General features: G+C 39.9%; 2 protein-coding genes across 3 annotated transcripts in view; one reads left to right on the forward strand and one right to left on the reverse strand.

Moving 5' to 3' along the window:
* Positions 1 to 8,480: 8,480 nt before the first annotated feature.
* lhfpl4a (LHFPL tetraspan subfamily member 4a) lies at positions 8,481 to 45,836 on the reverse strand. The gene is made up of 4 exons (XM_029507060.1): positions 45,428 to 45,836; positions 11,737 to 11,973; positions 9,967 to 9,983; positions 8,481 to 8,534 (listed from the first exon to the last, which is right to left on the reverse strand). The coding sequence occupies exons 1-4, from the start codon at positions 45,834 to 45,836 to the stop codon at positions 8,481 to 8,483; spliced, it is 717 nt and encodes a 238-aa protein (XP_029362920.1).
* A 19,888-nt stretch (positions 45,837 to 65,724) lies between these two features.
* LOC115045888 (copine-9) overlaps positions 65,725 to 66,354 on the forward strand; it is a 103,837-nt gene continuing 103,207 nt past the window's right edge. For both annotated transcript variants that reach the window (XM_029505846.1, XM_029505847.1), the window contains exon 1: positions 65,725 to 65,908. In XM_029505846.1, coding sequence (XP_029361706.1) covers positions 65,829 to 65,908 — 80 coding nt within the window. In that variant the 5' untranslated portion in view covers positions 65,725 to 65,828. The remainder of the gene's footprint in view (positions 65,909 to 66,354) is intronic.

Genomic DNA, 66,354 nt, shown 5'->3' on the forward strand with positions numbered 1-66,354 from the left:
TGGTGCATGAGTTGGTGTTCTGACCACCTAATAAAACAGAATACATAAGAATCGACACACGATGAAATGCAATGAGCAAACTTGATACAAAAAGAAAAAAATCAACCACATGTACTAAATGAAGCATTAATCAGCTTCAGGCAATTCTGAAATGAAGGAAAACAGCTTACTGTTGTACCATATATTTAACATGAAATAGAGATTCATTTAGAAATCACTGATTCAACATTCTGTGCATCTCAATTTTGGATAGGGAGCAATACCTCAGCTTGGGAGAGTGAGCTGCAGGCTGCATCAAGGATGGTCCAAGGCAGGTTAGCTGGCGAAGGAGATGGGTTCCGAAGGGTTTGATAAATAAAAAAAATACTAGACAACTGTCTAAAGAAACGCACACTGTTAGATACTGCACTCACTAATTCAAAAAGCTAGCACTACATTTGGAAGTTCTACTTGTATTTCCATGCAGACAGTTGTCACTGCAATATGAAAGCTTATATACTCTAAGTACCAGAAGAGTGGGACTGACAGACGTAGGCTCGGTCAGGTCGAGCTTCTTCCATCGCAGCTTCTGGGCCTGGGATCTCCTTCCCTTCCTCGGCATCCTGTTGGATTAAACTTGCAAGTTACAATAAAAAAAATAAATAAATAAATCCAGGAGCGTTGAAGACTATGCAATAGATAAAATCTAGCTAAATCTAGAATGAATATTGAAAAACACTGAATTAATGTAACTAAAGTAAAACCTAAAATAAAAAAAAACTAAATTAATCTAATCCTATCCTAGTGAAAACAATTTACCCTTAATCTAATATAATTCACTCTACACTAATATGATTTAATTGAAATAACACTATTTATATATATTTAAATTATAACAGATATGTGTATAGATGAAGTGCAGTGAGAAATAAATGTCCCACGATGGCCTTCCGATGAAGATGAAGATGTTGAATCTCTGGATGCTGTCGATGGGCGCTTTGAAAGACATTGACCAAGATCAAAGAGAATCTATGACAGACAGAGATATATACATTTATTTATTTTACATTGAAGCTACCTACACACGAGTTGTAGGACAAATACTATGAAATGTTATTTTTCATGAAATGTTACTGGTACTTACACCCATAAACATGATATTCACTTCTAGCAACTCAACCACATCAATGTTATGCTGGTAATATCAGAGTTAGCATCAAGGTAAACGTGATATAAAAGCAGATTTTCAACAAATTTTCAAACAACTCAAAATATTTTTTATTTTTAATTCACATATTTAACAGTCTTGCTGGAAGCGTTATCCATCACTTCAGTTTCAAAGAAAATAGGTTATAATTTGTTCTGTGAGTAGTTGCTTGAGTTGGCTGGTTAGAATGGAACAAAACAAAAGTCACTGTTAATGTGAGTAATGATGGCTAAGGCATCAACAGACTTTGACATATAGTCATTGCAATCCTTCTATTTCAATAGACACCTTGTTGGCTCTTGCATAAATAATGTGAAAAGGTTCATATGACAATGTGCTAGTATTAATGTTTTACAGAATTTCAATTTTTTCTAGTCTGGCAGCAGAGAGAGGGGAGTGCTTACTCCTCTTTGTTCCTGCACAGCATAAAGAGGTAGCAGATGGATACAACATTTATCCTCCTTTCAACAGCCACCAAAATGTTTTAATCTGTAAAAACAGTGTCACAGCTGTGCTCTGTTCTGCATCAGATGTGGGAAAGTTAACCAGAGTTAAACACCTAGTTAGTCCTGATCCTTCAAGCACAAATTCTAGCTGTGTGTGTGTGTGTGTGTGTGTGTGTGTATGTGTTTATGTTTTCGACTGTAAAAGAGTGTCATTGATTGACCATGAAAGCAGCACAAACATTTCTGTTCTAATCAATCACTACCTGATGGTCCTTAGCACTGGCTTCACTTTTAGCTCACAAGTCTGTGTGACTTTTCATTATTTCATTATACTTTTTATAATGAGAATCTGAATAAGAAATAGTTTTATTGCCAGGCATGCTAGGGATTTGACTTTAGTGTGTCCATCCTGGACAAGGGAAAGCCAGAAAAAATTAATAAAAAAAATAAAAATAAAAATAAATAAATAAAAAAAAAAAAAAAAAAAAAAAATATATATATATATATATATGTGTATTGAACTTGCATTGAATTAATTATTATTTTATTGTTATTAATTATTTTTGCAGCCTATGGAGCCAACAATAGTTCCCCATCCTGTAGATTCATGACCATTTAAAATTATTTTATTTGTATAGTAAAATATTGAAAAATATTGTGTGGCAATGATATTTTTAGAAAATTGGACCAGTTTTATAGATTTTTGTTTGCCTGTTATTGATCAATCATAAATTCAAATGACATAAATGAGCCATATATCATATTACTCTTACAAAAAGGAGAAGTCATATACGTAATTTTTATGCCTCAGGCCTTGTATTATACCGAACTGTGACCTTCTTGTCTTGATATGCAAGTTTACCACAGAGTTAATGCTTTGTTGCACTGCTGAAAAGAACAAACATATTCTCAATGCATTTGTCTCAGAATTTTAAAATAAAGTAACAAGAGAAGTAGATTTTAGTTCCCATATCCTATACAACAATGGGCAAAACTCCTAAAGCTTCAAAAAGATATTTGCAGTTCTACGTATGTATCTCCAGCAATGTCCCTTTCAATGCACAAACTATGTCTTCTGGCTAGAGCTCTCTGATTGTGACTGATTCAATAGTAGATGAAGAATGAGTCTCAAATCCAAACCTAAATGGCAGTGAAACGTTTCAGGTTTTTTACACTAGCTCTTTGTGCTGTATTGGGGCCAGGCCCGTGATGCCAGAAGACTAACGCGGCTGACACAGGGCTTACCAGTGACCTAACCCTAACCCAAGCTGCTGAAAGCGGACCACACAGAGAATGAACCCACTTGTGAATCACTCTGACTTGCTGTCAAGCAGCAGCAGGCGGCCTCAGGTCATGCCACCCTCTTAGTATGTGTCTAAGTGCATTGGTCCTGGTGATATTTTTGGTTGTGTGATTCACTCCTGTCACCACAACAGCAGTGGATGTTCTGGCTGAAGTTAGTTACACAAGTTGTCCTGTTTCAACCACAACAATGAGCATAAAGATGGTCATAAGCATCAGGATCCATCTATGGTGGAAGAAATAGCCCATGTATGAGCCATATATACCAGACCATGTTTATTTAGCACCTAGCTTTGAATCCAGACAATTTACTGAGATGAGACTTGTGATTTTGAATGTAAAATATCTTTATTTGACTTTCTCAAAATGTGTTTCAATAACTGAAATTGTCATCATGGTGAGTTGGAATACTATACACAAATAAGAATTAAGTAGACGTTATAATTTTCAAATCAAAATCAGCATGTCATCATAATCCATAAAAAGCAGCAAGCCTCTTTCAGACACTGCCCACTTGTCCGTGTTCAAGCAACTTTATAAATAGACACATAACACCAGTCATCCATTAGTGAGAAATTTAAATTGAATCTGAGTTGCAAAGTCTGATGTGACAGAACAACAATCATCATACACTACACCAAAAATACATAAAAAGAAATCCATAACAGAAAAGAAAGATTCCGTAGTGAACACAAAACATCTGATGAGAAGTACTTGACAAATATCAGTATACCATTCTTTTGCTCTACAAAACAAAAACTAATTATTTATCCTTTTGTTCCATGTCAAGAGAGGATAGTTGATGGTATTTTGGCCACATCTGTATTTCAAGACTTAACAGAAAATCAACTATTATCATATAAGTCACTGGACATTATTCATCCATGCCCCTCCCCTCCCTGTCCCGCCCCACAAAACATTATGTCTTTATACATGATATTGCATGATAAAAACTATCATGAAATTAATGGCAGATCAATGACATTTATAGTCAGCAAATATCCTGTGAGACCAGAAATGACTTCTCATTGACTCTTTTTTCCCCCACATGATTCAGGACTGAGGTGAATTCAGATTTGGAATCCAATCAAAAATTTAAACTAAAGGAAGATCAGCATTTTTTTCTTCTTCAGTTCTAAATATCAAAATGTTTCCCCAAAGTCAAAGTTAAATATTTGGGGAAAACTGTTCTTCATTTTTTTATTTTGTTCCAGTTGAAACTGAATTGACCTCAAATCTGCAGTAAAATCAATCTAGCATCAGTGCTCAGTCAGAGCATGTAGTCTTTAGTAGAAAAAAACTACAATGTCACTACTTGTTTTGCTGGTTCTACACCACATCTGAAATAAATCAAGAGTTCTTAGAGGCACCTGAAGTGGTACAAATATGTGCTCATCAGAGTTAAGTAATTGTCAGTTCCTTGTTAAGGTATTTTTCAGTTCATCATCCAGTCCTTAGGATGAGAATACATGACCAATGATAACAGAGATCATGAAACTTGACAGCCTGGCATGACCGCTTAGGCCCTCAGGGTTTTGTGGTTGTTGTTGTTGTTTTGTTGTTTTTTTTTTTTTTTTGCTTTGTCATTTTCTTTTTCGTGGATTTGCCCTAGAATCTGTCATGGGCCTGTGAAAGTAATCCCAAATGATAAATGCTCACTATATGAGATGTCTGAATCACAATACATAATTGTATGAGAGATATTACCGCCTTCTGTATGCACACTTTAGGTATAAAAAAAACACTATTCTGACATCTCAGCAAGTGCACTGGTTTTCTCAAATGGTCATGTACATATCAAAAGCAAAAACATTAGTTTCAATACCAAATGAATGAGGTCTGTATACTGTATACTGTATGTCATACTTTTTTTCAAATTCTAGCACAGTTATATCAATGTTAAAGTGAAAGAACGAAAGCCCAGCACTCCTGCCCTAAGACTGTTGGTAGACATAGGCCAAGGTGTGTGCAGAGTCTGCATGGACAGCATCATTAAATTCAGCATAAGGGCTATTTTCATATTGTCTTAAAGGCCCAGTTTGGAAAAATCAGTAGTAGTGATGTTTCATCCAACTGACTCCCCGCTAACAAGGCACGTTGTGCTTTGTTATGCTTGTGTGTTTGTTGACTATTTCCATAATGAGCCTTTAATACAGTACTACTGTGTACACAGCTTCCTGAGAGTTAGCTAGCTACCTTTCTAAAAACCACACTGCATGTGTTGCTGTCTGCTCATTGTATGTGTGTAAAGTAGGGATGCACTGGCGACCCCCTCAGAGCAAACATCAGGCAGCAATCAGATGTTTTATCAACCCAATGAAGGTGCTAAGAGTGCATCCATAGCAGAGTGTAACACAGATTACAAACTTGCAGTTTAACCAGAGTCCCTCATTGGCCGGTTTTTCCTCCTGATGTTGCCTTTTAAATGCGTTGCTCTCTTGCAGAACACAGATCCCCATGGGTTGCTGAATTTTCTCAGTGAAATGGACTCTCTGGGTTTTACAAGTAGGTCTGTGCCCTTCTCCCCACCCAAAAAATGGGCAACACAGGTCAATTTCTCATATGAACCATATAAGTGTGTGCTTTTAACTGAGCTAATTTCACTCTGGTGCTTTAGGAGGCTCAGTCACAGTATGTTAGCCTGATGTGCTGCTCTGAGAGGGAAAGGAGCCCCACGGTGCTCTGAATTACAACATCCTGTCTTGTCACACTGTGGAACCACAACTTCTCATGTTTGGATCAAACCTGGAACAATGCCAATGACGTCATGACAGCCATTGATGCAGACATGTCAGGTGGCTGTATAGCCTACAGAAGTCATATCTGTGCTCAGATACAGATACAGTGGTGAGTTGCAGTGTCAGCTCAAATGATAGGCGGGTTTATTTTCATGATAATGGAGCAGGCATCACTTGTTTTTTGTTTTTTTTTTGCATAATAGAAATGAGGAGACACAATTTACAGTATCTTCCTGTTTATCATGCAAGTTGTCAAAGCAGCCCATTAGGTGTGTCAAACCAATCATGTCTTTGTTACTGATTTGGAAATATTCTGTGGAAATTACGACTAATATTGCTGGTGTAGCAATGATCATCAATTTGTCAGCAATAATTAATGCCACAACAAACAATGACGCTCCTGGCTTTGTCTCAAGCGGTACATGCATGTACATTGCTGTTGGTGTGAGAGGAAACTAGATTGGTTTGGTGGCATATCACATTACATACAGAAAATATAATTTTTATTTAAAATTTAAATTTAAATTTAAAAGGCCATGGGTTGGAAATTTGGAGGCTTTGTGTTTTGGTCATTCATGGTGAGTATTTTCAAAGCTAATCCCAGGATGGGCCTCATGCAAGACTCATCACCACAGTATAAAGTTATTTATTTCTAAATTCTAAATTTATTTTGAAGGTACATCCGAAATAAAAGAAATCGGTCTGGGGCCGCATATCAGCGAGACAGCAAACATTTGTGTTTCCGAGTTAATTCAGTGTTGAATGTATGATCTTGTAATTTCACTGAGGGGACGCCCATAGTTTCTTCATCTTCATTATTCCATTGATCAGGTTTGAGCTTACAACTATGAAGATCTGTAGTTCCTTATCTGCCTCAAGGTTATTCTGCTCATCTCCAGAGGAACACTGGCTCTGAGAGAGGAACAACACACACTTTTTTACAAACCAGTAGACGCTTTGCTTTATCCAAGTATCTTCTTTTTCAAGTCAGACAATTTCTCATCTCTCACTCAACCTTGGCCATTATTTTGCTGAGGCTACTGATGGGCACATTTTGGACAGGCACGATAGCAGTAACTAATACATGACAGCTGAAACTGTCCACTGATTCTCAGCAACAGAACTTAAACTTTTGAGATGACATTTTTTCTAAATGAATGGAACAGGATGCCTCAGTCTTTTATTTTTTTGTTTTTCTCACCAATAAACTTTCTAATGAAGCTGAAGGCCTCAGAATCAAACCTGGAACTTGCACGAGTATGCTTCCCATTTCCAGAAAAACTACAACTGGCCAATATTCTTGCATGAGGCCAATTCTGTAATCAATTCACTGTGGCGCTTTGGGAGGATTCCTTGCCTCAGTCTTTCTAAAATCCTTAAGACATTTACAAAAAAACGAAAAAAAAAAAAAAAAAAAAGAATCTAACATGGTAGCAATAATTAAATTGAGAGGAAAAAGTAAACATTTATCTTCTAATGACTGAAGTAACATTTAGAAGTAATTTAAGGATTTTTGGCTTCACTTTTTGGGGCCGTCTGCTGTGATCCTGTCCTGCATATAATGACTGCAAGCAGCAAAGAGGCATATTAGTGACATCACCTTAAGACAATGCAGCACTTGGGGCTTCCCTCTGAGAGGCCGACTCATACAGCCATATTCACACAGTCTTAAGACATTTGTAGAGTAAACTGATCACTGTATGCTGGGACCATAAACTTGAGTAAACTGCACACTGGAGAAAGAGTATTACAAAGTAGAGAACCTCTGACTTGGACAGCTGTGATTCAGATCAGCAGTTTTAGTTTGCATTACATATTGCAGTGTGAAATACTACAGTAAGGGGGCTTGTTTTGAGGCCGTGCTGATACAGGGGAATTGACTTACTTTTATTATTGTTTTTTTCTGTGTCAAAAAATTGTACGCAATCATTCACGTTGATCTATTTTTCTGTGGAATATCTGGCAGATGTCCATTTTATTCCAGTCCTGTCCATTCACACTAAATCATTAGTAAGGACTTATATAAACACAATGGATTTGCCAATGCTCCTCCAGCATGACAAACGCTGAAACAAAGGGAAGAAATACAATACTCTAATGCAGTAGACTCAGATGAGGTTTTGTTGTCAGCTGTAATGTTATTTACATTGTTCAGGATGTACAGTAAAGAATCTCCCAGAGATGTTAAGTCCTGTAAAGCTGCAATGGGGTACTCTAAATTTCGCATAGTTGACAGTCCTTAGATGAAGAGCCATATGAGTCATGGCTGAAGTGTTATGAATGTTTAATAATGGACTTGCTGCTGTAGACTCTGTCACTGTAAGAGGAGTGTCACTGATCTGTTTTTGATAGCTATGAATGTACAAAACACACAAACTCAAAGTCATTAAATAGCAACTTTTGAAATAAATCATTATAAAATAATACATGGACATTATGGTTCTTCATCTTAAGGATTGAATTTCTCACACAAATCAAGATTTTAAATAGAACAAATCTTTTTTTTATCATAAAGGTATTAATTGAGAAAGTCAAAAGTGTTAAATGCACTGTACAACATTGTTTTGTTTAGTTTTTTTTTTTGAAAATATAGTTTATCCCAGTGTGTTTTGTTGTTTTCTTTTTATCTTACAGAATCCTGTACACTTGATGTCTTCTGCATTGAGATTGAGTGATATCCTGATCATTGAAAAGAAGAGAAAAAGAGAGTAGAAGTAGAGTTGAGACAGAAGGAAAAGAAAATAATGGCTGAGAAGAGAAGAAAAGGGAAGGGAACAAAAGAGAAGTTGTCCAGTGCTGTTAATGCCCTCAGTGAAGACGCTGCACTCCGTATCGTGGTTCTCTTCTTTCCCGAACCTCAATCTTAAAGAAACCACACAGATGATAGACATTGTGCTTATTAAGAGACTTGGCTCAGAGACATAATGCTTGATAAATCAATACCAGCAAGAGTCAAAGGAGAGATCCAACAATGTTTATTAATCGTGAGCAGCACTATTGGGAAAAAAACTGGCTGTGGCTCTGAAGGATCTTTGTCTTACAAAATGGTGCTGCAAAATGCTAACTGGAGGTGCGGTAGAGTCACATCATCACATCATGCTCATCAAATATACATATGGGTGATTCCTCAATCAAGGGAGTTTTTCTGTCCCAATGGTAGCTTTTCAACCAAAACATTTTTGACATGACTTGTGTGATGGTAATGACAATTTTCACTTTTGAAGAAATTATTGGCTAAGTTTTAGACTTGCTAAGCCAACTGGTTAGCTAGCATACAAGTACACTGAACATATGTAAAGAAAGTGAAATTCCCTATTAATGAATTAAAATACACAAATAGTAACTTGCTTGGTAATGACCCCAAATAAACATACTCTTGGATCAGGATGTATAAAACATCAAATTACTTACATGTATGGGCATCAAAAAATCAGGCTTCTGTCTTATGTCTGTTCTTCTGGAGCATCTAATTTGCATACCTCAATGTTCGTAAAAACTGTATTGCTCTCTAAAATGCTCAGTGTGATGGTAATGACAGATGTATGAGGGACAGCGATATTTAACTGTAAATAAATTACTAATTGAACAAATACTATATAAATCCTATATGAATTTGAAAAATGTCTTTTTAAGTTGTTATGAGGAAATACAAAGTAAAGTTTTAATGAATTTAACACTTTTTATTGTTTTATTATAAAGGGGATGTCAAAGCGTCTGGGGTGGGGACAAGCCCAAAACAGTGAAATTCTTGCACATTTAAATTTTCAACACACTTAAAAAGTATTAAAACGTCATAATTGAGACACAGTTATTTTTTTTTCATAGCTACTACAACAGAACCTTAAGAAATACAATAATTGTTTTTTCTAAAAAACATTTCTTTCTTGAAAATCTACCCTGGGGACAGAAAACTGAAGAAACACCAACATACGTATCTCAGAGTGTAAATGTAATTTCGTTGTGAGTGCATTGACTTCAGTGTGTGTAGAATGATATTAAAAGATTCTTCTTCTATTTTTAAAGGTGTTTCACGTTCTTACATACAGACAATGATAACTTTTTGAGCAGCTGAGCAAATTACTTTTTGGTTACTATTTAGCCTATGCTGCGTATTTTGATCTATAAACACAGAACAATACTTTTGACAGAAAATCATTTATGAGCCAGACCTACCAGACTAGATTGCTTTGAGCTACACAATGTTTGTAAGTTAATGACGCTTTGCACCAGCATATGTGCTATGTATTCCTCAAACATGATACAAATGAAATGCATACAGCAAAAGATGACTTACCCTCGAAACAGCAAAGTCTGCAAGGACAGAAAAGAACAAAAGTGTCGGCACAAACAAAATGAGGTAAGGGCACAAAAACTGTAAAACATTCATATGCTTATATGAGTTGTGTTAAACATTAACTTGTGAAGAAAGAAGCATCTATGTCAATTAAATTTTTTGATTGTGTATGATACAGTTTTAAGCCCCAGTTTTTTTTCCCATCATTGGCCAAATACTGATATTGTAGCATCTACTCTTCAGCCTCTCATCATTAGCCGAAGGGACATTTATAATTTATTTCTATGAAATGTAAGAAAAAACTCCAAGCTTGATTTTATTTTTCATATAAAAATATTGATGAAAATATGATTTTATCATCTTAAAAACATAGCCAAAGTCCTTCTGTTTCTTGGTCCGACACGGAAGTGCTGATGCATGCTTTTATCTCCAATTGTGTTGATCCCGTATCCCGGGATAGACTCTTTGGCAATTTTCAATACCAGGCTTAAAACCTTTCTTTATGACAGAGATTATAGTTAAAAAGTTAAAGTTCATTTACTCTTTAGCTATGCTGCTAGAGGCCTAGACTGCTGGGGGAAGGATTAAGAACATCCCCCCCCCCTCTCTCTCTCCCCCTTGCATGCGCCGACATATCAATGACCATGTTTCTCAAAGTTCCTGCTTCTCCCAATTCAAAGCATGTGTACTGTATTTACTAACCATGTTTTCCCAAAGTCTCTGTCTCTCCCAGTTCCTCTCCTCTCTCTCCCTGTCCCCATCCTTCAGGTGGTGAATCATCACCACCACATGTTCTTGTAACGGCTGCTGCTCCCATATTTTCATTAACTCCATCCAGCATAATTTCTATGAAAATGCAGCATCGTAAATTCCTGCCTGCATCTGTATTGAATATCCCTGCTCCTGCTCTCACCTCTCCCTACACTATCCAACTTTGCCCATCCCTCATGCCTCTCTCTCACTCTCAGCCCAATTGGTCAAGGCAGATGGCTGCCCCCCTTGAGCCTGGTTTTGCCCGAGATTTCTGCCTCTTAAAGGAAGCCTCCTTGCCACTCTTACTTGCTTATGGGGGCATCTGTTGGGTCTCTTTAAATTATTTTATACAGTTTGGTATAGACCTGCTCTATATGTAAAGTGCCTTGATGTAACTTTGTTATGATTTGCTGGTATATAATAAATCTGATTTGATTTAATTTGATTATTGTAATGCCCTGCTTTCTGTTCTTCCAAAAAAGAGTATTTCAAATCTTCAACTTCTCCAGAATTCAGCCACTTGTGTGCTGACGAAGACCAGAGGGCAGGCTCACATCACACCGGTCTTAACATCATTGCATTGGCTCCTTGTGAGCTTCAGGATTTATTTTACGGTTCTATTATTTGTTTTTAGTGTTTTGAGTGTAGTCATTTTTCAAGTGGTATAGTCCTGTTCATGTTAATTGCCTCACAGCTAAGGCCAAGAAAATGAGGGTTGGAGGAAGACTGAGTGGCCACCCCCTTATAAGCGGCATAACATTCCTGTACCATAGATTATTCTAATTTTTATAATATTTAGAATGCTAAACAGCTTCTGTCCAGGTGGATGAGGAATAAATGTCCCAAATGTGGATATAACATTTCATAATCAATATTGTCTTGTGCCTTTGAACAAAAACCACAAGAGTCGAAATGTGAGGGATTATGTTGCAATCTATTCGCTGCATTCCTTTCAGCATATCTCCACTTTGCCTCTTCATTGTTTGGGGCTACAGGAAGCACCTTCTCTTCACTTACCTTTGTTGTCTGTTTGCAGATCATCAAGATAAAAATCTGTCTGTCTGTTGCCCAGGACGAAGGCCAGGAAAGAGAGAATGAGGGCGTCCAGGATGCCCATGATGGCCAGCATATAAGCCCAGCGTACAGAGCAATCACCTAGGGAGTATTTCCCTGTCTGCTCCCCACACATGTCCCGGATCACCTCGGCGTCCCACCCATCGGGGAAAATCATGCATCCCAGCACCAGGCACACTCCTGCAGGACAACAAAGAAGAGCATAGAAGAAGAGTTAAGTTGAGAGTAATTAGTGGGTCACTAAGATGAAAACAGAGGAAAGGAGATAAGACACTGAGGTGGGAAAAGGGCAAAAGTAACGTGGAAGAGAACATTTTTTTCCCAGGCTCTTCCATGAACCAGCAGGAAAACGCAGGTTGCATGTAGTGCTGCAGAAGAGGGATCAGTAATCTTCACAGACATAGTTCATGTTCAAGAAGAGAGGCTCAAGGCTGAATTTCAGTATTCAGGAAGTTACTATCTGTGGATTTGATAGGAACTCATCTCTGCTAAATAATAAGATGTATCAGCTGTATCCAGAAACATAGGTAAGTCTAGCTATCTCAAGGGCGTAATTTGCACGGGGGATATGGGGGTCATGACCAGAGCAAAAAATAGATCCAGCCAATATAACCCCCCAATATAATCACATCATTCTGATTTTAAAAAGATTTGCATTATCTTGCATGAATATCTTGTGGATTTTCTTTATTAATATAATTTGCCAGCAAAACAGTCACATGTTTAATTGGTAATGTGCCCCCCCTTCCGAATACTTGGTATTACCCAACCCGCCTTTTCTGCCGAATGATCACTATTCGCTGTACGTTTGGCATGGATGGAGACAGCGGGAGCATGAAAAGAGCACGAAAAGGCGGACAGAAAACAATTTTTCATTGTTGGTCGAGACTAATCCCCAATAAAAACAGAAGCAATTCTGAGCAAAAAGAGGTAATACCTGTATCGTTAAGTTAGGTGATGATTTGTGACTGGATTGTGGTGTCCTGTGAGGTAAAGCCAGAGGGTGTCAGGGATGTACTGTGTAGGGCCGAATGTCAGTGTTGCTGACTTTGCTCCAATACACAGTGTTGCGTAGTGGCGTTACTGGTTTAACTACATTTCTCAGTAGCGTGGTCGTAACGTCGCTGTTTCCGACATAAAATATCTTTTCAGTCGTGAAGCTATTTCACTGATCAAATAACGCAATAGCCTACACAGGCATTTCAAATTTTTAAATGCAGCGGAGATTCTGCTGTGGGCTGAAGCGGTAACCATGACAACGCTGCTCCATGTGGGGTTAAGTACCAGTGACGGAGGATGAGGAGAGAAGTGTAGTGCGACTTCATCTCGTGAATCTTGACAAGCTTCGGGAAATATCTGAATGTTTTCTCTTAAATTCTGCTTTGACGTCACTCGTCATTTAAACCGGGCTGTTACCGTTTAAACATTAACTAAGCTTTTTTTATATCGGGTTCAAGACTGTGATTGCCGAACAGGTGACCAAAGAGAACGAAATGGCCAAGGAGGCTAAGGCCATGAGAGAGAGAGAGAGAGAGAGGTGAACAGAGAGTATATTCAGTATAAAGGGGCCTGCGCCAGCCGTGCATGCAGCCTGTGGCATAGCTCCTATTCGATTTCCTACGTTTTAACTATGTTTGCCTATTATTTAGCGCATGTGAGTACTGTATATGTTATTAGTAGTCATTTAATAAGTTACCTCTCCAAAACATGCTGGTGGAGAGCGCTTTGGTCTGTCTTTTCTCCCTTAACATACTGTTTTCGCTATGAGGCGCGCGACTGCTTTGTTTACAAGTGAGATCAGCTGATTGCCCTGAAGCCGGCAGGCATGGCGGCCAGATTTACAGAAATCCCCGAAGAGATCTGGAGAAGGACACACCGAGGTGGCAGAGGAGGAAATAAGCAGCAAAGGAGAGAAGCCAGGCTGAGAAACCGTAGGCATATGGAGAAGAGGAGATTTAAGCCGTGTCTCCCCTCCATTACCATGGCCAACGTGAGGTCGCTGGCTGACAAGATGGAGGAACTAACGGCGCAAGCCCGGAGTCAAAGGGAGTACCGGGAGTGTAGTCTGATGTGCTTTGCAGAGACATTGCTGCACCAAGGCATCCCCAATGACAACGTTTCCATAGAGGGCTACCTGACTGTCCTAGCCGACAGGGACTGCACCGGGATCTGTAAGCGGAAAGGAGGGGGGCTTGCATTCACTGCTATCTCGGGTGACTTCAACCACGTCACCATTGACAAAGTACTCCCCAACTTCAGTGAGTATTTGAGTTGTCCCACCAGAGAGGAGAGGATCCTGGACTTGCTCTATGCTAATGTGAAGGACACATACAGCTTTATAATTGTTTTTGTCATGTGGAGGTGATCGTCGCTCGCTGTTTAGTATGTTAACTTCCATAAACGAGCGGACCAGACTTAGTGAGGAGTTCTCATTGATTTTGCTTTTCACCTCTGGAGATGACTGTTGGTGAATGAGGGAATGATGCGACTTTTAACCAAGTGAGTAAACAGTTGCTAATAGAGCCTGTGTGGTGATGGTAAAGCCTACATATACCTTGACAAAAGCATGTCTGCTGATCATGACTTTTTATTTAAGGTAAACCCTGTTGTCAGTAACATTTAAAAACATTTCATTTTGTCACAATGCCCTCGGTTTATGGAATAATTTAGCAGCAGACCTAACTTCTCTCTCAGTATTTCTCAGCAAAGTTACCTTCATGTGTCCAGGCATCGTGGGCTGACTGAATTCAGCGTATGATGGAAGGCAGCAGCAGCAGCCAGATAGAAACATACAAGTTTGTCTCTTAAAACTTAATGACTATCAGGGGGCAACTCCATTGTACTTGTACTACGTTTCTGGGCTGGTTCGTAACACAAGTCAGATCGTATTGAAGTCTACAGGAAAATGTCCCTCCTTCTCCTTTGTTTTATTAGCTCAGTAAACATTTTGCTCATATGTCATTTTTTTTAATTGATACTCAGAGTGAGAGGAAAATAGACCACAGGGATTAAGGGGTCATGGCTACTGTGTGATTGACAGACTCCTCCTCAGGCCCACCTTCTCCTCAAATGTGTTTTTTCTAATTTCAAATCAAATCAGATTTATTTGCATAGCGCCAAATCATAACAAAGTTACATCAAGGCACTTTACGTATAGAGCAGGTATAGACCAAACTCTTTATAAATTTATTTAAAGAGACCCAACAGATCCCCCGATGAGCAAGCACTTGTCAACAGTGGCAAGGAAAAACTTCCTTTAAGAGGCGGAAACCTTGAGCAGAACCAGGGTCGGGGGGGGCGGCCATCTGCCTTGACCGGTTGAGGTAGAGAGAGAGATAGGCATTGGAGGGGGGAGGGGGGGGGGGGGGTGTAGGCAGGAACATGTTGCTGCATGAAATTCATGGAGTTGAGCTGTAGTACAGAATTCATGAAATATGGGACCAGCAGGTGTTGCAGGAACATGGGATGGTGATGAGTCACCACCTGCAGGATGAGGACAGGGAGAGAGAGGAGAGGAACTGGGACAGACAGAAACTTTGGCAGAATCGTAAAATCGCAAATTCTACACAAGCATATTTGCAAACCCACTCACAAACAAAAGTTAGGGCGAAATGTGAAGCCCTCTAGGGAAATCCATACAGGCAATTTCAATAGTACAACAAAAGTGTTAATCTATAGTTTCCACCTTTGCTAATTTAACAAAGGGAACATCACTGGTGAGCTGATTGTGCCACATTCCTTGCTCTCCACCACTGTGTCGGTCTGTGTAAGAGGGGCTGTATGTAAAGCACTTAGCTCCTCTGGGAGATGGGGAACATAGATGGCAGACATCACACTAAAACCTCATTCCAGACCACCCATGTCTTTTCCACAGGTAGCTTCAATTGTGATGCATGTGAAAAGTCACAGACTTCGTTTAAGATTTGGTTAACTGATTATTCTAGTGCAATAATTGTTTAAACTGTCATTCCCATGGGCCGGAAAAAAAAATAAAAATCAGCAAGATCAATCAACCACCATAAAATGCAGTACAGGACAATGGTGCCTTTTCATGCGGTTTAGGTCCTAATGTCTACAAAACAAGACCAAAGCATTTATGTTTTGAAATGTTACATAACACTGAAAACCTCTCTAAAATATAAAAGTGACTCTCAAGCACCCATTCTATGCATCTACCAATATCAAAATGGGAACCAGAGCTGTCTTTGTCTGCTGAGTTTGACTACTTGACCCAGATCTGTCAAAATACATTTTGTTGTGGGGGTTTAAGGACTGTATAAGACACTGCTTTAAATCACTTGTGGCCGCTGTGGGGCATCAGTCAAAATGCAGGAGTCCAGATGTTCCCATTTAGTGTATTTATTGAAGATTGACGTACAGTATGTGTGTATGCGGTTCTGTAACACTAAAACACATAATACAGATTCATTAATAATAAAGACTCACATAAACATAAAGGCAAACCTAAGCTAGAGATCACTTAACATATAACATAAACATATACATGTGAGCACAGTCATCCTGTCAGCAACTATTAGCTCTATTAGCATTATTGATATTAGCAACTAGTTAGCCAAACTATCGGCACACATCGCCATAATAATATAATATACAGAAACAGCCGTAACTAACATAACGCAAGTGAGTTTGTTGAATTGTTGTAAATGTAATGATTGCTATAGTTATAGTTGTTATAGTGTGGGTTTTAAAGTTGCTGTTTCCATTGGAAGTGGAAAGTAACCCATTTGGGACACTTGGCACACATTTAAGTGCCAAATTGTGGCAAACTGAGTATCCGCCTGGTGGTATCCATACTACAACCTTTGTGGAGGCTTTACAGTTTGTTAAAATTCTATCACATTTGGTGTAGTCAATGAGTGGCTGAAGGGGATCAAGGGCCTCTGTGTGCCTGGAATCATTGTTAGCATGGTGTTATCCTCAGTCATATAGGAGAAAGACACAAGCGAGGGCAGAAACGTCACATTTCTCCAATGGTTTATTCCAATTTTCTCAAGCATATTAACAGACACTGGGAATGGGTTCTCTTGAGGTCCCTAGGTGTCCATCAACACCAAGAACATGCATATAAACCTTATTTGTTTTTTAACAATTTTTAGTTTTCCTTTCTGCTCCCAAGCAAGATGAAGAGGGACTTTGCTACTTACAAAGTCTGGGTTGTGCCAGATCAGGGAGAACATGCAGGTTTCTGTTTGGGAACCTGTGGTCTGTAGAGGTTTCCTCCAAGCAGAGAGGGTAGAGGTAATCATTTTTGAAGCAGCAGCAGCTTAAGGGTCAAGGTAATGATGGGGAGATCAGAGATACTGAAGTTGTGACAGTCTACCTCTTCAAGTTCAAGCTTAGATTTATAATCTGCATTTGGATTTATCCATTTAGTGACATATTGCAATTTATTCTGCAAGTAGTACTTCATGAAATGTGGTGTATCCCATCCTCCTTCCCATTTGTTTTTTGTAGGGTAGATAGGCTAATGTAGCCGGTGTTGCAACCACACTTGCTATGCTTCACTCATGGTTGCTGTCCCAAAGTCCAAATTAATTAATTAATTAATTAATTAAAAGACAGGTAAACCGGGTGAGGATAAACACTTCTTTATTCAACCATCGTTGGAGAGCATTACATGCAAGCACCATGTGTGAAAATGCTCTGAACAACAAAGAGAGGTCCCAATCTTTTGTACCCCAGGATTTCCCTATGTTTTTTTTGTTATATTATCCTATTATTGAGTTGTTTTTCTGCTTTCGAATGACAGTGAGTCTTTGCAGCTCTCGGATCCCCCTCCCCTTCTTTCTTGTTCAGAACAGTTTTCTCAAGGCCATTATTACCTAGGTCGTTCTGCTTTGCACGAGCAGCTCCTCAAGGCCATGATTACGTAAGCTGCTCTGCTTTACTGTTACACTACTAGATTATGATTCAAACTTTTTATGATTCAAACATATATGAATTCTCACACTTTTTACAGTATCAGATTATGATTCAAACATATTATGATTCAAACATATTATATGAATTCTCCACACTGGGTAATAAATTTATCCAGATATAATTTTCCACTCAGGTATGATATAGTTCTCAAAGTTGTTTAATATATTTGTTGTTTTCCTTTTGAGTGTAACATTGTTGTCAACAGCGGTGGAGCCAGAAAATTTTCAGGGGGGTGGCCAGGATAGAGGTTAAAATAATTTTGGGGTGGCATAGAAATCACTATTGTACGAACATCAAAAAGTTGAAAAAAATGTGCAATTATGCTTACACTATAGCAATTTACAAATGCACTGCGATATAGGCTCTTTTAATAAACAGATTATTTATTATTCTATTTTTAGATTCACATTTGTTTTAAACTCTGCGTAGAGTTGAATTGATTGATTGTTGCTGGCTGTTGTATATATGTTGTATGTAGGGCCGGCTACTGGGAAGTTACACAGAATTTCAGGTGCGATGATAAAGCATTCTGTTCCATTCTATAATAGATCACTGATTCTTGAGAGTCGGGACAAAACCCTTTCAGAAAAACATTTTTTGAAAATTTATACTATATTGAGGTTGTATATTCGTGTAGATAGATCTGTGCTAGTTAACCATTTAAAGGTGCAGACTGGAGGTTAAAAAAGATTTTTACAAATTCACATGCTTGACTTGATTTGACTTGAGTTGTGCCAACTCCGTCAGACACACTAAACGTATATAATTATATAATAATAATAGTAGCCCAACAGGAATCTTAAGTTCTGATGTGTTAGTAATAGCATTGAGTTACTTTAGTTATTCTAATATGCAATAAAATATAATATATAAGCTCCGTCAGACATAAAACCTGATGGAGCTGACCCTAACAGAGTTGACAAAATGGCATGTTTTTGCCTCTGCAGAAAAAAAAATCACTGCAGCTAGCTAGCTAGTTTTTTGGCTATTGCTAGCTGTCTCCATAATCTCAATAAAATGCTTTAATTGATTCCACTGTGTATTAAAAAAAAGTATCATAACAGAGAGAGTGGTGTTGACATACTCCAGCTGTGATAGGAAAATTAACGTTTTTCATCTAAAATATCAAAAAAATGTAAAACTTACTAGACCATGTGTGGTACTGCTGCATTCACCACAGCCAGGAGAATGAAAAGGGGTCCTTGGGGATATAGCTGACCATGCTATTGCCCGATTTAATGAGGTTTATGAAAAATCTGACAGAGTTGACGGAAACAGAGGAGACAACTCTGATAGGAAATTTATATGAAAAATATTTGTTGATTTTCTTGGCATGCATTGTTTTATACATTTATACTATCTTTAATTTGATATAAAGATATTCACAATTGTAGAGGTTTTTTGGGGCTGGTGAATATTGTGACCTCTTGCTGAGGACAAGAGAAATAACATGGGGCATCCAGCCACTGGCCATACATTTAAACAAATATCCCCCAAAAAAGTAATTATCTATGCTAAAACATTACATCAGTATTCACAATTTCTTTAGATCTGACTTTATGTGTATGTCAATCATTAATTTATAATATATATATATATATATATATATATATATATATATATATATATATATATATATATATATATATATAATATATTAATAAGACTTTTATGTATGAAACATGTTTTATCCTGACTCTCAAGAATCAGTGACATTTTGAAGCCAAGACAGATTTATTAAAAAAAAGTAAAAATACGACTATCATTTAGCACTTTTTTTATGCACAAGTGATAGAAAACATATGCACATGTTAAGTACTTAACATAAATAACGTTAAAATGCATTTAGGCTGAGTTCACATGCTATCTCTTTACCAGGGGTGTACAGATATTATTCTGTGATGAAAAAAAGACTCATTCATGAAATTTCATTGAGAATTTTAAAGGGGGGCACAACGCATGTTTACCGGGGCACGTAACCCTGTAAAAAGTGTTTGGTGACATGCATGCTCTTTACTATAGTTAATGGGGCAGCAGGGGCACTTGCAAAGACTTTGGGAATGAATGCTTTAGCAGAGCTTTATAAATATCTTTATATAAAATTGATATTAATTATTCATCGCGTAAAGGTGTATCAGCTAATGTTAACTCACTGAAGAGTTACATTACTTGTGGAGGACACATTCACCATTGGTAGGTTGTTTTTCACAATGAAAAAGTCAACTAATGCTGTTAGCAATGTTTTCCCTCTTAGTGTGTGTTCTAGAGGCTCTTAACTTCACTTAATAAATACAGTCCTGGGACTAACGTTACGAAAATTGTTGAAAGGTGATCTCCCCTTTGATAAAATGAAACAGCCGCTCAAATCCTCTTCTTCTTGATGAACTGTGTGCAACACTTAACCGCCATTTAAAATGCGCGGCTTTCAGCTTAAGTGTTCCGCTTCCGCTGGAAATGCTGCACCAGTTCACATCACGTACCATTGACAGCTGTGACATTTTGCCAGGGGTGGCCAAGATTCAACGTGAGATGGCCGTGGCCACCCTCAGCCACCCCCTACCTCCACACTTGGTTGTGAAATATATAAGATGTGAAACAGATTTTCAGTGAACGGCATAGTAAACTGTAGTTGTAGGTAGGGTTTGGTCACCAGGCAGCAGTATTTAATTGTATTTTGTTACTGTGCACCCGCATCCTGTTGCGAGAGAGCGTGCAGGAAGTTGGCAGAGCGGACAGTGAGACTCTGATGCATAAATAATAGGTAAATACACAAATATCTTGTCCATAAAGGACATTGTCTGTTTATATCTTAATGATATGTTGTGATTTAGACAGGACTGGAATTAATTTCTTGGGAGTTTGGCGCTAGGCTTCGACCACTGTGTATTCTATTGAAAAGCAAGCTAATGCTAACATGCAAACAGCTACACCACGCTAATGTTCTTGTGCAATCTCCAGGAAGCACTGCATAGGTTTAGTGAAATGGTTGGAATGTAAGTTTCGTTTGTACTTATATATTTCTGAGGTTTTGTGTAGGTTTGTGATGTTTAACTATGTACTTATTTTTATGTCAATAGTCAAAGCCCACTGCCATATTTTGTTTCATTTTGCTTCTTTTATTTCATGTTTGAAACATTCTTGGTGTTTAGACACAAACTTTGAAAGCATTTGAGCAGATTTTTGAAAGTACTTTATTCACTCTGTTAAAATGGCCTGTTGAAAATGTGGTCAAAAATAAATTTAAAGCTGCAAGAACCCCAAAATTAAGTGTGTCCTGTCTGGCATCAAATTCCATGGGCTACACTGATTTTCGTCATTTTGTTCTTTGCTTAGAATTTTATAATTGAAACTAACTTGTGGAACCAATTTTCTGTGGGTTTGAATGGGATCATGGAGAAAAAATTGTTGATTTGTGGCAACATTTTCATTTTAACTGGAGCTATACACCCAATAAGAGACATGGGAAGATTGTTCGAGCACCCCAGTTTATCAAAGATTTTCTCCAGGAGTGGATCAAAGTTCAGGTTGAGTAGTTCTGATAATATAGGTGAGATATTTAATATTGCCTGTGGAGAAGGAAACTTTGGAACTTTGGTCTGCAGGATCCCATGCATTCTGCATTATTGGTAATACTGTTGATTTGGACCAGTTAATCAAGCAGTCAGTGAGGGCTGAGAAATTTGAGATGCAGTTATATGATTCCTGTGATGATTTTTGAGGTTGTTGAAAGTAGAGTAAGATACTGTCAGCATAATGGTTGATTTTATGTTCTGAAATAAAGTGAATACCTTTTATATTGGTGTTCTGATGTATTGCTGATGTCAGTGTTTCAATGAATACAGAGGGTTAGGGTTAGGGTTAGGGTTAAACAGAGTTAAACAGTGTAGAGAGCCAGTGGATAAATCACTTTCCAAAGCCAAGTTTTTTTAAGTGTTTCCACAAGGGGGGACCAGTTAACTTTGTCAAAAGCTTTTTCAGCATTGAGTGATACAACAATAGCGTCTGTGGTGCTGCGCTGCAACATGTTGATCAAATTAAAGAGCCTTCTAACGTTATTTGTAGAATGTTGGCCTTTGATAAAACCTGTTTGGTCATTGATAATTATTGTTGTATTATTGTCTTTATCTGGTTTTAAAAGTAATTTAATTGCAGATGTATTCATTTGGGCTCTTACATAACCTGTGTTTTTGATCTCTGTCACTGCCCTGAGGTCCTGTCCTGGTCCTGTCCTATAAATAAATTGTTGTTCCTTTTTTCAGGAAAAATGTACCTGTCAAAAAGCTTGCAAGTATTTGTCATTATTATATATTTTAAATTCTTAAAAATGTATTTAGTAAAAAAAGAGTAGAAAAAAAAACATTTGAATTTTCATCAGGTTTCTCTTCATAAACACTGTAAATATACCTTCATAAGATTTTCTTCTCAAACTGTTTTGTTTGCTTTCAGTGTCCATGACACAGGCTGATATATTTGTCTATGTCCAGGCATTCTTTAAGCAGTTTTTTTCCAAGTGAAGTAAGAGCCCAGTCTTGGTCTAACTCGCATTTTTGTTTTTTTTGCTTTTTTACAGTCATGTTGAGTGCAGTTTCCTCCCCAGGCCAGCCCTCTGTCTGTTCTTTGAGCCCCTCACTGTGTCCTCACTCACTCCGATGTGTCTCTAAAAATATAAAGAAAAATCATACAATTGTATTTTATCCTAAAGAAATCCTTGTGTTTGTAGTTGATAAATATTCCACGTTGTAAGAAAAATTACACCAGACCTTGAAAAAGGTGATGGTAATCAAGCCAGAAATAGATATGCATACGTATCCAGAGTATAGAAACTATATTACTTACTGCGGTAGAAATGGTGAGGTCCCTGGCGGCTCTGGTCTGTGTCCCTTTAGCTTCTCGTTATCCTAGTTATATTCAAAATCCAATTGTTCTTTCTTCTTTGAAAATTTGGAAACAATTCAGGCAACACTTCAAACTCTCAGCTCCCATCCCATGAAGTCCTATTTGCAAAAATCATTCATTCCCCTCCTCCAATACAGACACAGTTTTCACTGTGTGGAGAAAGAGAGGTCTGGTTTATTTTCAGATTTATTTTCAAAAGGAATCTTTTCTACTTTTAATGATCTCTGTATTAAATATAATCTACCGCAATCTCATGTTTTGATACTTCCAGATACTGAACTATGCTCGTACACATTTTGTGTCTTCCCCAAGCTCCAACGAGATCTCTTACAACTGAGACTCTCTCCCTTTCAATGGCTCGCAGGAAGATTTCAGTATTAATCAACTTCATATCATCCTCTAATATATCTTCCCTTGAGAAGGTCAAAGATAGTTGGGAAAGGGAGCTTGGCTTTGGTTTGTCGGATGAGTGGTGGAAAGAGACAGTGATGAGGGTTAACTCTACATCTTTGTGTGCTTGTCTTAGTTTAATCCAATTTAAGGTCCTGCATAAAATGAATCCCACAAAAACCAGACTTAGTAGGCTATTTCCAGGTACAAACAATATCTGTGATAGATGTGGTTTATCTCCAGCAGATCATGTTCATATGTTTTTTTCATGTCCTAAATTAGTCAACTTCTGGTCACATTTTTTTTAAATCGTTAAACAAAGCCCTTAATATAATGTTAGAATCCTGCCCACTGATATCTATCTTTGGAGTACGCCATACTCCAACTAGTCTCACAAAGAAAGCCTCTGATGTTGTTGCCTTTCCCTCGCTTATAGTCCGCAGACGCATTTTGTTACACTGGAAAAGTCCAACTACCCCTCCTTCTACTTCTTGGTTAAATGATTGAATATCTTTTTCATATTTGGAAAAAATTAAATACTCTCTAAGAGGCTAAGGAGCCATTTTTTATAAAAGATGGCAACCTCTCATTGATTGACCTCTAAATTGATTTGATGCATCCAATTTTTGTTTATTTATTAATCAGTATTTTTTTTTATCTAATTGTATATTGTACACAATAAGCATCCTCAATTTATTTATCTTTTTTTTTTTTTCTTCTCTCTCTCCCTCATCGTTCTTGGGAGAAGTTGTTCTTTTGGGGGAAAAAAAAAGCAGGGGGAACAGCTGTGGTATAACTATATCTTGTTTCAATGTTTGTGAAATGCTGGTCTCCAATAAAAAAAATAAAAATAAAATAATAATAATAATAATAAAAAAAAATATATATATATATATAAATAAATGGTGAGGTCCTCCTGTAAATCCTCCTCCACAAAACTACATGGGACTTTTCTTTATCTGGCAGATAAAGAATTGGCTTCTACTGCTACCAACACTATTATTTACAATGCAAAATAGTATTTATAAAAAAGTATCTGCTAATACACAGTTGAAAAGTCACTGAGTCAGCACTCTGACGCTCGTAGCCTGTTGTTTTCGCACCTTTGCAGCTGCTCCCCCATTGAGCTCACCAACTGACACACTGTGTCCCTAACGTAAAGTCATGTATATTGATGGAAAGCTACAAATCTCCACTTTCAGAATCCATTGGAATGTGCCCAATGGTTGAGGATTTACCTCAATTCAAAGATGTGTAGTTCATTCTGTCGTGAGTGTCAGAATCGGGGTTAGTTCATCAATTGTCAGTGGAGCATCCAAGAAGCTTCTCTATTCTTCAGTCAGTTAATGCAGCAATGAATTGCAGCTATAAGAGATTTTCCTCTGTTGCGTTGGTGTTGATTTTCCTGATTTGTTGTTATGTTAAAAATGTAGGTATCTGACTTGTTGAAATATAAACCCTGTTTTGTTTTTTATAGGATATGTTCTAGTTTGAATTTTCATTTTCTAGTTGGATCCATTATTCTTCATTTGGTTTTGTTACATAGTGTTCTGTTAGTTCTCTAATCTTATCCTCAATGTTTTTTTGTTTTTGTTTGTTTGTTTGTTTTTTTTTCAGCCTGTTGTTCTTGTTTTTTCTTGTAAGACAAGTGAGATAAAACTTTGCCTCTGATTACAGCCTTCCCAGCTTCCTAAATCAAGAGATGTAGATAAATTTGGAGAGTCATTTGTTTCCAAAAGGTTTTCCCATTCCTTTCTTGTTAACGTGCCAAATTCTGGATCCTTTAGTAATGAGGTGTTAAAGAACCAAGTGGGGGGACGGTTCCAGGGTGAATTTTAGTTGAAGGTGTAGGGACACTGGTGTGTGATCACTGATTATAATGGGGTGTATACTGTGTTGATCTTTTGTGCAATAAAGCTGCACAACAACAAAAAGTCAACTATTTAAAAAAGAGTGGTGCAGGAGAGGAGAAGGTGTATTCCCTCTTTGAAGGACTTTTCAGTCTCCAGCCATTGCCAAGGCATCCATATATTCCTTAAGGACTGTGGTTGATTGCGATTTTTTTGTGACCATTCATTTGAATGATGAAGAAATGGCTACATGATATGACCTCCTCTCTAGCTGCCTCTTCCTTTCATCTTAAAATGAACGGTCTATTACCATAACGTTTAAACTGACCATGGGGGGGTCACACTCCAAAGTTGTGCATATTGCCTGGACACTGTTTACACCAGTGCAGATCTGTTACATCTGTTACAAAGGATTTTATTTTTTTGATTGGCACTCAGAGAAACCAAATCCTGCAAGATATTATGGTGGGCTCAGGTGGGCTGGATTGAGGGTCATGGCTAAGGCTTGGCTACTGCTTCGTAGTGACATCACAAATTCACAGAAACCCTAACACCTGATTTTAAGGTGCATTTGATACTTTAACTGTAATAACATAGTTCTGATTTAGAATGACAAAGCTATCATACAAACAAATACACAGACTGTACTCTCTCCAGTACGACATCCTCTAAATATAAGAACACGCAGGATTTGAGTGAGCTTGGATGAGAGTTTTTAATTCCGAAAAAAGGAACAAAAGTGTTATGCCAGGCCATGAGACCTGAAGTCTCTAGGATCCACAAGGCAGACAATGATGCAGGGGTGTACAGAAAAACTGTAATTCTAATAGCAAAAATGTAATCCAACCAAGGTAAAATAAAAATCACTCTGCAGGGCAGGTGCTGGAAAAAGTACCAAACAAAAACAACTGCAAAGCAGAGAGAACAGAGATCAGCAATACAAAGTAACAACAAAAAAACACTGCTGAGCAGGGAAAAGAGTCCAGACTGTTTAAAAAAAAAAACAAAAAGCCACTGCAGGGAGGCAGGGAAGAGTCTGAGGGGTAGGCTTCCTACAGTGGCTTTTTGTTTTTTGTTTTTTTGGCTGACCATTGAGCAGAGTCTGACACATGCAGGACGGCAGAGCGGGTTCTCTGCCAAATCTGGCGACAGTGCTGCAGGTGGTGTTGCATTGACGAGACCACTAGTTCTTCCCTTGGTCTGGGAACAGGGGAGGCTGATAACCTAAGGAAGCCTCAAATGGGGAGAGCCCGTGGCAGAGGATGTAAGGGAGTTGTGAGCATACTCCACCCAAGGGAGACGAGTGCTCCAGTCTTCATGGTTTGCCTCCACTACAAAGCGGAGGGCAGTCTCCAGGTCCTGATTGGTGTGCTCAGCCTGGCCATTGGTCTGAGGATGGAACCTGGAGGACAGGCTGACAGTAGCTCCTAGGGCGGTGCAGAATGCCGTCCAGACCTGGGAGTTGAACTGGGTGCCTCGGCGCAACATAATGTGAGTGGGGATACCATGAATACTGACCTTGTGCTGAGTAATCAGGTCTGCAGTTTCGGTGGCTGAGGGAAGTTTGGAGACTTAGAGAAGCAATTAACAATGGTGAGAATTACCGTCTGGCCAGAGGATGGGGGAAGACCAGTGACAAAGTCAAGGGCGATGTGGGACCAGGGACGACCAGGGGTAGGAAGCGGATGTAGGAGTCCAGAGTGGGCCTGGTGGGAAGTCTTGCTCCAAGCACAGGTGGAGCAAGCAGCCACATACTCCCAGACATCCAGTTCGAGGGAGGGCCACCAATAATGCCTCTTGATGAGGGAGATGGTCCTGTTGGCCCCAGGATGGCAGGTGAACAGGGAGTTGTGGCCCCACTGAATGACCTGGGAGTGGACAATATAGGCGGCAGCAATTAGCGGGTCCATTACCTGGGTCTGGCTGAAGTTCCTGGGCCTCTCTTACCGCTTGGTCGATGTCCCAAATGAAGGCTCCTATCGCTCTTTCAGTGAGAAGAATTAGCTCAGGAGCGTTTCCTTGTCAGGGGTGGAGAACCAGCGTGACAGCGCATCTGGTTTGGCTTTGCAGGAGTCAGGCCTGTAAGTCACTATAAAGTCAAAACGGCTAAAAAAGATTTGAAGATAGGACAGGTTCTTATGGTCTGTCCACACAATGAAAGGTAGCTCAGTGCCCTCCAGCCAGTGTCACCACTCCTCCAATGCCAGTTTGACTGCCAGTAGTTCTCAGTTTCCAACGTCGTAATTCCGTTCTGCGGAGTTGAGATGGTGAGAGAAGGCATCACAGGGTCTGAGTTTATTATCAGATTCCAAACACTGAGAAAGGATAGCCCCTACCCTGGAGCCTGAGGCATCCACCTCAACCACGAACTGCCAGTGGGGGTCAGGCTGGATGAGCACTGGGGCTGAGGTGAAAAGGTCCTTGAGTGTGGCAAGAGCTTTGGCGGCCTCTGCAGTCCAGACAAAGGGGTAACTGGACACTGTTGGCCACTTTGCTGTAACCTTTGATGAAGTGCCTGTAGAGGTTGGAAAACCCCAGGAATCTCCCAGCTACTTGCGATTGTTGGAGTTTGGCCACTGGGATCAGCGTGGATTTGCCCCCTTTCAATGCTACTTCGGCTAGTGGCTTGCCATTAAGGCAGTAATCAGCAACAGGGCAGTCCAGGGGCTCAAGGGAAATGTTCAGCTGCTTCGCCAGTCCCAGATCGAGCAGATTGTCCTTGGCGCCTGAGTCAATGAGGGCATACACGGGAAAAGACAAATCAGGGAGACATATGGTGGCCTCGACCTGGAGTCAGGGCCTTTCCAGGGGGGCAAGAGTAGTGGCTCATCAGCATCCCCACACCTACAGGTGAGCCCTCTCTTTTGGGTGCACCGGACAAGAGGACAGGAAGTGGCCAAGCTCACCACAGTACAGGCACTCGCCAGCTCATCTCCTGCGGAGGTTTTCCTCCGGGGTTAATCAGGCTTACCCAAGCTGCATAGGCTCATTCTCCATGGGTAAGCTGACTGATGGTGCTCGACTGGGTAGCTGACCACTGCTCTGGCCTGAGGTAACCAGAGGTCTGCAGAGCCATGGACTGGCTCAAGATCGCGGCGTCGCTCATGTAACCGGTTTTCCAACCTGATGGAAAGTGAAACAAGAGAGGGCAGGTCGGGAGGCTGGTCATGAGTCGGACTGAAAAACCCCTGAAGAGCTGCGTGGTTCCAGCCATAGTCCGCTGCCAGTGTCCAGAACTCTACGGCCTAGTCGGCCTCAGAGCGAGACCCCTGCCAGAGGTGAAGTAGGCGGTTCCTGGCAGCTCCTGAGTAGTCCGGATGGTCAAAGACCGACCGGACCTGATTCCTGAAGTCATAGTTTGGGTGGTCGGCGCTGCAGTTGGAGGAGACTGCATCTGCCCAATCCAAAGCCCCTCCGCAAAGGAGCCCCACCACGTACTAAACCTTGGCAACATCAGAGTTGAAGGTCCTGGGTTTCTGTTTGAAAACCATGTCGCACTGGAGAAAGAAACCCCTGCATTTCTCCAGATCCCCGTGGTTCAGATTCCAGAATGTGACTATCCCTCTCTGCAATGGCTCTGGAGGTGTTGAAGTGGGGGAAGCTGTCCCTTGGTTGGAGAGATGGGAGACCAGATGGCCAAGCTCTGAGACCTGTCTGGCCATCAGCTGGTTGCTGTCGACCAGGGCAGTGAGGAGCTCCTCAAGCCGTTCAAGCAGTGCTCCCTGGGAGGCCACCGCCATGTGGACGGTGGGCTGGCTGCTTTCTGTGGGGTCAGTATTGGCCAGATTGTTCTGTTATGCCAGGCCGTGAGGCCTGAGGTCTCTTAGACCCACAAGGCAGACACTGATGCAGGGGTGAAAAACTGTAATTTTAATAGCAAAAATGTAATCCATCAAGGTAAAATAAAAATCACTGCACACGGCAGGGACAGGAAAAAGTGCCAAACAAAAATCACTGCAAAGCAGAGAGAACATAGATCAACAATACAAGTAACAATGAAAAACCATTGCCAAGCAGGGAAAATACAAAAAAAAAAAAAAAAAAAAACACTGCAGGGAGGCAGGGAAAATAACACCAACACCAACAGAAACAACAAAAGAATCACTGAGAACAGGATACTAACTTGGAGAACACAGGACAAGGCACGAAGGCAAAGCAACAATCTGGCAGAGAACAAAGGGTGACCAGGGGTATACATACACACAGAGAGGGAGGTGAGAAGACAAGGGACAGGTGGAGGGCATGAGGCAAACGTGGAGGTGATTACACAGGAGAACGCACGTGTGCTAGGAAGCAACAAGAGACAAGACAGGAAGCTACTAAATAAAACAAGACACACTGCAGACAAAATAAGGGGTCCTAACACAAAAGGCCTTTTTAAGCAGCTTTAAGCTTTACTTTTAACAATGTAGAACTGAGTGAAAATATTGCCTTTAGGTTTGAAGGTGATTTGCGTGTATTACAGAACTGCCCATTAGTAATATGGTTAAACCTTCTCACATGAGCGATTGCCTCTGAATACCCCATGTTTCACCTAGTCACCATTCATCATGATAAAATGGTGGGTGGTTAACTCACAGCAACAGGACATGAGATTAGTCATGACCTCTTTGTGTAAAGCAGCAAAACATGCTAACAGGAGGTGACTTCTGACAAAATAATGGCAACAATACTGAGAGAATGTAATGAGAAGGAATATGATGATAATACAGTAAGTAATGAGAGTATATGAAAGCAATGGAAGCAAATGTCACGGGAAATCATTGTGTTATTAGCTTCTTTTATGACCTTTATGCAAGACATTAACATGGAAGAGAGCTGATAAAATCATTAACTGAATAATGTACGTCAGGTAACATGTTTTATGGATTTGATGTTTCATCTTGTGGCATGACACCCTTCCATTCATTTGTATTTGCTTATCCGTTTCTGGGTCACAGGGTGCTTGAACCAATCCCAGCTGGAATTGGGTGAAGGTGGAGTACACCCTGGACAGGTTGCCAGTCCATTGCAGTGCCAACACATACAGAGACAGACAACCACTCACACTCAAAGTCATACCTATGGGCATTTTAAAGTCACCAATCAATGTAAACATGCATGTCTTTGGATGGTAGGAGGAAACCTTCACAAGCACGGGAAGAACATGAAAACTCCACATGCTCCTCCAATCCAGACTCCCTCAAATCAGACAAAATGTTGCTTTGTTTGTTTTCTGTTCTGAACCTACTACCTGACAGGAAGTAAGAGTCACTGCTTTGGTGAGATTTGGGGGCTATACAAAAATTTCATCTAATTAAAAAAAATTGTATGTAAGCATATAGTTACCATATTATGATTCTGCCATTCCTTGCATTTCCATTCAAATGCACTGAAGTGCATGTATCAATAACCACCCATAGCACCCTTCTGTTTGCTGATCCCTACATCCATCTGTTGTCACAGAACTGTAATTTCCACGCTTTTAGCATCTCCATTTGTATTTCTAAGGTTAAAGAAGAGCAACTCAACAACATTTTCATTCCAGAAAAGAATATGGAGTATAATGGAGAAAGTAAAGGCTACATGATATGACCTCACCTCTATCTGGCTCACCCCTTAAAGTGTTAAAGTGTTCACCAGCCGACTAAAAATAACCCCCACCTTCCCACAACCCAGGAAAAGCCTTTTGAAGTGGGTTTTCAAATTCTCTTCCTTCCTCCTCTCCTCTATCTCAAGACACTGAATTCTAAACTTGTAGGGGAGGAACTTCAAAGGCAGCAAGCAAAGGCATCAAACAGAGAGAGAGAGTATAGGAGGGAGTGATGAGAGATTGCAAGAACTGAGGAATGAAGGGGAAAAATTTGTTGTATGAGGAGGGAAGAAGGGGAGCAGGATGGTTACTGTTGCTCTCCTCCATTAAATCTTTTTTCATCTTAGTTCATCACTTCTTGTTGTTTCTTTTCATAGCTCCGTTTTCAGCCCATCAGTTGTAAACAAGGCATCAAAGCACATCAAGCCAATGAAAACACTTGGAAAGGTTTTCCCAAGAAACATTCGTGATCTAGTTCAATTTAGTGTGAAACAGTTTATTTTTAGTTTCCTAAAGATATTTAAAGACTTATTGCGTAACATTTTTTTCATACTTACTTATCTACATGCCCATAAAGATCAAGACAAGCAACAAAAAAGATTATACAAGATCTTTAAAAATACCAATTGTGTTTTATATACATGTGTGTGTATTTGTGTGTGTGAAATATTTTTGATGAAGCTTTGGTGAAGTTTAAGGCACCACGACATTCCTTCGGAAAGCACACAAGAAACAGAGCTAAGGCGCCATCCAGCACTGGCCTGTGTGCTCCAATTGGGCATACACGGTCTGTGCATATGTGAATTCATCCACTTAGAAAATGAAATTTGATTCAGTTGAATATGAAGTGCTTGTAGAGGAGGCAATTAAACACCTGAACCAGCTTTTCAGCACCCCAAACGTGTACTCCACTACGTTCCGTTTCCGTATATGGGCCACATTGTATCAATGGTAGGGTTGAGTATCAGTGTCAGGAAGAAGGGATGGAGGGGATATGCACTATCAGCTTTGAAACATATGAAAATATATGGTTTAATTTTGTTCAATGAGAGAAATGATTTATATAGCGTAGCGTATATAGAAACTACTCACGGAACAACCAGCCATCACAATACTCGCCATCTCCTAGGTTTGAAAATGTACTGCTATTTCTCATGCTGAATGAGTCGTTCACCAACTCTGGATATTAGTTATGATCCCTCTGGAGTCACCTCCACGTTTAATGAGTGGCTGTTTGCGATTCCTGTACACAGGCTCAGTGATTTGTCTGAATAATTTTTTCCTCTGTCATCCCAAATATACTGACGCGAACAAGAAAAATCCATTCTTTGCATCTGCATTCATTGTTCCCGTTCTTGTCCTGAAAGAAACAGCAATCATCGTGCGTAAAGCCAGGATGATTTGCACCTGCCCCTCCAATGTATTGCATTTAGATGCAATCATCATCTCCGCAATTACTTTTAGGGTTTGATAAATTGTAATTTAAATTGTAAAGTATTTTGCTCACCTGGGCAGAAACGCCCATACTCCATATCCATTAAGGCCAAGTTGCTAAATGGACAGCGTGTCGTTTTGCTCACTTCAAAGATGCACTCCTCAGTGCGTACAATTAGGAGATCAGCTTGCACATTTTTTTGTGGGTGACATCAAGTTTGCACATGTTTTTATATTAGCAAACCTTTCGTAGATCAGGCCCTAAGACCATCTTGAGAACAGATGTCTCAAAAATAGTCAAAGCCCATACTAACGCACAGTGCTGTTTGTGGGTTCGGTTCCACCCTGGGGCCTTTCTGTGTGAAGTTTGCATGTTCTCCCTGTGCCTGCATGGGTTTCCTCTGGGTACTCCGGTTTCCTCCCACCGTCCAAAGACATGTATGTTTGGGTGTACCCCACCCATGCCCAGTCTGAGCTGGGATTGGCTCCAGCACCCCTGCGACCCGGAAACAGATAAGCAGCAGAAGATAAATGGATGAATACTAGCACACCTATCGCATGTAAATGTGATGATCCAGACGCATTCATATAGGAACAGAAAGGCATCTGTTAAAATGCATAATTAAACTACACAACACTTTACTTCCTCTCATCAAGTGTCAACGCGGTGTGACACCAGCCTTTGGAGTGGTGTGTGAACTGCAGCTTTAAAATTTCAGCTTGGCAAGAAGATATCACAGCTATTAAGTGAATGGGGAGCAGCTATAGTCTTTGGTCATCTTAAGATAATCCTGGAAGTAGGGCTGGGCGATATGCAACAGAATCCTTTCATGATATTTCATGTCAGTCAATATCGATAGTCGATGTATCATGATAAAAATCTAATTAAAAGTTCCTTTTTACTTCTCTGTGAGATGTGAAGATACCACATTAATATTGACTTAAATATTCATTTTCTGTCAGAAGTTAAACATATGAAATGTACTACAGAACTTGTAGAACTGTATTTCAAATAAATTAGATGATTCTATAATAAACTAATATGTTAATTCTGACCAGGGAGAAGCTTCAAGTGCTAGAGTAGAACACAAACAAATCGACAACTGAATTCTTTGGTCAATTACAAAAAGATAAAATAGGTAATACGAAATAGAAAAGTCTAAATTCTCAAAAGCTCGACACAATTTGCAGTGCACACTACTCTGCTTTTTGTCAGACTTTAAATAGCCAAAATATCCCCACACTACCGAATTCCTCTGACCTTTCTTCGCAACAATGTCCTTGTCTTTTGAGCCTTGGGCTGCGTCTGTTGGGGTTAGGGTTAGGGTTGTGTGTGTGTGTGTGTGTGTGTGTGTTTGCGCGTATTTGTGTACGTGTTGCTGAGGGGCTATTTGGCATGGAGCTCCCTTGCTTTTCTTTAAGTCTGCCTGTTAGGATTCCTCCTTTTGCCTTGTTTTCCCCCTGTTTCCTGTTGGTTGTGTTTTGTTTTGTAGCACTTCCCGTCTTGCGTCATTTTTATTCCAGCACACCTGTGTTTTCCCTTTTGTTTAGTCACCTCCTTGTTTTCCTCATGCCCTGCATCTGTCCATCATCTTCTCAACTCCCTGTGTACATATATACCCCCATCGTGCTTTGTCCTGTGCCCCATCGTTGCATTGTCTTCCTGGCCTTTCTGCCTCGTCCCTGAATTACAAAGTAATCTTCTACTGAATACAGCAACTCCCTAATCAACTGCAATGCCTATTTTACATCTGGAATCATTCTCACCTCTGAATCTCTCAGAGCTAGCTTCTATAGTTTCATCATCTAGACCATCAACCTGTCTATTAGACCCAGTACCAACTAGCCTCTTTAAAGAGAGCTTTTATTTAATTGAGCCGTTCATTCTAGATTTGATTAATCTGACTTTATTTCTGGGTTATGTACCTCAGGCACTTAAGACCACGGTCATCAAACCCCAGCTTGGGGGCCAGTTGAGCTTAAATTTAAATAAATAAATAAATGTTTCACTTAATTGAGCCGTTCATCTTATATCTGATTAATCGGACCTTATCTTCGGGTTATGTACCTCATACTCTGAAGACTGCAGTCATCAAATCCCAACTTAAAAATATGAATCTTGATCCAGATGTTTTGGCCAATTATAGACCCATATCAAACTTTCCCTACATTTCTAAAATCATCAAAAAAGAAGCTGCAAATCAATTGCATTGCCATGTCCATGGGAATGGTTTGCTCGAAGAGTTTCAGTCAGGATTTAGACTTCAGCACAGCACAGCACAGCACAGAAACAGCGCTGGTTAACGTCTCCAATGATATTCTAATGGTTTCAGACAATGGGCCTCCATACTTCTCCTGTTAGATCTCAATGCTGCATTTGACACTCATCATAATATTTTATTACAGAGACTGGAACATAAAATTGGCATTAAAGGAACTGCACTAAGGTGGTTCCAATCCTGTTTATCAGATAGATGTCAGTTCTGCCCAAGGTTTCTTGCCACTGTCACCAAATGCTTGCTCATTAGGGATCTGTTAGGTCTCTTTAAATAATTTTATATAGGGTTTGGTCTAGACCTGCTCTATTATGTGTAAAGTGCCTTGATTTAATTTGTTATAATTTGGCGCTACACAAATAAATCTGATTTGATTTGATTTGGCCTGTTTCCCTGTTATTGCGCTCCTGTCTCCTTGGTGTTACCTGCGTCCCTGGCTTGTTTCCTGCTTGCAGTAATTTTCTTTTGATACTTTTGGTGTTTTACTCTTGTCCTCTCCCTGCCTCACAATTTGGTTTTTGGTTTGTTATCTTTTGAACTGTTGGAAGACTATGCTGTTTTCCCTGCTTTGCAGTGGTTATTCATGTGTTACTCTCTCTTGCCCCTGCCCTGGGCAATTATTTTGATTTAACCTTTAGGATTATATTTTTGCTATTAAAATTTCAGTCCAGTGTCTGCCTCCCGTGGGTCCTTAGACTTTGGCCCCACAGCCCACCTAACACTGCCTTTTCCCTTCTGACAACATTTTTAAATCTCTCTTTTTTTTTTTCTTGTCTGGAGAGCGAGGCTAAGAATTAAACTCTTTCTTGGTGACGTCATGCATACCAAATTGTGAATTTTTGTGACATTTTTACCAAACTAATTTTCTTTGGTTTTGAATCTCGACCTCATCTCATTTTTGTCCACCTCCTTCTACCTCTCTGCCTTCATCTTTTCCTCACCCATCCCTGTGTCACTGGCTGAGGAGGATGTTGCTGGCATGTGTTGTGAATGTTGAAGAAGAATAGCAGGTGTACAAAGGCTTGCACATGAACACAATTCTTTTCTCTTCAATCAGAATTCTATTCACCATGCAACACATGGAAACACCAAATATAAATGCAAATACCATATTTTTCAACATACATTTTTACTTATTTATTTGCATTAGTTCTAACAAAATTGATTTTGTCCAAGGTATACCCCACCCCTAATGTGAGCTGGGATTGGCTGCAACAACCCTTGCAACATGGAAAAGGATAGGTAATGTGTTCAATTCCCAGGACTGGGGCCTTTCTGTTGGTTACTCTAAATTGCAGTAAGCATTTCTGTACGTCTCTGTGTGTTGGCCCTGCGATATACTGGCAACCTGTCCAGGGTGTACCCCGCCTTTGCCTGGATCATTGGTCGGTATTGGCTCCAGCACCTCCCATAGCCCTTAAATAATGACTCATTTTGAAATGGAGGTGTGCATGTTGCATATGTTACACATTAATGAGATTCAGGTGTAAATGACCTGATTAAGATGTTTATCTATATAAACGTGTTGTTTTGTATATATATATTGAGTACATCCTTTAAAAGCCAGGTTATTATTTATTTATTCACATTAAAAAATTTGACTTTTATTTTGAAAGGGTACTCGCTTGTAAAAGCACAATTTACAACTTCCGGGTGTTTGACGCAACCGTACCGGCTTTGGAGAAGTGTGAAGAACTAAAATTGTTTAAAGTGTTGAAAGATATTGTTGATGTCATGATAAATAAGCTCCTGGCAGATAGTTTTGGCGAGCTGAACGTTAATTTGTTATCGTAGCTGTTCTGTTAGTTTAGAAGAAAGGAGAGGAAGGGTAATAGTTCGTGATTGTGTAACTGATTTAGCAGCTAAAAAAATTATAATTTTATTTTGTGTGTATAGGGTAAAATACAGTAAATTGTAATTTCTTTCGCTCTTGCGCTGTGTCTTCGGTGTTTAGTGTTCACTCAAGTGCACGAAGACTAAACAAATAAACGCTGTGAAACATCAGTCGAAGAGTCCAACCATCAGTTGGCCAGGGATGCTACAGCAGGAGTGATCTATAATAGAGGAATTTTCATTTTTACCTTCTTACATAATGTCTGTCTGCTGCTTGCTCTCTTTCACTCACAAACAGAGTGAAAATGCTGGGAAGGGTCAAAGGAATGCATTATTCAGCTGTCAGGATATTTCTAGAAACATCCCAGTGACTTTAAAATGATTTATTAACCGCCTAATAATTAAAACATGTACATTGGGGTGGCCAGAAGCTGGCCAGAAATCTCACACAGAGGGAGAGAGAGACAAAGAGAGAGTGAAATAGAGAGAGAGAAAGGATGGGATATCCCCAAGGAAACTCTCCTCTCTCTCTCTTCCTCTCCACATCTATTTTTAACTCGACCACTGCAGTATCTATTTAGCTCCTGCTGGAAACACAGGCATGTGGGTGTGTTTATCTACATATGTATATTAGTGCTACTGTACTTTTCAAGCTACACACAAACACACTCATACATGCACACAGTCACCCATTTACTGGTGAAGCTAAGACTTTGGCTTGGAGAAGAGAAGGAGAGCATTCTCATTATTAATGAAGTGCTCACATGAAGAGATGCGTATATGTGGCCCCAAAGCAAACACACATGAGAACACACACATAAAAGCTGAAAAATATCACCACACAGAAACTCCTTCACTGGCTGTGTTTTGTTCACTCCCTCCGAACAACCGTTCTTTCCATGTGTATGTGAAAAATATAAAGCTGGACTGGCCTCGCCAGGAAGTGACCTTGTTGGTCATTCATGCAAACAAAGAGTGACATCATGAACAAGCCTTCATCCTTTATCCCTTGGAATTATACTCAAACAGGATGAATCCACACTTCTAATGCAATCCAGTGCACATCAGTGTGATACAAAAGTGTTTCCTAAGTGTAATAAAGGGAAATTTTGTTTTAGGGTTCTATGGGGGATTTGATTAAATTTTACAGTTTTTACAGTACAGATTTTTGTTATAAAATCATTTCATCCTTTACAGTTGCTGCAGTTGACATAAACCAAATATGTAGAAACTGAGAATTTTCTGTCCAGAAGCTTCAATTGGAAGCCTGAAAATGATCTTTGTCCATTCAAGTGTAGGATGTTTGAAAGACGGAGTATGATACACCTCAGAAATAACCCATATACAGTGGGTTAAAATTTTCACTCTGTTACATTGCAGCCATTTGCTAAAATCATTTAAACTGATATTAATGTACACACAGCACTCCATTTTGACAGAGAAACACAGAAATTTAGACATTTTTACAAATTCACTGAAGAGCAAAAACCAAAATTTCATGTGGCTGTAAGTTTTCAGTCTTTCTGTTTGACTTGGACAGTGTGCAAAACCCTGCCTTTCTACTGCCATTAGTGTAATACATTCCAGTACAATGTTAACTGTGGCAAATTTATCTAAAACAGACACATCATCCAATCAGATGTTTGATACTGTGACATAGTGGAAGGGCTAGTGGGGTACCTAGAGTAAATTAATGTGGAAGTTGCTACTTCTTATCTGTTGTCACACATGCTCAGGAAGTCCAGGAAGAAATCATGAACATTTTGTGTTATACTCTTGGGAATATTGTAATGGCTGTGTCACATTTCCCTCTACTTCCACAGGACACTGATTTGCACAAGCTAGTGTGTAGATGTTTTCAACATCTGGTTGTAGAAACAAACACAGCACCTTTAATATTTTCCATCCATCCATCCATCAATCAATCATATTAAGCAAATGGACATCTGATTCCATAGTCATATTAAAATACATATTTCATGACTTTTGTATTAAAGGAAAGCATTGCTAGTCAGAAACTGTCAGTTGATGAGCGACGGAGAAGAAATAGAGAGTACCAACAAAAGAGAAGAGAAAAAATAAATAGTGACCCAGAGAGTTCAAGACAAAAAAGTAATACAGACAGACGAAATTGGAGACAGGGCACAGAGGAATCGGAGAAAGTTGTTATTTCTTAATCTATTGTAACTTCCATCTGTTTAAAAAAGCATTTGTTCATGAATCAGAAATGCAAATATAGTTTTGTCAACTCCGTCAGTTTCCTGTCAACACCATCAGATTTTTATCAGCATTAGGTGTCTGATGGAGTTGACACAAATCAAGTCTTTAAGGTAAGCATTTATTTAGAGAAAACACAAGAAACTTGTGTGACAAAAAATGGACCAGACTCAGTAATTACCTTCCTAGCAATAAACTTTCACCCTGCTCTATGTGCCCTACAGATAATATCCAACTAGGCCAGTGAGCGGCGATAACTATTACGTCCCGTCATCAGGTGGGAACCTCCTTTCAGAATTTGTGAATTATGAATTTGTTAAAAATGTTTTTGAAAGACCAGTCTGCACATTTACATGGTTAACTAGCACAGATCTTTATCTACATGAATATATTAATATATAACCCTAATCAATAAAGTGGACATTTTCAAAAAAAGTTTTTCTGAAAATGTTTTGTCCCGACTCTCAAGAATCAGTGAATCAGTAAAATCAACTTTAGCAAATGGCTGCAATGTAACAAAGAGTGAAAAATGTAAGGGGGTCTGAATACTTTCCGTACCCACTGTATGCACATGTTAAAGGCAGATTATGCCGCCAATATTAGATTGCATCGGCTATGGGCAATTTAACTATAATTTCATAGAATCAAAATTAGTTTCTGAAAAGGTCTGAGTCTAAGATTTGGACATTTCAGCTCAGCAAACATCTGTTGGATGCTGCTCTGGCTGCTCTTGGGAGCATTTTGTATATCAAGTTGCTGTTTGCTGGACCCAATCCCAGCTCATGTTGGGTGAGGACAGGTTAGTCCATCACAAGGCCAACATGTAGAGGCAAACAGAGATGAACGACCACTCACACTCATACCTATGGGCAATTTCGAGTCACCGATGATCCAAGACATGCATGTGTTTGGACTGTGTGAGGAAAATGCAGTAGCCAAGCCAAGCAAAGCCAAAACAGAGAGTCCCCAGGCCCCGGAATTGAACCAATGACTTTCTTTGGGTCAGCCAACAGTGGTAACTACTATGTTTTTGTGCTACCTGGTTTCCCTTTTCTCTTGATGCCTGGATGTCACCCATATCAAACTGTAACAATATGCTGTATAAACAACCAATGTGCTCACTTTTTATGATGGACAATATATGACAGCCTAAAGGCTATCATAATGAAGTCTTTTTTTTCTAGCAGCCATAGGGAAATTAAAAAAAAAACAAAAAAAAAAAAACTTGGAACTGAAACTCCAGGAGAATGATGGACTGAGTGGCAGGAAAATTGAAATTACCCACTGAAGGGACAGGATGAGGGCTGAAAAAAATGTCCAATTTGGTGAGCAAGGTCTGGACCTTCTTATTGTGGGGCAACAGCGCAAACCACTTTGCCACTATAGCTGTTCCAGATTGTTCTGGCCCATGGCTCTACATGCAATGACAAGCTGCCTCAAATGAGCTGTGACTCTTGCCTTCATCTAAAATGGCAATATGTCGTGTTTTGTGCTGTTCTTTAGTTGAAATGTGCACCATAAGGCTTCTATCATTTCCTGACAGGAGTGCTGAGAGAGCCTCAATCTTTTGATCAAGCGGAGAAGGCCAAAGCCATGGGCGGGAACTCTGAGCTATTCTGTAAGTCACTACTGATTGCTTGGTGTACTGTATCTGTCCTCTCATGCTGAGGCATCAGGGAAGTGTTAACTGCAAGGCATACCAGCTAGCAAGCTTCTGAGGTTCCTTAATTACAGCACAGTAACTTGCTTTAACACCTACACACAGAGAAACATGCACAAAGACACACACATAGAGACACAAGCTCACAAAAAGTGCAGACAGGTCATTTCTCCCGAGACAGCTCATCCCCTGTGCTGTGTCCTGCTTAGTTCTGTTTAATATTTCAACAGACAGGGTCAGACGTGATGGAGGGATGAAGGCCTGAGCTGATGGAGTAAAGAAAGGAGAGAGTTGAACTAGCTGGTAAGTCTTGGAGCTTTCCTGTCATTCCTTATGTCTGCAGGAGGGATGGAAGAAAATTATAAAAACCAGAGAGATATAATAGATGAGGAAAAGGGGGAGAGGAAAAAATGGTTGCAACATCCAGAAACAAAACAATTTTTGCTGGGAGGTCAAAACTCAAACTTCACCTGCAATTCCTCTGAACGCCAAAAAGTCATCTTAGTTCACGAATGGAGAATTAAAGCTAAATCTCTATCATTTTTCCACCAAATTAATCTAACACCAGGCAAAGGTGCAAACAGCCAGGCTCTTTGGAAAATCTTGGTACCGGTGGAATATTTTTCCCTCCTCTTGTTATTTACATGTGAGGAGAAATGCTGCTTCATCTAGATTTTATGTGTATTCACTTTCCCATTGAAGTGTGATATAACTGGGCGAAAATGGAGTTAAGTCACTGTCAGGAGACTGCTGTTGATTCACTCATGGTCCTGGCCTAAGCCACTTTCAGTTGGTTTTGATTTGTGCATTCCAATGTTGAACTCATTATTGTCTGACTGCAATCAGATAATTTTTCATAATCATTTATTTACTTTTTATCCCACTGATGCTAATTTGTTCCTCCTTTTTTATTTCCAATTCATCTCTCTTACACTGATGATCCTGGATTTCCTGAAATCAGCATCCTGGCTATCATCTGGATCGCATGGTTTAAATTACAGGAGTGGTATCTGAAACATGAGTGAAAAACATGATGTACAAAATGAAATAGTGCTATAGGTAAGGAAACTGCAATAGTGATCTGTAGTTTGTAGATTGCTGAAACATACAAAGACACAATCACACAACTAAAATATTAAAATTTGACAGTAAGACTATGGAATTACATATGGCGTGTTTCATAAGCAAGGACTACCGTTTTCAATGTGTTCAGTAGTCTAGACGGAGTATGGGAGATGAGCAAATGATTCATGGTTTTATTCTTTAATTTTTAATAGATAATATTATGATCCTCCTGATTTAAGGCTGTTCCTGAGAAGAAAACTACAGATTAGTGCTTAAAGAAAAAAACAGCCTTTATTATTCTTCATAGTGTTGCACTTTTTTACTGTACACACTAAAAATAATTTAAATTGTTGAGCCAGTGATGTCAAATTCACTTCCCTGACCAGTAACACAACCTCTCCTAGTTCTACCACCAAAGAAGTGTGGCCTGAAGCAAACCAAAGCTATTTAGATTCTGATAAAAGGTGACAGCCAATTATGCTTTTATTTTCAAATTATCAAAAGTCTTTTTTTTACATTTGTAAACAAAGCTGCCCATCACTCATTTGTAGCTCCACCTTCTCCTCCAATATGGTTTCTTTGGGTAAAAAAAAAAACAAACAAACGAAAAGGTAGCCAACAGGGCAACTAGAAACAAAACTCACAAAGTTACAGTGACCACTAATTCCTTCATTATCTACAGTATGATTGCTATTTTGTTTATTTGTATTTTCAAGTGTTGACAGACTTGCTCCTGAGTTATGTCCAAAGGTAACTGGACTTCAATGACTGTCATCTTCCTGGCCTCTGCTTTGGCCCTGCAGGGCTGTGTAATCTTCCTGTTCCTGAAGAATAGTAAGATTACACTGAACATCCTTCCAGTTCCTGATCTTGAGGGTTTTGTTTTTTTTCCAAGCTGTGACTTGGCTTGAGTTCGCTTCTGTAATTTCCTGCAGCCTTGCCATCAGGTCCACAATCAGCAGCCATAAACCATAAACCTGGCCAGTGATTGCCTCACTTTGGCCTATTGTTAAATACACTCAGCCTAAAGTGCCAAGAATTATGAGGGTCACCTCACAGTCCTTTTCGAATAGTTTAACCTGAATCACATTTGTTCAGCTCAGTTCACACAGGGGCCAAGTTTGGCCCACTTTCAGCCTGAAGATGCCAACACACAGTGTGTCACTCTGCTCTGCCAAGAGGTCTACCAATGGCCTCGGTGCCATTTTTCCTTTCATCTTTATTTTACATTTACAAAACCAATAAGTAGTAATATTATTACTTGTTCTAACTTTTGATGTAATTGCTTAAATGTCTCTCCTGCTGGGCGCAACACTCCCCCACAGACTTTATTACTGTTTCAGCTTACAGCTTCCATAAGGGTGCGTGGACAATGATAAACTTTTCATTGGGTGCACCTTCCTGTTTTTACCCCCTGCTCTCTGCAGCATGCACCAAGACAACCATCAGGGTAAAGTTTGACACAGCTCCTCAAATTGACACTGTTGGTCCATTGGTCCAAAGCTAGCATACCAACAGTTCAAATTGGCCCTTACTGTATCGCCTGTGGTACACTCTACCACTTTCAAGTGCCAGGAGACTTGCTGCTGGACCCAGCAAGACAGAATGGATGATTAAATTATCATCTCCAATGTGGAGAATACCATTAGCCTGTCTGCCAAGCCTATTAGACAACTAACCTCCACCACAGATCACATGCATCTACTGTAAAGTAAAACCTTCTGAAGCTTCAAAAACACTGTCCCAAATTAGAGGCAACTGGTCATTGTTTAACCTAAGCAATCCAAAAATATCAGAAGACCCTGGTATTGTTAAGATTTACTCTTTAACAGCTTGAATGTATTGACAAAAATATTAAATATATTTTTTTAAATATCTCCCCTCCAATATTTATGACTCAATAAAACAATTTGAGCTTCAGCAATATTCCAAAATGTAAGAGTTGCCTGATGTAACTCAACAGACACATCACATTCACACCCATTACTTTTAGATTAGATTTTAATCCACATACCCATCAGTGACAGGTGCGATGATGCACAGGTGCGGCCCATAGATCTATCTTGGGATCCTCTGACTGTAAGTAGATCCCCCCTTAGCAACAGAGGGCTACATACATAAGGATGCATCAATATTATCAATTTATTGATATCATGTAAGTTAACATCAAACTCATTAACTTTCACCCTTCTTATTCAACACTGTTATCACTTTCTGTCTTTCACATTACAATAGAATTAAGGTTTTTGTATTTCCTTCGTCTTCCTTAATAGGAAATTAAGTATCTTCAGGTTTTGGGCAGTAATGATCACCAAAATACGTTAATTAATTGGGAAAACAGACTGTAGATTCAATGAAGATTAAAATATATGTTAGCTTAGGTCCTGCAAGAGAGCCTAACAGTTGGAATTGAACATTTACGATCAGCCTGAATATGACATTAAATTTCTTGTCAACAAATAAATCATCAGTACAGTATAGTATTTACTTACAATGAATTATTGTGACTTTTAGTATTTGAAGAGTCTGCCCATCTTTTTTGTCCTCAATGATTTACTTTATGGTTAATGGTTTGTAGGCCCAGGTTCAGGTCTTGTTCAGTCACAAAGCTTTCTTTTAAATTAGTAAAATCTGCACTTCTTCTCTTCTTCCTGATTTGTGCTGATTGTTGAGTGCCAAGTCCTTTCAGCACAGTTGGCAAAACAGAGTAAACGCAGAGTGGGCAGATGGGGATAAGAAGAGGAACAATATATAAGGAACAAAGATGCTGGTTTCTCTCTCTTTGTTTACCTTTCTGCCTCTCTCTTTCTCTCTTCCTCCCTCTCATTCTGTACAGAAATCTGACTCCCACGCTATTTTACTTGGACTTTTTATCACATTAATCAGCTTTATAAAGGAGATGGCTATATACAGGACACTTGGCACTGTAGAAATGTGCTCATGGGGGAGATCAGGATATTTTTTTCCTTCTTCTGAGATGCTGCTTTCACCACTCAGAGGTTAAATCTTGCTGACTTGGTCATTTCTCACAGTTGGCCTTGAGACATAATTTTTTTCCCTCTCACATCAGTGTTGGATTAAAGCCTAAAAGATCAGCAGACAATAAGAAATAAATAAGACACTAGCAATAAATTTTAATAAAACCTAATCTCCTTGCATAGAATAATCAGTCTCTTCATCACAGAAGTAGAATAGAAAATCAGATATGTAGCAATGAAATTATCACTCTTATTAATCAGTGAGTTGATGCTAAAAATGCCCAAATGTCTGGCTTCTCAAATCTGAATATTTTCTCTTTCTCTTTGACAGTAAACTGAATATCTGTGGACTTCAAGTTTATTTCTTTTTTCATTTCTCCAGATTCCAAACTACTAATCAATTATTCCAAATGATTGAGGTAAAAAAAAAAAAAAAAAGCACAACATTTCAACTTAGCCATTCAGCTGTAAACTATCTAACTGAAGCTGAATTGAATATATTTTCAATATCTGGTGCTGTTATTTGCTAATCATCCCCATAGCAGCACACTAATGTCACCACAGTGTTAGGTGTGTGAAGAGCACTTATCTTTGGAGCTTGCACAAATATAAACTGAGCTACCAAAGCGTCCATTTGTAAATTTTACAGAGCTCCCACCCCCATTCCTGCCCTTGCAAGCTGCCAGAACGGAAGAGTCCATTTATCCCCAGTCATCCCCCACACTAGGAAAAACAGAGATACGGCCCGACGGTGGTGCGGTGTACACTGCACCGTGACATCATGCCACAGCACATCGTTCAGACGATCAAGCTGGGATGGATGAATGAATTACATTTGCATTTCATCAACATAAAATCCTGCTCCATTCAGAGTTGGTTCCGGGGGTCTGTTTCTGTCAACAGCTGCCCATGAAGTCTAAGAGGAACCGAAAATAGACCCTCAGTCTGCAGTGCATTGAACAGACACGCATGCTTCTCACCTAATTTCTGCCCGTATGATATTCCTAAGAAAATATCTGTTGGCTCCTGAACCATCAGGTCACGGACTGACCTCAGGAGTCCTCACGATGACTGAAGGTGTCACAACAACACGATGCACGTGAAAATCGCCCATTTTGCAATTTTGCATGAACTGTGTATGTGTGTGTTTTTGGGTAGATGGCATCTCCCATCGTTTCTCAAGCATCTCGAAAAAATAAAAATAAAATACAAACAATCTCATTGTCTTTTCCGGTTAAACCTCAGCTCTGTGCCAATATAGGGGATTCCGGGGAAGATTTCTAATGGGAAACTCATTCATTGATATGTGATCTCTATGTGTTCTTTATGTTAGTGTTAATAATAGTAAATGAGTCTGTCCGATAGCTTCCTTTCTGCGGGTTCATGCTAACGGGGCTCAGATGAGCTCTGACTGTGTGTATATATATACACACACATATATATATATATACATTTGTTATCTGTTTTTTTTTTTTTACCAGACTCCGTGCGCGAAAAGAAGAAGATGACAGAGTGCCTACCACACAGCAGCTGCATCCAGGCGCAGGTCTTGTAAACGGTGGAGGTGTTGCAGAAGAAGAAGAGCGCCATGCAGGCGATGCAGCTGAGGATCAGCACCATGGACAGCAGTACGAAGACCGAAGCCGCCTTGAAGGCTCCGGACGGGATGGAGCTGAAGTCGGAGAAGCTGCCCACGCAGGTGAGCTCCCGGCTGGGCGACGGCCCGCTGCCCACGCAGTAGTGGAAGAGGCCGAAGTAGCCAGCCTGTGGCGTGTTGACGCTGTCTCCGATCCAGTATGGCTGGATGAACACCACCACGTTAACGATGGCGAAGCAAATGGTGAAGATGGCCCACAGCACCCCAATGGCCCGGGAGTTGCGCATATAGTTGTCGTGGTAGATCTTGGAGGCTTCTTGAGAAGGCAACATGTTTGGTCGTGTTTTTTTTTTCCAAATAACTCTCTTTCCACCCCTGTCCACCTCTTATAGAGACTCTCAGAAGAAAATCATGTAAATCTAATATTTTTTTTATTCCCAGACGCCACTCACAAGCCAGATCTTATATTCTCCCCCTTTTCTATGTCAAAGCTTCCCTGCACCAATACTCTCCCCACTTGAGCTGTTTCTTATGTGGCCGTTAAAGGCTATTAAACGGGCCTACATAACCACACGCAAAAAATAAATAAATAAATAAATATATAAATAAAATAAAATAAAATAAAATAAAAATATGCAAATCTAAATGAGAGCTCACGATACTAAACATAATACAAATTTAAAAACAAAGGAGAGTACTACACAGAGGCAATACAAAATCATAGCTACCTAGCACTAATTAATAATTTACCAAGACCAGTGATTCACTATTGCTCTGTAAGGCTCGTTTCCTCAGGGCTACACCATGAATGATTTTTAAAAATCCACAAAAATTGAGTCAGCCTTCAGGATGTCCGTTATTACCGAGGCTGCCAGTGGCGGACCCCGTTACCTTCCTAGGCATCCGTGGGGTGCTCCCCTTCCTCGACTCACCCTCACTGTCCACGCAGCATCAACCAAATCAAACACAACCAAATAAAAAAAAAATAAATCAAGAAAAGGTTTCAAGCCGAGTCCCCATGTCAAATTTCAACAGTCCTTTCTGGTAAATCCGATATCTTCCACCGCCTCGACTCCATTATCTTCATGGTTTTTTTTTGCAGCTCTTATCCAGTATGTCTCCTCTCCCGCTCTCTCTTTCTTTCTCCGTCCTCCTCCTTCCGTTTTTCTTCTGTGCGCCCCCCTCCCGGAAGATGCTGATGTTGTAGGTTGCTGATGACAGCGATGTAGCGCATTCACGTGCACGGGCACAGGAGCAGCAGCAGAGAAGATTGTGTGTTAGTGGGTGTGTGTGTGTGTGTGTGTAGGGGGATATTTGCATCCAAATAATCCAATCCAATCCACCCCTGCTAATCTTGAATTTGAAATCAGACAAGGACGCTGGAAATATTTCTTCGCATGAATATCGAGCTTCTTTCATCACGAGGGTCGAGCCAAACGGACCTACACTGGTCCGTGGACTACCACTCGGTCCAACCCGGGGAAGCCAATTTGAAGGAAGAGCAGAGCGAATGTGACGCATACAGTAGAATCACAATAGTTTCTGCTTATTTACAGTAAATGCAAAAAATGTTTTCAAAGCAGTTAGTAGGCTATTTCATTTTTGTACATATAAAAAAATGTTCCACATGTAATGGACATGTGAAATATATTTCCCAGGCCTCATGTTTGAATCTGCTTTTCTCTATGGTGTTCAATAAATGTTTGTGAAACACAACTTTGTACACTTAAACAAACATGGTCAATTATCGTCAAGCAGGTCTTCCTTAGTGCTCAAACTTTCAAAGATGGTCCAGAATGCACCAGCCATTCTTGTCTTCAAACAGCCCCAAAGAACACATCTCTCTGCTAAACATCCCTGAACCAGAATCATCTGAGTCCCGACTGTTCTGGTTTGTGGTTCCCTGAAGGTGAACCAGCTCCTGAAGTCTATCAGAGTAGGGACGTCCCTCTGTTTTCAAGATGTTCTCCACAACTCATCTTTATGGGACAACTTTCTCTCCTAAAACCTAAACATATATCACTGGCACTGTTATTATTGTTTCTTTCACACTCTGATCTGCTTTAATGGATGCAGAACTTCATACTGACAAAAAGGCCTCTCCTGCATTGCCTGTTAGTAGCCATCACTTTGGATAAGAGTGTCTGACAAATGAATACATATAAATTTGATTTTAAACGAGTCTAAATGACATTTTGTTCAAAACCACAGTTGACAGTTACTTGTATTAATTTGCAAAGTAATACCAAGGCTGACAGGAGTGGTGTTAGTTCTGTAGTGATTTTGTCATAAACTTGTGTTGATCAAGCTGAAATTGTGATTAGCAAACTCACCACAAACCATCCGATCAATGTTGAGACATTTCACTAAAAACAAGAAATGTGAATCACCTGCTTGAGCTCGGGGAACAAAACAGGCACTAGCCGGGCACAGAATGTAACTATGAAAAACCACAAATTTCTGTATGACAGCAAAGTGCAATGCAATACTGACATCCTGTATTCTCTACTTAAGAGGTCTGTTTTTTCTGGGTCCAATGTTTACTTAACCATTGAAGTTTTCATCTTCTGTCCATTAAAAGCTCTATTTTTCACTCTGGGGTGAAACACATCTGCCCTACAGCTAGTATATTCAAAAAAATCTTGGTCAAGGCAGTGGTCTGTGAAGTTTCTAAGGGTGGAACAGAGAAAGACTGTTGCACCTGATCTCCATTTTGTCTTCACGCTAGTTGAGTTTGACAGAATGTAAAGGCGGCAGAGGTCTCAGAGGTGCGAACGCACATTCTTGGAAATTCGCATATATGTTTGATCAATAATGCACCTGGTTAATTCCTTCAGTTGTATCTCCTGCATGCTCTGTGCGCTCAGAACGCACACAGCACGCTGGGTTCTGTCCAAACAAATGTGCATTTTTGCCCTCTGATTCTACAACACTCAGATTATCTTCATCCAGTGGCCTGTCATTTGTTCACAGAAGCAGGGGTGTTGACAAGATGTGCGTGTAAGTGTTAGTCTTTCTATGTATATTTTATATGTGCACACAAGCTTGCATGTGGAGATTTATATATATGCACGTGTGTGTGCTAAAATTGTGAGAGTTGAAGCTGCAGTGTAGCTACATGTCAGAGGAAGAAAACAGACTTTACAAAAGGACGTTACATTTCCTGAGAAATGAGAGGTGTTTCCAGAGACAGGGAACAGAAGGTTTTTGAATTTTGTGAGTGAATGTCTGCATGACTGCATCCATATGTGCATGTGGTTTTAAATAGTGAGAGACAGACGGCATGAAGTGATTTGAGGACAACATGATGGCAGTCTTATGCAGCTGCAGAACAACTAAGTTCGAGTTTGAGGTGTGTGTGTACATATGTGTTCAGGGTTCTAAGTTAACTTTTTTGATCACCAGCCAATGTGGCTAGTGGCTCTCTAAAGTTACCAGCCAATCAGAATTTCCACTAGTCATTGGACGTTAAACTTTCTTTTTTTTTTGTTTCGCACGCTCTGTCGCCGATATCTGTATACCCTCCATTCTTTCTCTTCTCACCCAACTGGTGAAATACCGGCATTCGTGCAGCCAAGGGGCATATTAAACGTCATCACGTAGCATTACAGCACAGTATTTATTGGAAATGTAGGAATCACTGCCAGGGGTACAAATGACCAAGAACTAAACATTGCGTAGAGCCAAACTGGCTAGTAAGTTTTGATCAACACGCGCCAAAATGAATTTTAACCAGCATTGAGCGGGTAGGAGGGTGTTAATTTAGAACCCATTTGTGACATCGATTTGTATCCCTCCATATCCCCTGTATTCTTTATTATATGAAATAAAAGTTGCAGCATGTATGTGAAACATTATTTCCATCTCAAGCAGCACTTGATGGTTGTTTGCAAAATCCTGTGTGATGCTGCCATCCTCAGGCATAAGGTTGAATTGAGAGGGAGAGCTGTAAAATCCAATGATTGTCACAATCCGAGGACTATCTATCATAATGTTTCATTCCTAACAAATCTTTGATTCACAAAATATACAGATTCCTCTTTTCTCTCATGCTGAAGTTCATAAAACAGCTAAACATTATCATTTTCAGCAAACACAAATACTGCATTTAATGGGAACTGTTTTTGACTGTGCATGAATACATGGTGTGTATATACAACGCCAGAAATGTGTTTGTCTCCGTTCATTGGAATAAAGAACATGTCACTTTGAGCAATGTTGTGGCTCAGGGATGTATTCCATGATTTGAAAAGGTAGGAATGTGATCTCCATGACTATGTACAATATTTGTTATTAGATCAATTGGATCTATCTTTTTTAATGTAAATTGTTAAAATACATACAATAAATATGATTGCTACTACTACTACCACTACTAATAATAACTAGAAAATTCCAGGGAAATTTTAAAGTGACACGGGGCCCGTTGCCCAGACGGTTTGGAGGACCAATTGCATTCGATTCAATTGTTTGACAAATATGACTTTGAGCTGGATGAATGAGAATATGCACAGGATGAGAGTGAACAAATGAGTCTGCTGTAAGTACTAGTATGTTCAGTAGGGCCCTCTTAGCCCATATATTTGGGACAGATGTGTAATGACCAGTGCTGCCAGCTCCTCATTAAGGAAAGTCAATCAATCAATGAATTTGCATAAAAATTTTAAATTTGCTATTTTTTCATACTTCTCTCACTCAAGTTAACAAGCAGCTCCACTCTGGCTTGGACTACTCCTTTGATCGCTCATAGTTCAAAAAGTCTCTGTGTGTGCATCTGTATATTTGTCTGTGTGTTTGTGTACGTCTGTATGTTTGTGTTTTGTGTGTCTGCTCGTGTCTGTAAATGTATGTTTCTATGTGTGTATTTCTGTGTCTATGTTTGTGTGATTGTGTGTGTGTATCTGTCTGTATTGTGTGTGTCTGTAAATGTGTATGAGTGCCTCTATATATTTGTCTCCGTGTGTTCTGCAATCTAACACAAATGTAAGTAGTAACAGTTACAACGGTGCTTGGATTTTAACTACACCTTTCATTCACCCAAGTTTGAAGTTATATGTAAAACAAGGATAAATGTATCGTTTGATAAGTACAGTTTTCTCTGCTTGATGTGGTTACTTCGGTGGGCATGGTTTTATCTGATTCACTGCAAAACACAATTAAGTGGTTATTAGGCAATCACGACATCAGAGCACACAAACAAATCAACTAAGAAAAGATCATTTTCATGCATATGTTCACTGGCTGTGGAAAATCAGAGACGTGGCTATGGACAGGGTATGAAGTGTCTTTCTTTTTCTCTTTCTCAGGCATTTATGAGTGGAATTCAAGTATGTAGATTATGGTGTGGTGGCAACACGCCATTGGTTCTGATGGCTTGCCATCAGGTGGTGCTATGGCTACGTGACTGGAGTAGTTCATCATTCGGTGTAAGTCCTATCTCTACCAAATTGGCTTGTAGAAAACAGATTCAAACAGCTACAAAGTCCTCTTTTTGCAGAGAAGTCGGTTCGGCGTCTTTGCAGTCTCTTACTTGATCAGAGTATCCTATTTCTTATTATATCAACCCTTGTATCCTTTTCAGTATGGATGCATTCCAGAGCGGCAATTTGCGTTCGCTGCCTGATAAGGTTAGCATGTCAGCCTGAGTGGAGGGTCAGAGAAGGGGTACCTCTCTGAGGGGTGAGGCAGGTTTATGCTGATTTGTGGCGCTCATACTCTGTTTGCGTATGAGACGTGTCTGTTGCACACAAACAGGTCATATCCGTCCAAGTGAAACTTTGGGGGAACGAAGGATCCAGTCAAGTGAGTTTCCATAACACACAAGATGTAGGCAAGCCTGAATTCATGGTGACATTTCACGTCATCCATGTGCGTCGAAAGTCCTTCCATGTTATGATGGACGATTGCAAATGTGGAACCAGTGTGGCCTGCTGTTTTCACAAAGTGCAACAGTGGTTTTGTAATCTGGAATGAAGCGTGACTCATATTGTCCATTGCTGTCGTTATATTTGGATCAGCATAAATCTTCTTTTCCTCAAACTCAATGATCTTCAGTCCTTCAAGTGAGTTTGTACGGCTAAGAGTGACATAGGCCATTAAAGATTCAAATACACGCTTCAGACCAACCACTGCAGACTTCATAGTCATGCCTTGCACTTTGTGAGCTGTACAATCAAATGCCAGTTTCACTGCGAACTGCTGGTTCAGGATTTTGACTCCAGACACATTTCATACACCATTCATGCGCAGTGTAGAAAATGGACGCTTGCGTTTCATTGAGGCTTCGGTACATACTCCTTACGAAGTCTGGGCTGAGATTCGGTGCCTCAATGGCTGGTATCACTCCACCGCAATCACCCTGGATTTGGAAATCTGGAACCTGGTCTTCCCCGGCATCATGGGGGTTTACGTCTTTGTGCTCAGCGATGCACTCCAATGATCCACTTCAACCTCTGGTGCAAGTATTCCAGGCATTGATCACTGGTCCTTCCTCTTGATTTTTTTTTTTTTTTTCAGCACTTTTCAGCAATTTTGTCCCCTTGTCCTTCATGATGCTTCTTATTTAAGTCTACAATATTTTACTGGCATTGAGCCTTTACGGGCGCATTTGTAGAACTCCTGATACGTTGGATGATTTTCAGATGTGAGCTCATCATCTTTTCTGTGAGGGTAATAGAGCTTCAGCGGGCGTCTATAAAACTTTTCCGGTTGATTCTCCTCTGAGTATTGAGTAAATTGGATGATGACAGCTTTCTCCGACGTTTTCTTCTGAATAAATCCTTCATTGTTCTGGAGGGGAATTGCATTGGGTCCTAGAGTTTGCAGGCCATAGAGAACCCTGTACTGCGACACAAATTCAGCAAGACACATGAATTGAAATTCACGTGTTGCAGGTCTGTGTGCGTACTTCTCAGGAAATCCAGACATCCACACGTCCTCATCGTCTGGATTTATGTTGATCAATTTATTCATTGGGAGACTCATTTTCATACCATCCTCGTCAGTCTGTGTGGAAATGACTGACCGGGTGCACTTTTTAAGTGGCAGGCTACATACTCGTGCTACTGCCTGAGCTAGTTCCTGAGCACTGACCTCCCTGTGCTTAGCGTAAGCTTGCATGATCTGCTTCATTTTGTCCGATTCGTCGATGTTGGATTTCTTCACGTTGTGAATGACCGTGTTGAGGTACTCTGTAATCTCATGCTCTGGCTTTGATACATATGACATCATATACATGATGCAACTGTAGTCATCAAGTACATACTGCATGTCCATGTTGGCATTCCAGGCTCGCAGTAGATTGGGGTTGTATCCATTTACCCAGCTGTCCTTAGGATCACGCTTCGTCATGACGACCATTCCGCAGGTTAGGTCATCGACATATCCTTCGTATTCTTCATGGGTCATCTTACATTTCTCCAGCAAGTCGGACAAATCCTGGAACGATTCATTTGGATCAATGAGAAAGTCTCTCAGCGCTTTTAACTTTTCCTTAGCCTCCATTTGTTTCTTTCCAACAAATTTCTTGTTGGACTTGCATTTGGTTTTTTCTCCATATTTCTTTTTCTGGACATTATCTATTCCTTTTACATTCGCTTGTTTTTTCTGGTCATCATGTCTGTCTTCGTCATCTTCAACTATGGAGTCCCCACAGGGCGGGATGGTGATTCTTGTCTTCTCCACGGGGAGCTTCGGGAAACCAAATCTGCAGGCCACATTCCCTCTCCTGCATGTTTTTGAGTGGTTTCGGCTGTGGACTTGAACCTCAGATACTATTTTGTGGAGCTCAGGGGCAGCTTTCTCATCGGGCATCTGGCAGCTGATGTAACGGTCAATGAAGTTGACGAGCTTGGCCATTTCAACATCATCCTCGAGATCAAGCTCGGGTGCATCTCTGATCCAAACCAGCATGTTAATATGTGGACTTCCTCGCGCTTGAAACTCCACCCAATAAAAGTAATCCTCCACCGGACCAATGGGCTGTGCTGGTGACAGGATCAGATTTGTAATGAGCGCATCTACTCTCTTCTCAAACATACGCATGACAGTGACAGGGTTGCTCTGAAGAATCTCGCATTTTTCATTCCAGTCGAGCTTTAAAAAAATCCACTGCTTCACCTTGCTGTGCTTTTATGACCTCAATAACTTCAGGCCATCTCATTTCAGCAGCAGAAAAGGTGACAAAAAAGGTCAGCTTGCCCAACTGCCTGACCATAGCGTCATATTTACTTGGGGACAATTTGATTTCCCTGACCTCTTCAGTGTTTTGTCCAGTTGGGAACTGGACAGGAAAAGCCATCGCTTCAAGTTTTGGTACAGTGAAGAAGCTGACGGGTTTGTTCCCTTGGGCTGGAGCAACGCTGAATATCCCATCTCCGTAGGATAAGAACTTCCTGTGCTATGTTGAGAGGCTGCATGCAAGTGTCCAAGGCCAGACCTGGTCTAAGATCCTCCTTTTCTTGGTCCACGTTATTGGGCTGCTGTTTGTCTGTGGTTGTCATTTCCCTTTTATTTTCCTCAGGCTGTACAGAGTCTGGGTTGACCTGTCCTTCATCGACTGGCTGATCATCCTCTATAATTTCAAATGTAAAATTTTTGTCGATGGTTACATCGCGGTATTCTTCTCGTTCAGTGTTGTTAGTCCTGCTAGCACATCCTTCATGTTTACAGTGTAGAAGTGCTGATGTCCCTTGTACTTAATCTTCTGTATTCAACTTGATCTGCAACAGTTGGGCTTCAAATCCTTTCCTGAAAAGAAGCGATAGCAGCTTGCACTGAAGGGTTAACCACAAAAGTGGAGCTTCAAGAGGGTGGCTTGCGATGTCTCTATATTTCCTCTTTATTCTCCCTGCACATTGTAACTTGTGACGAATGTCAAGAACAACATTTGTAGCAAGTCTATCCTTTTTGCTTTGAGTTCAACATCGTATATGATGCAGCCTGAATTCTGGGATGTGGTGATACTTTGTACTCTGGTACATTTTCTGCCTGCTCTGAAAAGCAGGATCGGTGCTGTATCTCTCCCTTAGGTACTTTTTCATTATCGTTTTCTGCCTGCTCTGAAAATCTTGGTTGGTGCTGTACCTGTCCCTCAGGTATATTTTCTGTCTACTCTTAAAAGCTGGTTCAGTGTTGTATTGTCTGGTGATGTATTCTTTCTTTTGTTTTCGATGATGAAAGTCTTGGGCATATTTAGTTTTACTGGCTTTAATTTTTTCAGCAGAATTTCACTGCTTCTTGTGCTATTATCTCCAGGTGGAACACTCGCTGTACATATTGCTTTCTTCCGCCTTTCCTTGCTCATTTTGAAAAAAATCTAGCATTGTTGTTGTAGCATGATGGGTAATGCTGACTGCATGATTGATGTGCAATTTCATCTGTTTTCCTCCTAGGGACGTTGGCATCCACACTCTGCTGCTCATCCACTGACTGCCCGGGGTCTCTCTGGAAACATGTTCACTTTCAAAGGAAACACGTATAAACTCATAGCTTGCATGTGGACCGCGTTGTTTGAAAAGTTCATGTAAGTGCTTGGCCATGTCACTCAGGTCACTGAAAGTCAGCGTAATGGCACTTCCTCTGGTCTGTGGCAAACCTGTCTCATGGGAATCAAACAATCCATTGCGTCCAGATCTTTCTCGGAAAACTGCAAAGCATTCTGGAGTTACTACTAGCACAGCATGGCGGATGTCTTGTGAAAGGCGCTCCAGGTTCTTGGCAAGGGAAAATAGACCACTGTCGTTTTGACTCTCAGGCCACTTACCATCAGATCTGAGGAGTTCATGTTCACAGTGTAAACATTTCTCTCAGTGAAAAGCTGCTTTGGCATATCTGGTCACTTTGGAATTTGGAATTTGTTTTCCAACAAAAGCTGCCGTTTAACACCTACTTAGAGTGCATTTCCCTGTTCAAGCACTCTTTCAAGAGAGATCGTGTCGAAATGCAACCCTTCATTGTGTTAGGCCAGAAAGGTGAGAGCCATGCAAGTGCATTGACTATTATGAGAAAAATCTCCATACCTGTTTTCTGCCTGGGAATGACTTGCCCTCACAGATTGAATGCGCTGGCCTGGTCCCATGACAAAATCCTGAAATTATTTTTTGAAGCAATGTTGTAATTTTTTTAGCATTTTAATTTTGTTGTCGTATAGCTTTTAGCTTCAGCATTATTACGAGCATCATTTGTAATGACAATAGTTATTATCATAATTTTAACTGTTTTATTCTGTTACACATGCGTCACCTGTTTGTAACATTTGTAAGCGGACATGGCTAAGCAATATCTTTTACTTATCCTTCTTTTGACAATCAGTTCCTTCAGGACAGCCACCTTTGTGAAGAGATTTTCATGTGTTATGCTTCTACAGTGTGCATGAAGTTACCTGGCTGGTACACTCCATGACACTCACTGTGTTTGGACTGCGAAGTGAAGGCTTAGAACCCTCCATGGCACTTGCTGTTGACTTTACCTGTATAAAAATAATTGATTGAGCAGCACTGCTTCTCCCTAGAGTCTGTCTATCTTAAGAGCTCCCCCTGCTGGGGCCCCAGCTACTATTACTTTTTCTAATCCAAATCCACTGACTAGATCTTACTGCCTCATCCGATTTCTTTGACTATTTTCCTCACACTCTGTCCCCTTCCTCCTAAATTCCTCAAGATAAGAATTGAATCAGGTAACTCACTGTCTTGGGCTCAGGAGAAGACTTTAGGTCCACACACAAGTTTGAGCTGCTGAACCGGAGGGTGTTCAGCAGGGGGAAGCGCTCCTCATGAAAAACAAAACACAGGTTTACTTCTGATTAAAATCTGTCCTGTCAGAAACAAAATTCAAAGAATGATAAATGATCCTAAAATGATGCTGCGCTGAGGTGAACCTGTGGACCTGCAAGGTTCCCCAGGCTGGCTCATCTGTTACCAATGACAATGCATTTTAAGTGTAATCTGCATTGTCATTGCCCCTTTTGACAGAACATAACACTATGAACAAATTCCAAACTAATACAAGAGGGAGGATGACAGACCGTCACAGCAGAGGAGGCTGGGCCTAAAGGCACGCCCTCGTCCGAACTCTAGGACAATCTGGGTGGGGGTGTTCCAACCATCTGAGAAGATATAACGTACATAGAACTATGTACGCTGCATTTTCCCCAGACAATATGCGACATCTGAGTAATTATGTTAGTGTATTATATTTAGTTATTCTTAATAGGCAATTGTAGCCAAGTACCATGATGGCATACAAATGAAAACAAAGGTATTGCATGCATTGAATTTTATTTTAACACAGGTAAACAATTCTCTCCCATGTTTGGCTACGTCAGAAGATTTCACACAAAGCTTGCATCTATGGAATTATTGAGCCACCCATCCAAAAGCTGGAATCTACCTATTATCATCATGCCGCAAAAACTACAGCGATCAATTTTTCATTGATGAAGCCTGAGATTTACCATAGGAGCTGATAGCAAATTCTCCAGTGTAATGTTAACATCTAAGCTTGTCTGCATTACCAACACACAACTCACCAGTTGTTAACATTGCCATGACGACGATGTCAACACTGAGAAGTAATCCACATTCAACCACACAAATTTGACGTCCAGATTGCTGTGAACCATCTCAAGCTACATATGAACTTTCTGTTTTCCCCTTTTTAATACCTACAAACTTATTTCCATACATGTGTATAAACCCAGCTATTATATACATATATATATATATATATGAGAGTGAGGACAGTCTACACAACTGAACTGAGTGAGCTGCAAATCCCCAGTATGTGTCATTTGTGAAGTAGGGGTGTAAAAAAAAAAAGAAATCACGGTTCAATACGTACCTCAGTTTTGAGGTCACGGTTCGGTTAATTTCCGGTACACTTTGGGAACAAAATGTAAAAAAAATGCAAAACCTAAATTTGCTTGTTGTTTATTTGCGTGTTTATTATTTGTAAGCATGTGTTTATAACCAGCATTTTCAACAACTGAATATGGTCTTAGATCCACTGCTATAAAAACTCCAATGGCTGTTAGTTTTGGCCCGATCTGAATTGCCAGGGAGAGGCTGCCTGAATGCCGACGTCAGTCGACGTTTGCGCTAAGGTTTTTTTTTTTTTTTTTTTTTTTTTTTTTCTTGTATCGTTGACATTTACACTCGGGCGGTGCCATTTCAGGTGAGTTAGCATGTTTGTCGTGTTACCGGAAACGTACCCGATCTCAGCTGAACAGTACTGGCACACCACCCTCGTTTTATCCACCTGTCTTGCTCCGTTTAAGTATTTTACCAGGAAACCTAAGTTTTCCCAAGCAGAAGACTTTACCAACAGGGGAGGGTCTTGAAGCTCCAGTTTATTGCTAGCAGCAGCCATGATGCACACAGGCTGCGTGTGTAGCGGCGGAAGCGTGAAAACATGCAACTTCCCTGTCCCAAATCAAACGTCCCGTACCGAAACGGTTCAATACAAATTCATACACATAAGTGGTAACATACTTCGTTCACTGAAGAACAGGCTTTGCGATGACGTGTGCCGCTGGCTGGGGGCTTGGACGCAACCTGTGGCATCAAATAAATCATAACACTTTAAGTCCCATCATTATGATTAAACATTGACATGCATTACAATTATACTTATGGATAGCATAGTTCATTAACCCTATATAACCTACCATAGTCCGCCAGAGCGTACCTTTTACAATTTTACATGCTGTGGTGTCATTTTTTGGAGTATTTTAATTTGCTATACATCAATACAATCCTTAGATTGATAGATGTATTGATCTATGACCATATAAACTAAATAAGTTGCTAGAAAATGCAATAAACCAAAAAAAAGAAAAAAACAAAACAAAACAGATATAGCTGTATCCCTCAAAATTGTACCCACAAAAAAAGTTGCAAAAAGTCTTTCAAACCACAGAAAAGTTATTTTAGGTGTGTTCATTGCTTAGTTTCTGAGATAAACACATTTTTATAGCACTAAAAATTAAAATCAAATTAACATTTTTCACAACATACAAAAAGACGGCATGCTCCTTAAATTAATCTTTTTTCAATAGTGCAATCCAGTGTCTAAGTGTGCTAGGTACTTCTGAGCATAAATATCTTAATATAAGACTGTTCATCCATGAAAAGTGCAATTAATAAGAATAAATGAAAATTGTTTTATTGTGTTGAACATCATCAGCACTGCACACAATGTGTTTTCAGCAAGAGAGTAATATAAGAATTCTTCATATTTGGCATGAAATTCTTTCAGTTTTATATTATTTTTCAATCCCTTCTATACAATATTCTATTCATAAAGAGGAGGCATACTTTTTGCAAATATATATATAGAGTCACCCCCACTGTCTCCACTCTCCACCCCACTGAGAGGGTGCAGAGGGGGTGGTCTTTGCTCGGTGACCTTCTTCCAGCGTTGCTTCTGAGCCTTGGAACGTTTCCTCTTCCGTGGCATTCTGAAAAACAGTCAAAAAAACAAAACAAAACAAAAAAAACAAAACAAAACCCTCTTTGATTGTCATATCTAAACTGAATCAGTGAACTATATTCTATATTATATTATATGCAAAGAAATCGTGAACAATTCAACAATTCAGTAAATGTAGTGCAGGTGAGGTGAGTTGAGGTGAAATGAGGTGCATCGAGGTCAAGCTCAGGATGTTGCAAAGACAGCTCAAAACTTTGATCAATCAACAAGAAGCTGCAATGAAAAGAAAATTGTATATTACTTAGACAGCTACCAATAACATAAGCAGCACTATTGTACATCTTAATATGTCATGTCTGTGTCTATGGGTGGCTGCAGCAGGGTGGTAGTCAATCATTCATCTATCTAATCCTCACTACCAGGAGTTTTAGAAAAATATGTATGTACATATGTAAATCAATTCAAGTCAGTATTAGCATTCCACTAGAAATAACAATAGCAACAATATATTTTATACTTCTGTAAACATTAATCAATCCCATGAAAGGCTTTTGAGTTTTTTTCGGTGGTAAAGTTAACCTTAGTGGCTTTGGATGCGGCTAATCTGATAGCTACCAAAGTTACCTGCATTATACATGTTAATATGTCGTCAACCAATCTCCACCGTTAAATAGCAGTTTTTGCACAACGAGCAAACACGTTAATACTGTTTAACATTAAAATCTTTGCTGATTCAAATACAATACAATGTCATAAAGTTCACACTTGAGCAGCTCATGTAAAGCTAGCTGAGCTAATCGGATACGTGACTTATGAAGGGCACATTTGTTTTTTGTGTTCATTTTTTATATTGATTTCATCAGGCCACTCAGTGAGTAGACCAAAGAGCACCCGCTAACTAAGCATTTTCCTCACTATCAATTTTAATGACATCGTTAACTTTTGTCAACACATAAACATGAAAGTAGCCTGGATGGCTCAGCAATATGATCAGTTAACGTTATGGCCAACGAGCCACTGTGAGGGCTTTGGGATGGGGCGCAAACAGCTGCAGAGCTGCAGAGGGATGTGCAGGCCTCGGCCTAACAGTGGTGCAGTCAGTCAAGATGAACATGACTATTTTGAAAGCTGGATTTTGAGATCAAACCAATTTCTAAATAACAAAGTTAAGTTGCAATGTTGTGTATTAAACACTGGAGGGGAGCATTTCATCAAACCTGGTGCCATCACAGGGAAAATTTATGGATTTCAATGCACACCCTGCTCTTTGTAATTACATTTTCAAATATGTCACATTGTACAGATGTTCAAACTTCTTGTTTCTATTGCAGAAAGGTGTCATGCAGAAAGGTGAGATCATCTGCATTCAGATCAGACTCTGGCCCACAACCTCAAGAAAATAACTGAGGGTCCAGAATGCGCATACTACCGCCTTTGACGCTAGACCGAGATGGATGTTTCACAGTGTTGATTCTTCTACCTTTCTCTGCTTCAGATGGTTCATTGAACATTCATTAGGGTGCAGGGTTGTTGTACTTGTCTTTTCTCCACAGCACCAGTCCAGCTGAGCACAGGCTGCATGTTGATGGTTCTTGTGCTGAGTTTAGGCCGTTGGAACACCAGCCCTGCAAATGAATTATTCTGTCACATCATCAAAGCAACTTCAAACGCTGATTCGAGCCAGTGACTGGAAATGGTTATTCTCTGCGTGGCTAGACATATACACACAAACCGCTAAAGCAGGGAGAGTCAATTTTTTTACCCTTTAAGAAAGAAAAGGGTTTTCGAAATGTGGAGCACCAATTCCTTTCATAATTAATTTTACCATTCACTTTTTATCCTCAGCTCAGAATGTACATGTACATGCCTTGCTATAATCAGCCTGTGTATTTGTGTGTGGATATGTACCTTTTGAACTCATATCGGACACTTATGCTGTCATCATGTCTTAATCAGACAGAATTGTGATTGCCATAGGAATGAGACAAGGTGATATTTCCAGTAGCCACAAAAAGATCCTTATAGTCTGTGGTGCTGAAATCAATGTGAATTTCAAAATGTTATTTGATCACAAGAAATGACTAACAGTCACATGGGCTATTTATTATTTTCTGCTCACTTCATAGTCATTAAGATGGCTATAAAAACCTTATATAACGTTTAATCACCTGTGTGGAGAAATAATTACTACAAATTTGATCATTTGGGACCAATATATACTTTTATTTATAAACCATACATTTTAAAAATACACTTTCACTGAATGATCACATCATTACACAACATCAGGTATGAGGCGTGTTAAATTCTGAGACAATAACATCAAAGACTTACTATAGGCCTGTTCCCATCAGCTTTTTACGGTCCATGGAAATATTGTCTGACATTAAACTGGTCCATGGCACAAAAAGGTTGGGGACTGCTGGTTTACCTAGAGAAAGCCACCCCCACCCCACCGTCAGTGGGCTCAGTGCCCATTACCTTTAAACTGGCCCTGCAGATGGGTCCATTTCAGACACCTCATGATTCAAACTGTGTGGTTTACAGCTATCACTGTGTTTGTCTATTCCTCTCAGAAACTTTTTTGTTGGATGCCTTCCATCGTTTTTTAATATCTGTGTAAACATTGACAATATCTATTTCTTGTCTATGTCACTTATCCTCCTGTCCTTGCAAGGTGTTTCCCACCTCTTTCCTTTTTCCTTTTATTGGAATCTTAAAAAAAAAAAATAAACTAAAAACTAAAAACATAACTAAGCAGCACTACAAAACACTGTTAATCCTTAGCTACTCAAAGATGGAATTTGGGTGACAAAGTCTCTGTGGCAGGTTTCATACTGTGTTATTATGCTCTCAGGAGAGCTGATTTATACAAAATTATCAAGTAGTTCCTTCACATTTAGCAACACAGTCATCTCATTAGAAAATCACAGCTTTTTTCTGTTCTTGGATTAATTGAACATGGGTGTGTCGGCCTGGATGTTGATTACCTGCTCCAGTGAAATTATAATCTAACAGTCCCTTTTTGTTATTTTAAGGTGAGCAGTGACTACAGTGTTAGGAGAGTAGTCAAATCAGGATGATGTCTTTTTTGTCCAAGTTGTAAAAATTGATCTCTGATGGATTTTTAGTGTTTTTAGGGTAGACTGTTCTCATGCCACCACAGATATTACGGAGCTGTACACCATTATATATCTGATATTTACCAATGCAAGGTCACGGAGCAGACACTCGATGTTGGTGGAGTTCACTGCCAGTCTGCAACATTCAGAGACATTTTGTGGAAACAAACAACTCACACACATCTGACAGTTTTGGAGTAAACAATTGACCTGCATATCTTTGGAGCATGAGAGCTAGGAGGAAAACCTACACAGGAACAGGTAAAACATGCAGATTGTACTCAAAGAAGGCTCAAACCTGGGGTTGTTTTTTTCTGAAGTACACTTCAGACGACAGTTAATACCAGACCTGCATGTCTGGGGATCCATAGACTAAAGATCAGGTAAACTGGATAGACTCACAAAGCAGAGCTCACTGCAAACAGAAGTTCACGGTCTTACCTAGGTGGGTACCTAAAACATAAGACAAGGACTGGTCAAACACAAGCACAAGTCAAACTACACAAGGTACAAAAGTCAAACACTAGAAAAAGGCTGAAGAGATGATGAAAACAAACAGACAATCTTACAAAAAGGAATTGGGAAGACAGTGTAAATACAGGAATGGTAGCAAGTAGACAGTAGGGCAAACGTGAGACCCAACAAAACAAAAGTGAAGCACATTATTCTGCTAAGAAACTTGACAGGAAGTGGGGAGAAGAGAGAATTTTCAAAGTAAAACAAGAGACAGAACACACATTTAAACGTGACAAGAGGGAATATGAGGTGGAATTCTCACATCCTGACAGGGTTAAAGATGAGTCAAAAGTAAAAATTTAAGTTGTGTAATTGCACTTAAATTCCTTTTTGTCAATTTGTGCAGCCAAAAGGACAATAAACGGATGTGCTGCAGGGGCATAGTGGTTAGCGCTGTCGCCCCACAACAAGAAGGTTGTGGCTTTGGTTCCCAGTCTTGGGCATTTCTGTACAGTTTGCATGTTCTCCCCGTGTCTGTTTGGGTTTCCTCCGGGTATTCTGGGTTCTTTCCACTGTCCAAAGACATGCATGTCTAGGTTAACTGGTGACTCTAAATTGTTCGTAGGTCTGAGTGTGAGTGTGAGTGGTTGTTTGTCTTTGTGTGCTTGCCCTGTGATGGACTGGTGACCTGTCCAGGTGTTACCCCACCCTGGGATTGGGTCCAGCAGCCCCCGCAACTTGGAAACAGAAAAGCTGTAGAGGATGTATGTCCTCCAATTATACTCATAGTGAAGGAACAAAAGTGCACTGGAATGTCTTGAAATTCAGAAAACTATAATAATATGTGCAGTCAATTTTTTTCTGAAATCAACATATCCACAAATGATAAGTCATCAACAGCTTCACTCGGCCAAAACTGCCACAAATCATAATGTTTTTAAATTTTTAGATTGAATGTGTAACATTTATGGTAGATGAAGATTGGGGAATAATCAGGGTTGTTGCAGATGAGTTTAGGTTTCAGTGTGATAGTAGTGAGCCCACTAAAATATTTATTTTGGGAAAGACCAAAGTTACAGTTGATGGTTATTGTGGGTCTTTGGTGTGACAAATCTATGCCTATTTGAGACACAAACTCTATCTACGGAGGAGGATGGGCTTACTCATGTCTCTTGCATATGATCTTCAACCTCCCATCCCAACAGTACAGAAGCATAGTGCTGCCACCTCACTGAATTCAGACCTATGGACAATTTAGAGTCACCAAGTAACCCAAATATGCAAGTCTTTGGACAGGAGGCAGATGCAAACTCTGCACAGAAAGGACCCAGGCAGGGAACCGAACCCACGACCTTCTTATTGTGGGGGCGACAGCACACACCAAACCATCGCTGTGCTGCCCCCCAAAAATCCTATTTCTCTATAAGTATGTGTGCAGGTCCATACACTAAATGACATTTATTGAATATGGCAATCGAAATGTCACAAAGGTGCATGATGGACAACAAAGTAATGATACCAATTTCTCACAAAAGTAAAATAATAATCATTGAGGGAGATTTCATAAGGGAATGAAAAAAAAAAAAATATTACCCCGTAGGAAGTCATCACACTCCAACTTCATCAATTATCAATTATTATTCTTGTCTCACAGCAAGAAAGTTGTTGGTCAACAATGAAAAACATCACCTGATGTTAAAGAGTTCATCTGTGCTAGCGGCCCAGCTCCCCGTCTCGCACAGAAGATTGGCAAAAGACACAGCATCAATTAAACAGTGGTTAGTAAGGGTTAGGGTTAAACCATTACCATTACCACACAGAAAGTCCATGCCTATGAAGGCATAGAAACTATAATGGAAGCGATTACAAAGTCCCACTCAAAACTGCACCCGTGGAAATAGTCACATGTGCCAACATTGCAATGGACAAACCGTTAGTTTCACTTCGCTGTGGGCCACTGCCTCAGACTGACATGTCTACTAGCTGGAGGGAGTAGGCTCCACCACGAACGTCTTCCTGATATTGAGTCTTTAATGAAGAGCAGCTTGCCTCATCCACCAGTGCCCACAGTTGCTATTGAGTACTGGCCCTGGAGTTTCAAGCGTGCATGGAAGAATGCAGTGCCTAGCCTTGTTACCAAACCGCTGGTGGAAGAAAAAGAAACCTGGAACGTAAACCACACCCCCAACCCTCAAGTCCTGCTGGGTGGAAAGCATACCCCTTAGTGTCGGCCACAGTGTAACTCTATGCCTGAATGCAGATTATTTGTTTTTCATTTCTCACTGTGAATATTACAGTAATATTAAATAAGAATCAACATCCTTCTGTGTATCACCATGCTTGAGTAACACTTTGCTCAATGAATAACACATAATTAACCTGTTTCATTAATTCATCTGAAGATGTTCCATAATGACTCACAGTGTATTTATATTCATAAATACATTGACAAAACATTGTTTAAGACAACCAAAGTTATTATTATATTGTATGTTAAAATATATGACATCATATCATGTTGAAATAGTCTAAATGTTTACCCCCCAGGAACCAGAAAGCTACTACTGTTTGAGAGCTGAAATCATCAGCTTCTGTTGACTGACAAAAAAAAAGAATTTTGATTTGTAACAATTTGTCAAATTGTCACTGACAGAATCTTCTAAAATCTGAGTATTTGCTGAGATCCAAACCAAATGGGGCCTCGTGTGGCTACTGTGGCCACCCAGACTTCTCTTTTCAAGAAAAATATATTTAAATGTATTAACTTGCAAACGCTCATCAACTTAATAGAGTTATTCCAAGAGAAAATGCTCACTCTCCACCATCAGCCTGGTTGTTACATGAGGACGGAATATATCAGGATAATAAAAGATCTCATGAACCAGCTAAGTTAACAGGTGATTGCATGTAGATGAATAAATTACACAAAAACAGCTAGAGGGAGCAGCTCTCCTGTACCTTAAGCCTCCGCTTGGCTGCGGTCTCTTTCTCCTCCTCTTCCTCCTTCTCCTCTTCCTTTCCGGACAGACAGAGCTCATTCAGAACGCACGAAGAATGGATGAACTTTAAATCGGCCTTGCAACTTTCATCGCCTCTCTCTCTGTCCTTCCTCTCTCCATCACTTCCCTCTTTCTCTCCCTCTCGCCCTCCCTCCTCCCTCCCTTTCTCACGCTCTTTCTGGTCTATCCTCTCTGCTCCACCAGCGGAACAAACTGCGGGGGGAGAGAGAAGATTTCGACAATGGATTTACGGTGATCGCGATCCCGCTGCGAATGATCCCATCTTTCATTCCCTGTTTGTTCCGCACCTTAAGTCGAGATGATGGCATCTATAGGGGATTTCGACCCGCTCAACACCAGAGTCCCTGCAACTAAAATAGAAGTTACCGTGTCGTGCAGGTGAGGAGGGCCAACTCTCGCATCTACATGAGGAAAGTCTGGGTTTTCTGATGCACCCTCATCATCATCAAGTCATTTCACTCAACTGTGTATGTGATCTATCTATCTATCTATCTATCTATCTATCTATCTATCTATCTATCTATCTATCTATCTATCTATCTATCTATCTATCTATCTATCTATCTGTCTATCTGTCTGTCTGTCTAGCCTTCTGTCATCCAGGTGGTCTGACCCCTGAGGCTGTTTTAGCCCTTTGTCTTGCTCACGTGTAACCTTTTATTCTCTGCTGCCCTTTGCTCTCAGGTAAAGGGTTAATCCCATTACCAGTAAGCATTAAAGCCTCTAAAATAATTATCAGACTGAGGTGGTGTCTGTCAATGCTGATGAGATGAGATGTGGAGGCGCTGGTAGGAATATAGCAGGTTCATTGTGAAAAAGTGAAT

Source organism: Echeneis naucrates, chromosome 7 (genome assembly GCF_900963305.1).
Source record: "Echeneis naucrates chromosome 7, fEcheNa1.1, whole genome shotgun sequence".
NCBI lineage: Eukaryota > Metazoa > Chordata > Actinopteri > Carangiformes > Echeneidae > Echeneis > Echeneis naucrates.

What these genes read in the sequence shown, in the direction of transcription:
- lhfpl4a (XM_029507060.1), bottom strand. Translation starts at nt 45,836, where the DNA reads ATGTTGCCTTCTCAAGAAGCCTCCAAGATCTACCACGACAACTATATG. An exon ending in CTGGATGCAGCTGCTGTGTG is followed by an intron (nt 11,974 to 45,427) that starts GTAGGCACTCTG and finishes GTTGTCCTGCAG; the next exon opens with GAGTGTGCCTGGTGCTGGGA.